Raw genomic sequence first — 60,948 nt, 5'->3', positions numbered from 1 at the left:
CATAGTCTGTCCCACGGTTGGGTAAAGAAAGTTTGTAGTCAACAAAGTATGCAGGAGTCATGAGGCAAATAGCGAAATAGCAAAATGCACAATAATATTTTTAAATATATAACGACTTGGGGCTAGCCATTGTAAGCTCAGTCACTCGCCCCAACAGTGCGTGTGTGCTGGAGGCGAGCGAAAGCTCGGGAGAGAGGGGTGAGTGTGGTGGAGGTACCTGTACCAGACAGGGGAAGACAGCCCAGGGCAGACGGTGAACAGATCGCCTGGTGGAATCCAAGCAGCAGTGCAGCAGGCAATGGGAGTAGGTGTCACACCCACTTGGGAGAAGCTTTTATTTCTGGAGGCAGATTTCTTGTAGAAAATGCCAGTGAATGGTCTTTGAACAGCAGGAGGGGGCTTCAGAGGATGCTTCAAAGACTCCTGACGCTTACACCTTAGTGCTAATTGAATTTGTATCTGGCTCAGTTCCAGGTTGGAATGGTGTCCTCAGGTCTCTGCTGTTTGTTGGCTAGAGCACCCTCCGTATAGCTTGGAAAAACAAAACCTTGGAAGCTGTAATCTCTCCGGTACATTTTGGTCAAAATTAGGTTGTAGGTTTGGAGTAACCTGACACCAGGCCTCAGACAGACACACACCTCATGGAGGAGAGATTTCATTCATTGAAGGTAAATTATTTTTAAAAACATTTATTTTATTCTAAATCTTTAAACACTGCTCAAAAAAATAAAGGGAACACTTAAACAACACAATGTAACTCCAAGTCAATCACACTTCTGTGAAATCAAACTGTCCACTTAGGAAGCAACACTGATTGACAATAAATTTCACATGCTGTTGTGCAAATGGAATAGACAACAGGTGGAAATTATAGGCAATTAGCAAGACACCCCCAATAAAGGAGTGGTTCTGCAGGTGGGGACCACAGACCACTTCTCAGTTCCTATGCTTCCTGGCTGATGTTTTGGTCACTTTTGAATGCTGGCGGTGCTTTCACTCTAGTGGTAGCATGAGACGGAGTCTACAACCCACACAAGTGGCTCAGGTAGTGCAGCTCATCCAGGATGGCACATCAATGCGAGCTGTGGCAAGAAGGTTTGCTGTGTCTGTCAGCGTAGTGTCCAGAGCATGGAGGCGCTACCAGGAGACAGGCCAGTACATCAGGAGACGTGGAGGAGGCCGTAGGAGGGCAACAACACAGCAGCAGGACCGCTACCTCCGCCTTTGTGCAAGGAGGAGCAGGAGAAGCACTGCCAGAGCCCTGCAAAATGACCTCCAGCAGGCCACAAATGTGCATGTGTCTGCTCAAACGGTCAGAAACAGACTCCATGAGGGTGGTATGAGGGCCCGACGTCCACAGGTGGGGGTTGTGCTTACAGCCCAACACCGTGCAGGACGTTTGGCATTTGCCAGAGAACACCAAGATTGGCAAATTCGCCACTGGCGCCCTGTGCTCTTCACAGATGAAAGCAGGTTCACACTGAGCACGTGACAGACGTGACAGAGTCTGGAGACGCCGTGGAGAACGTTCTGCTGCCTGCAACATCCTCCAGCATGACCGGTTTGGCGTTGGCTCAGTCATGGTGAGGGGTGGCATTTCTTTGGGGGGCCGCACAGCCCTCCATGTGCTCGCCAGAGGTAGCCTGACTGCCATTAGGTACCGAGATGAGATCCTCAGACCCCTTGTGAGACCATATGCTGGTGCGGTTGGCCCTGGGCTCCTCCTAATGCAAGACAATGCTAGACCTCATGTGGCTGGAGTGTGTCAGCAGTTCCTGCAAGAGGAAGGCATTGATGCTATGGACTGGCCTGCCCGTTCCCCAGACCTGAATCCAATTGAGCACATCTGGGACATCATGTCTCGCTCCATCCACCAACGCCACGTTGCACAACAGACTGTCCAGGAGTTGGCGGATGCTTTAGTCCAGGTCTGGGAGGAGATCCCTCAGGAGACCATCCGCCACCTCATCAGGAGCATGCCCAGGCATTGTAGGGAGGTCATACAGGCACGTGGAGGCCACACACACTACTGAGCCTCATTTTGACTTGTTTTAAGGACATTACATCAAAGTTGGATCAGCCTGTAGTGTGGTTTTCCACTTTAATTTTGAGTGTGACTCCAAATCCAGACCTCCATGGGTTGATAAATTGGATTTCCATTGATTATTTTTGTGTGATTTTGTTGTCAGCACATTCAACTATGTAAAGAAAAAAGTATTTAATAAGATTATTTCATTCATTCAGATCTAGGATGTGTTATTTTAGTGTTCCCTTAGTTTTTTTGAGCAGTGTGTATATATATATATATATATCACACACTTTACCAAACAATACATGTTTATATGTATAATTATTCTTTCATTATTTTCTTAGAGAAAAGATTGTTGGGAAGGGTCTATTGTAAACCATGAGTCTCTAAATCCCCATCTTCAAGCTGTGAGCGCATCAGACAATTTCTCTTCCACTCTGGATCTCCAGGGCCTTCCAGGTTTTGTATGTTTTCTTTTCCATGATAGATCAACTTTCTTGCCTTTAAGCCCAAGTTATGTCTTAAAGACAGGAGGGCCCATCTTTGTAAATGAAGCTAAAGACAGGCACAAAGTAATTGAAAATACATACGAACTATCAGATTTGGTTGCATTTGAGCTACTGAATTCGGCACAACCTAAAATTGTCACTTTGGAGTGTGAACTATATGCCTTTGAAGAGATTCTTATGGCTTTCAAATCATCTCGCCGCAGACTTCCTCTTCCAATGCGTACCCAGGCAGGGATATTCCACTCAAGGCCTGTTCGATCTGACATCGAACAAGTCTTATCTTAAGCAATCATCTGATGTGAAACGCAGGAGAAAATGGCTGAAGATGGTTTTGTCATTGTGTCCCAGACATGAAGGACACATTACACCTAGAATTGGTCTAGAATACATGTTTTCTGTAGTTTATCTGTGTTAGACTTGTCCTATGCCAAGTCTAATACTTACTTATACTCAGGCAGACCTAACCCGATATAATTTGTTCATATACAAGATGTCACAAGATACACAGCAGATCCAAAAGTTCACTACAACATTTCCCAATTGTTTCACATTTTCAATAAGGTCACTACACATCAATCACCAGGACATTTTTATTGCTAACATTTGCTTTACCCAAAAGAAACAGATGCACTATCAAGTTACATAAGCACTCACTCCATAGCATGAGAACCTCTGGACAGGATGTCCATAAAAGGGCATAGACACATGACACTAAAAATAGATCATCAGTCACTTTTTGACACATGCCGTCTACTGTATTCTCTCTGAGGGTGTGTGGTCCAAGTCTGGGTTTAAGAGACTCTTTTCCAAGATTAAAAGGACAAACATTCACATGCAACATCATGGGCCAGAAAATGTTGAATATATTAGCCATGCTGTCAATCCAGCATGACTTCTGCCGCCTTCAAAACAACTGGAAACTCGGAACTGGGAAATGTTGGACTTCAGTGTGTTCAAGACAACTGGGAACTCAGAAAAAAGCGAGCTCCAACTGGGAAAATACGTTTTGAACTGTCATCTAACTCGGAATTCCAAGTCGGGACCTCTGGCCTCTTTCTAGCGCTCCGACCTGAAGATCACTGATGTCATATTCAACCTTGTTTTTTCCGGGTTCCCAGTGTGGGAGAAAGGTAGACGTGCTGAAGGAAGGAAAAATAGAAATACATTAGCTAGCAAAAGAGGAGACTGGCAGCTGACCCTGAGTGGAGATAACAGGTGGCCATACATCCCCAAGTAGGAACCACGCAACGGCCAGGCAAGCTGAATGTATGGCCATGACTAAATATATGCCAAGCGTAAGCATGCAATGCATGCATTATTTTCATATCCATATGAGGAGAGTCTAGCCACCAGTATGTTAGAGCTAAAAGCAGATGTGGGCGTTATCCTCAGATATGGGCGTTATCCATTGGGTTGAAAGAAAATGGTGGCAGAACGCATAGGGGGTTTTACTTCATTTACATAAAGGGTGGACCTATGTATTGTATGTGCATAAAAGCAGAGCCGGGGCCTAAGGAAGGGAGTTGTTGTTCCGCGGACCGGCTCGGCTTTACTACTCTGTATTAAAGTCTATATTGAATTTACAAGTTCTTGTAAGAAGTGTTATTCTTAAGACAATTTTCCACGACACCAGTTGTCTTAAAAGCACCATAAATCCAGAGAATGCCAGACTTTGATGGCAAAGTTTGATGTTCAAACTGTTCACCTTCCTGTTCAAGTGAGCACAGCGCCACATGGTGAGTCCAAACATTTCTTGAATGCTGCTGCATAAATGATGTAATATGCCAGGGAGATATGTATACTGTAGCTAAAAACGTAATTCTAAGTGTATGTTGTGTAGTAAGGTGTTAGTTGCCCATGATGAAGACAGCTTGGCTGTCGAAACGTTGGATATTAGATTTTTGCATCTGAGCTCCTAGAGTATGTAGCCTATAGCCCGTCCTAGACATATACCCCCTTTATTTATCTTATAGTTCTGACTTTGTGTACAGGGAGAATACTGTAAGAATGGCCCGTGTTCTGAATTCTGTTGCTGCACATTTCAAAAGTGCTGAACAAACAGTTATATTGAATACGTCCATCTTTAGATTGACTACTATTATGTCTCTCATTGTCTTCATCAAAATTATGGATTGCTTCTAATGTGCTCATCGTTCTCCTTTGCCATAGTTTGTCCATCTCAATTATCAATAGAAACCACATTTATTTTAGCAAGTTTGCCATATCAGCTATGATTTTTGGAAAGGCAGTAATTGAGGCTGAATGGACTGTGTGGCTGCCAGACAAGGCTCTGTTGATAGCCAGGCATAGCCATGGTAAGGATTCACTCCATGGTGTTGAAAAGAAAGCTCTGCTGTTGAGACAGCTTTATGAAGGCCCTAATAGTTTGTGGGCACGGTTTGCCACTGTTATAGTGCAATTAATGTATTGTTTAGTGTTGCGTTGTTGCTTTGCTGGCATGCACCCAATAACGCCAATAACAATAGCCAGCTATAACAATAGCTGGACTCTGGAAGAGAACGTTGTCAGAGAGGAAGAGGCAAAGAGAGAGGCCCAACTCCAGGGAAAATCTGTCTCCCACCAGCAGGTAGCGTTTGTTAGTTTTTTTCGCCCACCAAGCAAGGAGTTTTTGTGTTGAGGTCAATGAGAGAGTGTTTATTTGACTGAATAGAAGTTTCTTAGCCTGCACTCATAGAGTCAATATAAGCCCTTGGCAGGCCACTTTTGCGTCTTCCGTTCAGAGGACGGCTATAAACCATAGGCAAGTGTGAGGAATAATTATCTTTTTACATCAGCACATGTATCAATATGTTATATTGTTTTGTTAAGCTACATGCTTGTGTGATTATTATGTCCTAAGAGACCGTGTATGTGACTAACTGCTGGGCTGTGGCTAAATAGGGGGTAAAACTGTTGAGGCATGCAGAAGGCTATTTCTCAAACTAGAGTTACATGAGAAACCACATGATATTGAAATACAATAACAGGCTCAGAGTGTACAGGAAGTGCGTCACGAGGCTGGGACCAGCCTGCACGCCAACGATAGGATGAGTAAGTTTAAACCACGCTCATCCTCCCTCTGACAGGCCAGCAGTGAGCGGTAACTATCTCTGTCAGAGTATTTAAGAAAGAACAATGGATGTGACACTCAGTTCTCTGTGTGCCCTGGGTGGTGTTACAGTGAGCCCGTATATACGAACATCATATTTACCATTTATATTATCAATGCAATTATATGAGCAGAATTAAACGATTGATCTGAAACTAAAGTGAACGGTCTGTTTCTGTCCTAATACAAGATTCGATTGACGCAACCTAACACAAGGCATCTAGCCATGAGCTAATTTGAAAGACAATAGCAAGGAATTTCCATAATCTCAAATTCGGCCTGCCACTTTCCAACAAACCCAGCCAGCCAGCTGTTTTTGTTGTTTCTATAAATACCTTGGATTTGTGATTTTAATTTTATTTGCAAATGTAAAAACAATAGAATCACACGTGTACTTAATGCACTTACAATAATTGAGGATGACACAAAAAAACGTGATACAAATAATAATTTACAGTTTAAATAGATTACTAATATATTGATTATGACAAAAATAGGCTACATTTTTTTCCATTAATTGAACATTCTATATATTTGAGGCAATACAAACAATTATTTCCTAACAATAAATAACTCCCATAACTGCCTCACCCACTTGAAGAGAGGTGTTGATGACTATGTACAGTAGGTGGCGGAACCTCTTAAACACCACAGAAGAAGCCGAAAAGCATCAACAGGAAGGTCTTTGTTACCAGCTTCTATCGAGTTTTCAAACCAAATAGAATTCCACAGGCTTTTGCAGGATGTTTCTAATGTAAGATTAGTCTATATGAGACGTTCATTTGTCACAACTTAAATCGAGTTTTGATATTTAAGAAGGTGTGGTCTAGCTTTTCTTTATCTGAACGCTGTGACAAAGTAACTGTAGTAACTAGTAAAGTTGAAGAAAGAATTCAGTAGCTTCCACGATGGATCAGGTAAGTTTGGTTGACTTTCATGAACAGTATGCTTATTGTGGTGTATAAAATGTCTAGGTCTAGTTTTCATACTCTTTAATCTTCCACGGCCATGCGTTTGATTTGAACAGCTGGACAAAAGAAAGCATGGTGGTAATTTCAGCCAATTAGCCTACTAGCCTATCCCACACAAATGTATGATACAAGGCAATGCCCAACCAGCAGGTAAAGACAGAACCAGGGAGAAATAATTAGGCATAGGCTACACCAATGATGTATATAAACCCTGGATTGCTGACCGAGGTAAAGACAGTCTCAAGTTGGATATTCAACGGATATTCGAGCTTTCAAACCACTTGAGCCACTGACTCCAAATAAGTGTCATGATGTTGGAAAAATTGCGCAGAACATTGCACAGGTCTTATTTTCATGATTTGGACATTAATTTGCTTTCCAAATAAACATGTGGAAACGTGAGCAGCATTTTGTATTCCTAGTTGAATTAGTTAGGGAGCGTAAACAAAGTACAAACTTTTTTACATTTGAATTTCAATAACTCCTTGGTCATGTGACCTAGTGACTTCAAACAAGGTTCAGAATGTCCACTGACTACCCCTTGATATTGCACACACTTTAGTTTGTCCATTTTCACACCCCTTGACTTTCAATTGGCACCCTTGACCTGTATGTATTCTCTCCTGATTGGCTCTGTGGTGCAAAGTCTGGCAGTCTGACTAAAGTGCCAGAGGTATGAGGAGAGACATCCTCCTTTGTATTTATGGGAACAAATATTTCCTAACACTTTGGATCCTATTCTTGGACAGTTAGAAGACACAATGCATCAATGCAAAAAAAAAAAAAATTACTAATTACTGTCCATGAGTAACCTCAACCTAATGGGTCTGTGGGTGTTTGGGCCAATAAAGTGCCAACTCAATTCTAACACTGAATAGTCTCTCATGCCCCTATGAATTGGGACACACGGCAATAGTTTTTAATCTAAACCATCTAACACCTTCAAATCTAATGTAAGAATTCATACAGGGGAAAGCCTTACCCCCGCCATCGATAAAAGACAGTACTGTGCAGCCGTATTCATCGACCTGGCCAAGGCTTTTGACTCTGTCAATCACCGCATTCTTATCAGCAGACTCAACAGCCTTTGTTTCTCAAATGACTGCCTCGCCTGGTTCACCAACTACTTCTCAGATAGAGATTAGTGTGTCAAATCGGAGGGCCTGTTGTCCGGACCTCTGACAGTCTCTATGGGGGTGCCACAGGGTTCAATTCTCGGGCCGACTCTTTTCTCTGTATACATCAATGATGTCGCTCTTGCGGCTGGTGATTCTCTGATCTACCTCTACGCAGACGACACCATTCTGTATACTTCTGTCCCTTTGGACACTGTGTTAACTAACCTCCAGACGAGCTTCAATGCCATACAACTCTCCTTCCGTGGCCTCCAACTGCTCTTAAATGCAAGTAAAATTAAATGCATGCCCTTCAACTGATCACTGCTCGCACCTGCCCGCCCGCCTAGCATCACTACTCTGGACGGTTCTGACTTAGAATATGTGGACATCTACAAATACCTAGGTGTCTGGTTAGACTGTAAACTCTCTTCCAGACTCATAATAAGCTTCTCCAATCCAAAATTAAATTGTAGAATCGGCTTCCTATTTCGCAACAAAGCATCCTTCACTCATGCTGCCAAACATACCCTTGTAAAACTGACTATCCTACCGATCCTTGACTTCGGCGATGTCATTTACAAAATAGCCTCCAACACTCTACTCAGCAAATTGGATGCTGTCTATCACAATGCCATCCGTTTTGTCACCAAAGCCTCATATACTACCCACCACTGCGACCTGTATGCTCTCGTTGGCTGGCCCTCCCTTCATATTTGTCGCCAAACCCACTGGCTCCAGGTCATCTATAAGTCCTTGCTAGGTAAAGCCCCGCCTTATCTCAGCTCGCTGGTCACCATAGCAGCACCCACCCGTAACACGTGCTTCAGCAGGTATATTTCACTGGTCACCCCCAAAGCCAATTCCCCCTTTGGCTTCCTTTCCTTCCAGTTCTCTGCTGCCAATGACTGAAACAGATTGCAAAAATCACTGAATCTGGAGACCCATATCTCCCTCACTATCTTTAAGCATCAGCTATCAGAGCAGCTTACAGATCATTACACCTGTACAAAGCCCATCTGTAAATATCCCATCCATCCCCATATTATTTATTTTATTTAGCATTTTCTTTGCTCCTTTGCACCCCAGTATCTCTACTTGCACATGAATCTTCTGCACATCTGTCACTCGTGTTTATTTGCGAAATTGTAATTATTTCGCCACTTCGGCCTATTTATTGCCTTACCTCCTAATCTTACTTTATTTGCACACACTGTATTTAGACTTTTCTATTGTGTTATTGACTGTGCGTTTGTTTATTCCATGTGTAACTGTTATTTTTGTGTCACACTGCTTTGCTTTATCTTGGCCAGGTCGCAGTTGTAAATGAGAACTTGTTCTCAACTGGCCTACGTGGTTAAATGAAGGTGAAATAGTTTATTTATTTTTATATTTAAATACTGTATGTGGGAACATCTTATGTCTGTCCTACATGTAGTGTTGGTAAATGGAATATTCTTCAACTGCATATATCATAAATTGCTTTTGCAAAAATAAGTATTATGTTCAATAACTGACATTTTCAGATATCATTTTGACAAACACATTTTGGTGCTTACAATTCATTCTCTATTGTCATAGATTTGGTGTGCACTGTCATCTGTGATCTTTGTGATATGAATTTCTTTAATCATGTACTGATGAAACTGTCACTTAATATTTTTTTCTTTGAAGTCTACAAACGCTCTACATTTATTCACTCTGTGATAGGATAGGAAAAAAGTTATTAAATCTTTGGTCTAATGATATTCTATGTACAATACTTTGTGTGGTCACCAGGACAGAGCTAGCCCATCCCCCTCCAACCTGCCGGAGTCCCCTGGTCACAACTCTCCCGGTAGTGCCTTACTGCTGGATCTGAAGAGGGTGTCTGTGCAGCTGGTCGACTGCAGGAAAACACCAGGGCAGAGTGGAACTGTGAGAGAAGGACACGAGGAGGGCGATGGAGATTTGATTTCATCAAGTAAGAACAATGGGGTGTGTGGATTAGACTGCAATCTGCTTCTGCAACTTCTGTTAATTGATTGATAAACAGTATACACTCAGTAGCCAGTAAATTGTCGATCCGTTTCGTGAACGGAGGAGCGTGTACCTAAAAAAACTGGCCGCGGTGTGTATTGAAGAGTGCGGCCTAGTGGTGAATGCCAGTAATCGCAAGGTTTCTGGTTTGAATATCTGAGCCAACGAGGTAAAACATCTGTCTGCTCTTGAGCAAGGTACTTAACCCTGATTCCTCCTGTAAGTCGCTCTGGATAAGAGCCACTGCTAAATAACAAATAATTTTTACAAAAGTGATATTATTTATGAACCTATATTTCCAAAACCTACTTATTCAATGTTATTGTTTCACAGGGGACACCCCTAACCGTCGTTCTCTCAGTGGGAGGGGCTTATCATCTGGGGAGCCTCAACAACATCATGTTGCTGACGAGACAGAGAAGAGTCTCTCCCAATCAGAACATCCCAAGAAACACCAGCAGAGACGTACAGGGAAGAAACCTCACCACTGCTGCTCTGACTGTGGGAAGAGTTTCACAAGCCAGAGTGGCTTCATTATTCACTGTGATCAGTGTGGGAAGAGTTTTGCTGCATCAAACACCTTCAAATCTAATGTAAGAATTCATACAGGGGAAAAGCCTTACCCCTGCCTTGATTGTGGGAAAAGCTTTGTTAGTGCAGGAGCCTTAACCATACACCAGCGTGTACATACTGGAGAGAAGCCTTATAGCTGTCATCAGTGTGGGAAGAGCTTTAATCAGTCAGTCAACCTGACTACACACCAGCTAATACACACAGGAGAGAAGCCTTATAGATGTGATCAGTGTGGAAAGAGCTTTTCAATATCATCAAAACTAACCATACACCAGCGAATACACACAGGAGAGAAGCCTTATAGCTGTGATCAGTGTGGAAAGAGCTTTGCTGTATCAGAAAAACTAACTATACACCAGCGAATACACACAGGAGAGAAGCCTTATAGCTGTCATCAGTGTGGGAAGAGCTTCAATCAGTCAGTCAACCTGACTACACACCAGCGAACACACACTGGAGTGAAGCCTTACAGTTGTGATCAGTGTGGAAAGAGCTTCAATCGGACAGGCAACCTGACTAAACACCAGCGAATACACACAGGAGAGAAGCCTTATTGCTGTGATCAGTGTGGAAAGAGGTTTGCTGTAGTTTCCACCCTGACTGCACACCAGCGAATACACACAGGAGAGAAGCCTTATATCTGTGGACAGTGTGGGAAGAGCTTTGCTCTATCAGAAACACTAACTAGACACCAGCGAACACACACTGGAGAGAAGCCTTATAGCTGTGGACAGTGTGGGAAGAGCTTCAATCAGTCAGGCAACCTGATTGCACACCAGCGAACACACACTGGAGAGAAGCCTTATAGCTGTGATCAGTGTGGGAAGCATTTCAGACAGTCAGGGACCCTTTATTCACACCAGCAAACACACACTGGAGAAGGAACCTTATGTCTGTCTAGGTGGGAAGAGCTTTGTTTATTTAGGGCCAATGAGGAAACCAGAAAGCACAAACTTGCTGTATTTCATCTCCCTCCCTTCCAGCACCGGTTCCAGATCCCTAAATAAAGGATCAGTAGAAAACATCTAGTGAACAGTCATATCCATCTCCCATTCTTAAACAGTTGACTTAGTCTGATCACCATGGTAACCTCTGTGCAGCATAATATGCAGCTCTGATCTAGGATCAGGTCTCCCCTGTGTCTATGTAATATCACACATTGGGATCTAAATGGATAAATGTTATTATAGAAAATGTCATAGTGAACCTGTTTGTGTGGTGGGGTGTTGATAATTGTATCTTTCATCTACTCATGATACTATTATTATTACATGTCATTATGTAGAATAATGTTTCAACAATAGGTGTATATTCATGTATTCAATTGATCAATACATTCAATCCATTATCTTCTAAACAAGAAGTTAGTACTTAAATTGTATATTTTATATATCTATATTGATTTAAAATGCTCCTTACAGTAATCAATAATACGTTAAATAATATCCTTGAGGTCAAGGCAAGAACTATTTAGACACTGCTGTGTCTTGTAACAACGGTTAATGTAATAACTTTTAGATTTATAATGTAATAAAACCGGTAAATGTAATATCTTGTTGCTTAATATGATAAAATGTTGAATTGTCATAAAATAACTTTTTCCACTTAATCTAACAAGTTACGGTATCTACTTTTTTTTTATGAAAAATGTAATAACTTCAACCGATCATGTAATAACACCTGAACCAATGTTAATGCACATACCATCCTCCACCAATTACAAACCCACACACACAAACCTATGCACTTGTACTCTAACACATACACACAGTTATAGACACGCATTGATTTGAAAAAAAATAAATCAACAATTAATCTAGTTCTTATAGTCAATGAGACAGGGTGCTCGGTCAGGCAAGAGGAAGAAGGATTGGGAAAGTAACTGCGAATAACAATAAACTGAACTCCACCTAGCAGAAACATCTTTGTATTAGCAACTATTACTTATTAGTTTATATTGTAGTAAAGTTAAGGGGTGTCACCTTGGGCGGGGTGAACCATACTAGGGGATAAAAAGGGAAAACACTATCTTGAGAACTGAGTGTGTTGTTTGCAAATTGCTGTAAGTGTAAACTCCGGGTTGCAATCCTTATTAAACAAACTAACCTCTGATCAAATAAGTTTATTGTGGTGTCTTGTATGATCATAGGGAAGAAATTCCTTACAATTTCTGTATGTTATCACTATTTATATTCATTGCGAAATAGTAGGCTGATAAATAGACAAATCAGTTGGAGTCGTGTATCTGTAACAATTGTTTGCAGACCGCCATAATACCAAAGAAGAAGACGATCCCGTCCTTCACAACAGCTCTGCTCCGTGAAGCGCAGCAAGTATGAATGCCCTGACTTCTGCCAAGGTTGCATCGCCGTAAATGCTGTGTTGCCACTGCAGACGTCGGAGTGAACATACATCAGACTTTACTGTTTCACTGCAAGGATGGCGCAGCTGTAATTGGTATTTTATTTACGAGGCCACTCTTACTGGGCCTCAGCCAATAAAAATATCTGGAGGCTCGAAGAGAACGTTGTCAAAGAAGAGGCAAAGAGAGAGGCCTACTTCGAGGGAAAATCTTTCGCCCTCCAGCAGGTGGCATTTTTTCGCTCCACCAGGCAAGGAGTTTTTGTATGGAGGTCAATGAAAGAGTGTTGAATTTGGTCAAGCAAAAAACGAATGGCTTATTTGCTATGTGAGGTTTATTTGATCGAATAAGAAGTTCCTTAGCCTGCAATCATTGGACCGCTATAAGGCATGTAAAGCCATCTAGCCATGAGATAATTTGAAAGACAATAGCAAAGAATTTATCTAACTAAGCCGCTTTTGTTGTTTATATAAATACCTTAGATTTATGATTTTAATTTATTTTTTATTTGAAAATATAAAAACAATACAACCACACGTGGACATAATGCATTTACTATCATTCAGGGTTATACTAAAACAGTGAAAAATGAAATAATGTACAGTTTAAATAGATTCATGATATAATACATAATTATTTTCTAGCATAATGACTCCCATAACCGCCTCACCCACTTGAAGAGAGGTGTTGATGACTATGTACAGTAGGTGGCGGAACCTCTTAAACACCACAGAAGAAGCCGAAAAGCATCAACAGGAAGTTGTTTGTTACCAGCTTCTATCGAGTTTTCAAACCAAATAGAATTCCACAGGCGTTTGCAGGATGTTTCTAATGTAAGATTAGTCTACATGAGACGTTCATTTGTCACAATTTAAATCGAGTTTTGATTTTATAAAAGGTGTGGTCTATCTTTTCTTTATCTGAACGTTGTGACAAAGAAAGTAACTAGAATACACATTTAGTTTCGTGTTTTATTTGAAGAAACGTTGAAGAAAGAATACAGTAACATTAGCTTCCACGATGGATCGGGTAAGTTTGGTTGACTTTTATTAATAGTAATCCTATTGTGGTGTATAAAATGTCTAGGTCCAGTTTTCACGTTTGATCTTCCACAGCCATGAGTTCGATTTGAACAACAAGACAATTGAAACCATGGTGGTAATTTAAACCAAGTGGTTTACTAGCCTGTCGCACACAGATTGATAATACAAGGCAATGCTCAACCAGCAGCAGGTAAAGTCAGAAGCAGGGAGAAATAATTAGGCATCGGCAACACCAGTGATGTATATAAACCCTGGATTGCTGATGCTATGTATTGGCCATTGAGAGGCTTTGAAGGCACCGGTTAACTTCTTTGATCACCTCAAATGGTTTATCCTGATGTCAGTTCGACCACACACACCGTTTACACACTAATTTGTTGCGCCCAAATAAAAAAAATGACAATTGAAAATAGGTGATTGTTGTTAGCTTGTGTTTGCCCCGTCTTTATACATGGGGAATACAACAATGATAGCTAGTGTCGAAGAATGATATGGAGTTAATATTAGTCCAATTATTGAGCAGGTCCTCAGCGCAAATAAGCATCAGAAATTGTCTTAGCATATCAAGATCCATCCTGATGTGGACCTCAGTCAATAGCATATGTATTGTATGTGCTGAGAAAATATACAACGTAGGCTTATTGTCAGTATTTGTCATCATATTGAGAGAATAAGATCTCAGGATATTGAATGATTTCATATCCGCCCATAGGAAATGTCCATGTGTGCTTTTCAGAGTAATCCCAATATCACGTATGTCTAAAATAAAATAGTTTTGATATAGTTTTTTACATTAGAACTTGAAAAAACATTGGAGCGAAGACATCTGGATTCAGCATTTCTGTTAAATTCAAATCTCCCTACCATCGTATCTAAGCCAATATGACACCATTGTCGATTAAAACGTTCAAATCAACTTGATTGGAGATACACAACACATTCCCCACCTCTCGTAGTGAGCTGTCTAGCCGTTACCATATTTATAACAGGGTCCTTACCCATCGCGCCACAAAAGCCGCGGCCCTTGCAACCCAAGGGGAAACCCTACTTCAGGTCTCAGAGCGAGTGACGTCACTGATTGAAACGCTATTAGCGCGCACCACCGCTAACTAACTAGCCATTTCACATCGGTTACACAACCTTACGGTTAACTAGTCCAACGCTCTAACCACCTGCTTTACATTGCACTCCACGAGGAGCCTGCCTGTTACACGAATGCAGTAAGAAGCCAAGGTAAGTTGCTAGCTAGCATTAACTTATCTTATAAAAAAACTATCAATCAATCTTGGGCCAACTCTTTTCTCTGTATACATCAATGATGTCGCTCTTGCTGCTGGTGAATCTCTGATCCACCTCTACGCAGACGACACCATTCTGTATACTTCTGGCCCTTCTTTGGACACTGTGTTAACAACCCTCCAGACGAGCTTCAATGCCATACAACTCTCCTTCCGTGGTCTCCAACTGCTCCTAAATACAAGTAAAACTAAATGCATGCTCTTCAACCGATCGCTGCCTGCACCTACCCGCCTGTCCAGCATCACTTCTCTGGACGGTTCTGACTTAGAATTTGTGGACAACTACAAATACCTAGGTGTCTGGTTAGACTGTAAACTCTCCTTCCAGACTCACATCAATCATCTCCAATCAAAAGGTACATTTAGAATTGGCTTCCTATTTCGCAACAAAGCATCCTTCACTCATGCTGCCAAACATACCCTCGTAAAACTGACCATCCTACCAATCCTCGACTTCGGCGATGTCATTTACAAAATAGCCTCCAATACCCTACTCAACAAGCTGGATGCAGTCTATCACAGTGCCATCCGTTTTGTCACCAAAGCCCCATATACTACCCACCACTGCGACCTGTACGCTCTCGTTGGCTGGCCTTCGCTTCATAATCGTCGCCAAACACATTGGCTCCAGGTCATCTACAAGACCCTGCTAGGTAAAGTCCCCCCCTATCTCCGCTCACTGGTCACCATAGCAGCACCCACCTGAAGCACGCGCTCCAGCAGGTATATCTCTCTGGTCACCCCTAAAGCCAACTCCTCCTTTGGTCGTCTCTACTTCCAGTTCTCTGCTGCCAATGACTGGAACGAACTACAAAAATCTCTGAAACTGGAAACACTTATCTCCCTCACTAGCTTTAAGCACCAGCTCCCAGATCACTGCACATGTACATAGCCCATCTATAATTTAGCCCAAACTACTACCTCTTCCCCTACTGTATTTATTTATTTTATTTATTTTGCTCCTTTATGATATTATTTATATTTTAACTTTGAACTTTCTTCAAATAACAAATATACCATTCCAGTGTTTTACTTGCTATACTTTATTTACTTCGCCACCATGGCCTTTTTTGCCTTTACCTCCCTTATCTCACATAATTTGCTCACATTGTATATAGTCTTAATTTTTTCTACTGTATCATTGATTGTATGTTGTTTTACTCCATGTGTAACTCTGTGTTTTTGTATGTTGTCGAACTGCTTTGCTTTATCTTGGCCAGGTCGCAATTGTAAATGAGAACTTGTTCTCAACTTGCCTACCTGGTTAAATAAAGGTGAAATAAAAAAAATAAAAAATAAAAATCATAATCACTAGTTAACTACACATGGTTGATGATATTACTAGTTTATCTAGCCTGTCCTGCGTTGCATATAATCGATGCGGTGCGCATTCGCGAAAAAGGACTGTCGTTGCTCCAACGTGTACCTACCCATAAACATCAATGCCTTTCTTAAAATCAATACACAGAAGTATCTATTTTTAAACCTGCATATTTAGCTAAAAAAATCCAGGTTAGCAGGCAATATTAACCAGGTGACATTGTGTCAGTTCTCTTGCGTTCATTGCACGCAGAGTCAGACTATATGCAACAGTTTGGGCCGCCTGGCTCGTTGCGAACTAATTTGCCAGAATTGTACGTAATTATGACATAACATTGAAGGTTGTGCAATGTAACAGGAATATTTAGACTTAGGGATGCCACCCGTTAGATAAAATACGGAACGGTTCCGTATTTCACTGAAAAAATAAACGTTTTCTTTTCGAGATGATAGTTTCCGGATTCGACCATATTAATGACCTAAGGCTCGTATTTCTGTGTGTTTATTATATTATAATTCAGTCTATGATTTGATATTTGATAGAGCAGTCTGACTGAGCGGTGGTAGGCACCAGCAGGCTCGTAAGCATTCATTCAAACAGCACTTTCGTGCGTTTTGCCAGCAGCCCTTCGCAATTCTTCAAGCATTGCGTTGTTTATGACTTCAAGCCTATCAACTCCCAAGATTAGGCTGGTGTAACCGATGTGAAATGGCTAGCTAGTTAGCCGGGTGCGCGCTAATAGCGTTTCAAACGTCACTCGCTCTGAGACTTGGAGTAGTTGTTCCCCTTGCTCTGCATGGGTAATGCTGCTTCAAGGGTGGCTGTTGTCAATGTGTTCCTGGTTTGAGGCCAGGTAGGAGCGAGGAGAGGGACGGAAGCTATACTGTTACACTGGCAATACTAAAGTGCCTATAAGAACATCCAATAGTCAAAGGTATATGAAATACAAATCGTATAGCGAGAAATAGTCCTATAATTGCTATAATAACTACAACCTAAAACTTCTTACCTGGGAATATTGAAGACTCATGTTAAAAGGAACCACCAGCTTTCATATGTTCTCATGTTCTGAGCAAGGAACTTAAACGTTAGCTTTTTTACATGGCACATATTGCACTTTTACTTTCTTCTCCAACACTTTGTTTTTGCATTATTTAAACCAAATTGAACATGTTTCATTATTTATTTTAGGCTAAATTGATAGTATTTATGTATTATATTAAGTTAAAATAAGTGTTCATTCAGTATTGTTGTAATTGTCATTATTACAAATAACAAACAAAAAAATTGTCCGATTAATCGGTATCAGTTTATTTGGTCCTCCAATAATCGGCATCGGCGTTAAATAAATCATAATCGGTCGACCTCTAGTCCAGGGTGAAGGATCCTGAGAGGATCTCTGTGATTAGGCTGAGGTCAATAGAGAGTGATTGGAATAACATGCTTCAGTAAGGTTTTATTGGGGGGTTGCAGGAATAGAACATAAATCATAGTGGATAGATGTGGTGGCAGCTGCAGTGAAGTACTTGGGTGTACAATATTTTACTGCAGAGTTACAAGTTGTTTTGAACGATAAAATCCCGTCCTCCCAGTCTGCTTGCCTGGTGTAGGATCAGTGGAATAATGATGTTTTAATAGGTGTAGGGTTAGTTGGTTGGGAATTTTCACAAAGTGTAATTAATTCATACAGCAGACTAGTACTACATAATAGTAAGCTGATAAACAGACAAATCAGTAGGTGGCGGCATGCACCTATAAAAAAAACTTTGCGAACCGCCATAATACCAAAGAAGAATTAGACCCCATCCTTCACAGTCTGCTCTGCGGATCGCAGGAAGGATGAATGCCCCAACCTCTACCAAGGCTGCTTCGCTGTAAATTGTTTATGGCCGCTACAGATGTCGGATTGAACGGACATCGGGTTTTACTGGTTCGCTCCACGGCGAGCGCTGCTGTAACCCGTCTAGTATTTTATAGGCTACTTTTGCTGTGTCTGAGACAATTCAAACTATCTGGACGGTCGAAGGGGACTTTGTTCCAACAGACTCTCGTGTAGAGGTAGACGATAACAGACAACAGGATTCTTGGTGGATAGGGTGTTGAATGTTTTATTGACTTTAATAGATCAGGTAAAATCTTATCCAGGATCTATCAGAAGTAAGATTAATCCACATCAGACACTTATTTGTCACAACTTAAATCGAGTTTTGATATTTAAAAATGTTTGATTGCTCTGGTCTAGCTGTTCTTTATCTGAATGTTGTAACAAAGAAAGTAACTGTAGTGTAGGCTAGCTACAGATTTACTGTCACTTTTTTGTTGTTGAAGAAACGCTAAAGAAAGAATAGCTTCCACGATGGATCAGGTAAATTTGGTTTACTTTTATTAACAGTATGCCTAATGTGGTATATATTATGTATAAGCCTAGTTTTAATCATCTTTGACCTTCCATATCCATTCGTTCCATTTGAACAGCTGGACAAAATAAACAATGATGGTAATAAACACTTGGGATATTTTGTCCTTCAGCCAAGTAGCCTACTAGCCTAAAGCACACAGATTGATACAAGGCAATATGTAACGAGTAGGTAAAGTCAGAACCATGGAGAAATAATGAGGACAAGGTTCACCTTACAGTAGTAACGTTGAGTGGGTAAAATAACATGGTCAAGCAAGTTCATGTTTCTGACATTTTCGAACTACTAAAGAACTTGATTTAGTTACCGCAAAGATAACAGGGGCTGCCTCAACTATTCCAGCACTACTTCAACATAATCTAAATCACCTAGGTTTAGTCTACAACAGTGACAACTAAAAGATGCCATAAACGATTTTGTCCCATCAACCTAAGCTAAATATGATGTGTCTATCCATGGTACCGATTTCTGTGTGTTGACTCAACGAATTTGTAGATGGATACAGTACACGCTTTTAGTTTTTGTTGTGCTATACAACCTGGCTAAAATGCTAGCTCGTTAGCCTTTAATTCATGGCCAACGATGCGCTAGTCCAGCATGTTAATTGCCCCTTTTCAAATTATTACTCTTTTTTGATTAGTAACTTTGATATACGCATCTCACTACCAACACATTTTCAAAAAATATCATTTGGACTATTATTATTATGTTATATTCCATTCCATTATAGTCGTGAGTTTAGAGTGTTTTCTGCACCTGTTTAGCTCAAATTCTTGCTTTGGATTAAAAACAACACTTGTTTTTATTTAGCCTTAATCTGATCAGGGAGTCAGACATATAGCTTCCATAAAGTGACCTTTGGACTTTTCAGATTGACACATTTTGTAAATGCATAATTTTTCATTACATTGATAATATTATCGCTCTCACGTGCACATTTCCGTCCATTATGAATCAATGATGTGCTACCTTTTTGTGGCATTTCTGATATTACTAATTGATTTTCAGACAAATCTCAGAGTTCTATCAAACCTGGTCAGGAACTCTGTTGCTTGGCAACAATACAGCTGCTATTAGCTAAAGTTAGCTTGTTTTCCGAAGTCCAACAGCTAAGTTATCTTTTGTAGCTAGCTAGGTAACGAACAGGCAAAGAACATTAACTAGCTGTAATTGTTTATGGAAGGGTTGTTACGCAAATAACTGCAGCCATTAGTTAGGTAGCAGACAATAACAGCTGACAACAATAGCTAGTTCATGTCCAAATGGCAGTCATACATTTTTCCACAAAACATGGTTAGCTAGTTACATCAGTTAAAAACAAAATTGTCACGCTGCTACCTTACAATGCATGCAATGGACTTTTGCAACGTGTTCTAATCGAAGGAGAAGCTTTTATATTTCTACAAAACCATAAAACTTTATTAATAATTACTGCAGTAATGGAGCGTTAACGGTCACCCAATGGCGTAGAGTTAAAAGCCCAAAATAAGCAGGGTTAGGAAAAAGTTATGTGAAATGATACAAGGGTACATTGTGCTTTCACGCAACAGACAGCAATATTTACATGGCGCCAAATGTCTGTCTCTAGGTCATTTACTACTTGTTTATACAGAAATGATAATGCATAGGACACTGGGTCCTTCCCACAACAGATGAAGTCCAGTGTCCATTTGCGATGTGGGAGAGAAACTGGAGGGAGAGTTTGCCTGGCCCTGGCAGACAGAACAGCATTTCACACATATACTAATCATGGAATGGAATGTAGTCTTTACGTCTTATCACCAGGGGCGAAAATCTGATATCAACTTTGGAGGGGACAATTACATTAAATTTTCTCAAGAGCAATTCCTGACGGGGACACCAAAAGTAGTGCTGTAACACATAGCCTACATTGTAATATGGTAAATGTATATTGAGGAACCAAAGAAATAAGGTGTTTGCCGTACTGCTAACTACCGGTACCCAAAACGACACAACTAATCACAACAGCAATACCATTGCCTTTAACAAATCTTAGTTCAGTCACCAGTTTAAGTTGAGAGTGGGGGTATCCATGGCATTTTCCAATTATGTTCATATTTTACAAGTAAAAAAAATTGAGAACCTTTCATGTTGCCAAACAAAGACTCAACAAACTTACCTGAGACTCCCTGTCTCTGCCAGTCTGTCCCTGCATATCTGTCCCCAACTCTGCTGTTTGTGTGCCATCTGTTGCCTGCTCTGCCTAATGACATCATTGTGAAACATTTCCATTAGAATTTCATTTCTTTCTTATGAACATTTTATCAACTAGTCTTTGAGATATTAGGCTACTAGGGTTCTTACTTTGCGTTTTGGTTTACTGAAAAATACTCTGATGTCCGTCTTTTATTTTTCTGCCATTTTTCTACCTGGCTGGCTGGCTGGCTACACACACACAGTGTGTAGGTTATTTACAGTAGGAGATGGGCTTCTATCATCTTTTATCATTCTATTTGGGCTTCGATCTAAAAGGTAGCTAGCAAATGTGAAACGGATTAAAATGACAAGAGTTGACAGCTGTATGAGTTCACCATTTACACAATAGCTGCAACCTTTTGTAATTTTAATAGTTTGTTTCATATTGGCTGGCTTCCAACAATAGCTGAATTTGCAAAGCTAGCGAGCACCAATTCCGTTTCAGTGGTGTTTGCTATAATCTTTGCTACCCGGGTTAAATAAAGGTGAAATAAAATAAATAAATAAAAGTTCCCTTGCGACAATTTAGCTTTTGCAACGAGACCATTAAATATATTTAAGACAATGGTAGAAGAGAGTGTAGTTCTGTTCAGTTCGGACTTCAGTTTATCGCTAACCTTATCGCAGGGACTTTGAAGCACTAACTTACATCATCTGCATGCTGATCTTGGAATAAATTGATGATAGCAAAGATCCCATCTTTGACGAGGCCACATAAATGGAATAGGTACTAGCTAGCTTAATAGTTAATATTTGCGCGCTAGCTCTGCATATTCAGCTAGTGTGTGTGCGCGATTGACTGGATTAACCTCACTTCAGTTATGTTCATTGAGTGCCTTTCAGACAGTAGATACGACCCCTCTGTTACCTTGCCAACTAAGGAACTGGCAGTGGATCAAAACATTGAGGCAAAGGGTGGGGGGGGTCGCAATCTTTTGAATCTCAAAAACGCGCTATTAAGTGTCTATAATCAGCACAATTGCTTTCATTGCGTATTATTAATATTATTTAAATTACATAGTTATGTTTCAGTGATATATTGGGGGGGACAAATATTTTTCCAAGGATGGGGGGGTCGTGTCCCCCCCCGGGATTTCCGCCCGTGTTTATCACCAAGGCATCATAAATCAACTACCAGCATTAAGCCTCAGAGGCTCCTCTCAGGCCAACAGACTGTGTGAAAGTACTAATTGAAGAATATTCTAATATAAAAGGTCATTTGAATAACAATGTTGTAATTTCCACCGCAAACGCTAGCTAGCTACTCCATAGTTCAAGCTATGGTAAGAGCTAGCCATTTTTTCACTGTCAGACAGGACACAACTCAAACTGTAGCTGAGAAAACAAATAAAATCAGATTGTATTGGTCACATACACATACTTAGCAGATGTTATTGCGGGTGTAGTGAAATGCTTGTGTTCCTAGTTCCAACATTGCAGTAATATCTAACAATTCACAACAATAATGTTACACACGAATCTAAAAGCAAAATAATGAAATTAAGAAATATAGAAATATTAGTCCAGAGTATAAATACAGTGCATTCATAAGTATGTGGACCACCCTTCAAATGATCGGATTTGGCTATTTCAGCCACACCCGTTGCTGACAGGTGTATAAAATTGAGCACACCGCCATGCAATCTCCATAGACAAACATTGGCAGTAGAATGGCCTTACTGAAGAGTTCAGTGACTTTCAACGTGGCACCATAATAGGATGCTACCTTTCCAACAAGCCCTGCTAGAGCTTCCCCGGTCAACTGTAAGTGCTGTTATTGTGAAGTAGAACGTCTAGGAGCAACAATGGGTCAATTGAGAAGGGGTACGCCACACGGGCTCACAGAATGGGACCGCCGAGTACTGAAGCGCGCAGTGAGTAAAAATCGTCCGTCCTCGGTTGCAACACTCCCTACCGAGTTCCAAACTGCCTCTGGACACAACGGCAGCACAATAACTGTTCGTCGGTAGTTACATGCAATGGGTTTCCAGAGCTGAGCAGCCGCACACAATCCAAAGATCACCATGCGCAATGCCAAGCGTCGGCTTGAGTGGTGTAAGGCTCGCCGCCGACGGACCAGTCTGGGTTTGGCAGATGCCAGGAGAACGCTACCTGCCCCAATGCATAGTGCCAACTGTACATTTTGGTGGAGGAGGAATAATTGTCTGGGGTTGTTTTTCATGGTTCGGGCTTGGTCCCTTAGTTACAGTGAAGGGAGTTCTAGAATTACGTTCTAGATGATTCTGTGCTTCCAACTTGGTGCAACAGTTTGGGGAAGGCCCTTTCCTGTTTCAGCATGACATTGCCAACCTCCATACAGAAATGGTTTGTTGAGATTGGTGTGGAAGAACTTGACTGGCCCGCACAGAGCCCTGACCGCAACCCCATCAAACACCTTTGGGATGAATTGGAACACAGACCGCAAGCCAGGCTTAATTAGCCAACATTAGTGCACGACCTCACCAATGCTCGTGGCTGAATTGAAGCAAGTCCCCGAAGAAATGTTCCAACATCTCGTGGAAAGCCTTCCCTGGAGAGTGGAGGCTGTTATAGCAGCAAAGGGGGGGACCAACTCCATATTAATGTCCATGATTTTGAAATGAGATGTTCGACGAGCGCATGTCTACATACTACATACATACATGTAGTGTAATGGGATTGGAATTGTTGTGTAAATTCTACACAGGGACACTTAAGATAATCACAAATTAATCATTGTTTATAATCAGCATGATGGAGAGGTCAGTCAAACTTGGAGGCATAAAGTACCGTTCTGAAGGTAGTTCCCTCGGCAGTCCCGTTAGATCTCTTATATACTGGTTACAGACACGTTACATAGTCATCGTTCATAGGGTTGGTTCTGGCATGTCTGGCACCATCTCCTGTCTTAACTTATAGAACATATTCTGGACGATCTACCAGATGATCCTAAGGAGGGGGTCATATCTTTACCAAGCACAGGCAGGAACCAAGGATTATTTATGACACAATGACAAAATGAACATTTTCAAGGCTACTCTTCACATAATATTTTCCATCACAGGATGTATAGACATTATGGACAGTATGTGGATAGAATATTTAGTATATCATACACACACACAAAATTCAATAATACATATTCTACAGATATACAGTATGTGGATAGAATATTTAGTATATATACAGCAATAGTTGAATAGGATGGCCTTGACTAGAATATAGTATATACATATGAAGTGGTTAAAACAGTATGTAAACATTATTAAAGTGACCAGTGTTCCATGTCTATGTACATAGGGCAGCAGCCTCTAAGTTACATGGTAGCGCAACTGGGTGTTGGTCAGCTAGTGACAGTGACTACGTTCAAGGCAGGGTACTGGGTGGAGGCTGGTTAGTGATGGCTATTTAACAGTCTGACAGCCTTGAGTTAGAGACTGAAAAACAGCTTCTATGTCCCAGCTTTGATGCACCTGTACTAACCTCGCCTTCTGGGTATTAGGGGCCAAGATGAATTTCTTCAGCCTCCTGAGGTTGAAGAGGCGCTGTTCAGCCTTCTTCACCACATTGTCTGTGTGGGTGGACCATTTCAGATTTTCAGTGATGTGTACAAAAGAAACTTGACCGTCGATGTGGATGGGAAGAGAGTAGCAGATTGGAGTCGGGATCTGATTTGCCGAAGGGAGGGCGGAGGAGGTTAAATACACATGTAAACAGCATGTTGTTTACTGCAGTGTTCAAATGCATGTTTTCTTGCATCAGAACAAACTCACCAGTTTCGTACATCCAAAATAGATTCTAGTATGCTCCTTTTCCTGTCTTGAATTTTTTATCCAAATATGTGTTGATCAACATTGCCAAAATAACAACTCTGCCGTTAGACAGGCTTGATTGCATCTACAGCTCTGATCTGGATGGTATACTAGCCCATGTGTTGGATATTTGTCAACGGCCATTCCAGTGGTGTGGAGCATTGGGTGGGGGAGGGGACTAATGCCCCCCAAACTCTGACTATATAAATGTATAGGATGCATAACTCTGCAATGCTTTAGGCTAGGAACCAGCTGTAAAAGGCACCAGAAAGACGTGGCTCTATTGTACATGGGGATAACTGTATAAATTGCCATGAATTTCATTCAGGGTGGAAAGTAAAACCAAATAACTGATGGAATTGGCTCTAAACACTAGGGAGGGTGGCAGGTAGCCTAGTGGTTAGAGCGTTGGACTAGTAACCCAAAGGTTGAAAGATCGAATCCCCGAGCTAACAAGGTAAAAATCTGTCGTTCTGCCCATGAACAAGGCAGTTAACCCACTGTTCCTAGGCCGTCATTGAAAATATGAATTTGTTCTTAACTGACTTGCCAAGTTAAATAAAGGTTAAAATACTACATCATAATGAGCAGCAGTAGGTCAGGTGTTTTGGTTTTTCCTCTGGTTATTTTGACAAATCACTATTTGGCAGAGGTTGGCGTCCTCCTCGTTCCATCATCTCTTAAGCTCTCCTCCTAACACGTATGAACCCAGAACTAAATAGAGCGGCTGACCAACCAAGATTAACTCAGGGGTGAAAGATGTGTTCAACTCCAATGACTGCTTAAAGGTTCTGAACATAAGACAAGGGGCATTACAAGTACCACTTCCATTTAGAAAAATTTGAAAAAGTGAATTGAAAAAAACTGCATTTGTGGAAAGTAGTGAACTATTACACACTTCATGAGAAAGGAGGTATTATAAGGATGCACCAATCAGATATAGAATAAAGTAATCAAATGTTTGGTCTCATGATATTCTATGTACAATACTTCCTGTGGTCACCAGGACCGAGCTATCCCGTCCCCCTCCAACCTGCCGGAGTCCCCTGGTCACAACTCTCCTGGTAGTGCCTTACTGCTGGGTCTGAAGAGGGTGTCTGTGAGGCTGGTCGACTGCAGGAAAACACCAGGGCTGAGTGGAACTGTGAGAGAAGGACACGAGGAGGGAGATGGAGATTTGATTTCATCAAGTAAGAACAATGGGGTGTGTGGATGAGACTACAATCTGTTAATTGATTGATAAACAGTATACACTCAGTAGACAGTAAATTGTTGATCCAGTTTCGTGAATATGGAGGGGGGTTACCTAATAAACTGGCCACTGAGTGTATATTGATAAGGGCAGAAGGTAGGTTAGTGGTTAAGAGCGTTGGGCCACAAATCGAACGGTTGCCGATTCGAATCTCTGAGCCGACAATGTAAAAATCTGTCTGTGCCCTTGAGCAAGGTACCAAACCCTAATTGCTGCTGTAAGTCTGCTAAACCTAGTTATCCAATGTCTTTGTTTCACAGGGGACACCCCTAACCGTCGTTCTCTCAGTGGGAGGGGCTTATCATCTGGGGAGCCTCAACAACATCATGTTGCTGACGAGACAGAGAAGAGTCTCTCCCAATCAGAACATCCCAAGAAACACCAGCAGAGACGTACAGGGAAGAAACCTCACCACTGCTGCTCTGACTGTGGGAAGAGTTTCACAAGCCAGAGTGGCTTCATTATTCACTGTGATCAGTGTGGGAAGAGTTTTGCTGCATCAAACACCTTCAAATCTAATGTAAGAATTCATACAGGGGAAAAGCCTTACCCCTGCCTTGATTGTGGGAAAAGCTTTGTTAGTGCAGGAGCCTTAACCATACACCAGCGTGTACATACTGGAGAGAAGCCTTATAGCTGTCATCAGTGTGGGAAGAGCTTTAATCAGTCAGTCAACCTGACTACACACCAGCTAATACACACAGGAGAGAAGCCTTATAGATGTGATCAGTGTGGAAAGAGCTTTTCAATATCATCAAAACTAACCATACACCAGCGAATACACACAGGAGAGAAGCCTTATAGCTGTGATCAGTGTGGAAAGAGCTTTGCTGTATCAGAAAAACTAACTATACACCAGCGAATACACACTGGAGAGAAGCCTTATAGCTGTGATCAGTGTGGGAAGAGCTTTTCTGTAGTTTCCTCCCTGATTAGACACCAGGTAATACACACTGGAGAGAGAACTTATGTCTCTATGTGGGAAGAGCTTTGGTCTAGCTTCCTCCCTGACTACACACCAGCGAACACACACAGGAGAGAAGCCTTATAGCTGTGATCAGTGTGGGAAGAGCTTGGCTGTATCCGAAAAACTAACTACACACCAGCGAACACACACTGGAGAGAAACCTTACAGCTGTGATCATTGTGGAAGGGGCTTTTCTCAGTCCGTAAACCGGAATATACACCAGCGAACACACACAGGAGAGAAGCCTTACAGCTGTGATCATTGTGGAAAGAGCTTTGCTCAATCAGGAAGCCTGAATTCACACAAGCGAACACACACTGGAGAGAAACCCTATGTCTGTTTATGTGGAAAGAGCTTTGCTCATTTAGGGCCAATGAAAAAACACCAGAAAGTAAAAATGTGTCATATTTCATCTCCCTCCTATCCGACACCGGTTCCAGATCCCTAAATAAAGGATCAGTATAAAACATCTAGTGAAGAGGTTCCAGATCCCTAAATAAAGGATCAGTATAAAACATCTAGTGAAGAGGTTCCAGATCCCTAAATAAAGGATCAGTATAAAACATCTAGTGAAGAGGTTCCAGATCCCTAAATAAAGGATCAGTATAAAACATCTAGTGAAGAGGTTCCAGATCCCTAAATAAAGGATCAGTATAAAACATCTAGTGAAGAGGTTCCAGATCCCTAAATAAAGGATCCGTATAAAACATCTAGTGAAGAGGTTCCAGATCCCTAAATAAAGGATCCGTATAAAACATCTAGTGAAGAGGTTCCAGATCCCTAAATAAAGGATCCGTATAAAACATCTAGTGAAGAGGTTCCAGATCCCTAAATAAAGGATCAGTATAAAACATCTAGTGAAGAGGTTCCAGATCCCTAAATAAAGGATCAGTATAAAACATCTAGTGAAGAGGTTCCAGATCCCTAAATAAAGGATCAGTATAAAACATCTAGTGAAGAGGTTCCAGATCCCTAAATAAAGGATCTGTAGAAAACATTTAGTGAACATCTGTCAAGTATACTCCCTCCAGTGCTCTAGGTCACCAGGCTGCTCATTATTACACACACCTGTCACCATTGTTACACGCACCTCAGACTCACCTGGACTTCATCACCTTCTTGATTACCTTCTCTATATCTGTCACTCCCTTTGGTTCCTTCCCCAGGTGTTATTGTTTCATGTCTGTAGCTGCTCGTGTTTCTTGTTTTGTCCATGTTTGTTTATTTACAAAATGATTCACTCCCTGCACTTGCTTCAGGACTCTCAGCATACATGTTACATCATCTCCCTATCTTAAATCAGGTTACTAAGTCTGATTAACCGTGGTAACCTGTATGGAGCATAATATGTATCTCTTCAAATCATATTTTATAGGTCACATACACATCGTTAGCAGTGTAGTGAAATGCTTGTGCTTTTTAGTTCCGACAGTGCAGCAATGTCTAACAAGTAATATCTAACAATTCCACAACATATACCTAATACACACACCTCTAAGTAGAGGAATGGAATTAAGAATATATAAATATATGGAGGAGCAAAGTCAGAGTGGCATAGACTGAGATACAGTAGATGGTATAGAATACAGTATATACATATGAGATGAGTAATGTTTACATAACTTATATTAAAGTGACTAGTGTTCCATTTATTAAAGTGGCCAATGACTTAGTCTGTATGTAGGTAGCAACCTCTCTGTGCTAGTGATAGCTGTTTAACAGTCTGATGGCTAGAAGCTGTTTTTCAGTCTCTCAGTCCCAGCTTTGCACCTGTACTGACCTCACCTGGATGATAGCGGGGTGAACAGGCAGTGGCTCGGGTGGTTGTTGTTGTATTTTATTTCACCTTTATTTAACCAGGTAGATTAGTTGAGAACAAAAACTGCTACCTGGTCAAGATAAAGCAAAGCAGTGCGACACAGACAACAACACAGAGTTACACATGGAATAAACAAACATACAGTCAATAATACAATAGACAAGAGTCTATATACAGTGTGTAGGATAAGGGAGGTAAGGCAATAAATAGGCCATAGTGGCGAAATAATTACAGTATAGCAATCAAACACTGGAGTGATAGATGTGCAGAAGATGAGTGTGCAAGTAGAGATACTGGGGTGAAAAAGAGCAAAATAAATAACAGGATGGGGATGAGGTAGTTGGATGGGCTATTTACAGATGGGCTATGTACAGGTGCAGTGATCTGTGAGCTGCTCTGATAGTTGGTGCTTAAAGCTAGTGAGGGAGATATGAGTCTCCAGCTTCAGTGATTTTTGCAGTTCGTTCCAGTCATTGGCAGCAGAGAACTGGACGGAAAGGTGGCCAAAGGAGGAATTGGCTTTGGGGGTGACAAGTGAAATGTACCTGCTGGAGCGCGTGCTACTGGTGGGTGCTGCTATGGTGACCAGTGAGCTGAGATAAGGCTGGGCTTTACCTAGCAAAGACTTATAGATGACCTGGAGCCAATGGGTTTGGCGACGAATATGAAGCGAGGGCCAGCCAACGAGAGCATACAGGTGGTGGGTAGTATATGGGGCTTTGGTGACAAACAGATGGCACTGTGATAGACTGCATCCACATTGCTGAGTAGAGTGTTGGAGGCTATTTTGTAAATGACATCGCCGAAGTCAAGGATCGGAAGGATAGTCTGGAAGGAGAGTTTACAGTCTAACCAGACACCTAGGTATTTGTAGTTGTCCACATATTCTAAGTCAGAACCGTCCAGAGTAGTGATGCTGGATGGGCGGGCAGGTGTGGGCAGCGATCGGTTGAAGAGCATGCATTTAGTTTTACTTGCATTTAAGAGCAGTTGGAGGCCACGGAAGGAGAGTTGTATGGCATTGAAGCTCGTCTGGAGGTTAGTTAACACAGTGTCCAAAGGGCCAGAAGTATACAGAATGGTGTTGTCTGCGTAGAGGTGGATCAGAGAATCACCAGCAGCAAGAGCGACATCATTGATGTATACAGAGAAAAGACTCGGCCCGCGGATTGAACCCTGTGGCACCCCCATAGAGACTGCCAGAGGTCCGGACAACAGGCCCTCTGATTTGACACACTGAACTCTGTCTGTGAAGTAGTTGGTGAACCAGGTGAGGCAGTCATTTGAGAAACCAAGGCTGTTGAGTCTGCCGATAAGAATGTGGCGATTGACAGAGTCGAAAGCCTTGGTCAGATCGTCTATTATCGATGGCGGTTATGATATCGTTTAGGACCTTGAGCGTGGCTGAGGTGCACCCATGACCAGCTCGGAAACCAGATTGCATAGCGGAGAAGGTACGGTGGGTTTCGAAATGGTCGGTGATCTGTTTGTTAACTTGGCTTTCGAAGACCTTAGAAAGGCAGGGTAGGATAGATATAGGTCTGTAGCAGTTTGGGTCTTGAGTGTCTCCCCCTTTGAAGAGGGGGATGACCGCGGCAGCTTTCCAATCTTTGGGGATCTTGTTAGTGTTAGTGTTGATTTGTAGGGGTCCAGATTTTGCAGCTCTTTCAGGACATCAGCAATCTGGATTTGGGTGAAGGAGAAATGGGGGAGGCTTGGGCGAGTTGCTGTGGGGGGTGTTGACCGGAGTAGGGGTAGCCAGGTGGAAAGCATGGCCAGCCATAGAAAAGTGCTTATTGAAATTCTCAATTATCGTGGATTTATTCGTGGTGACAGTGTTTCCCAGCCTCAGTGCAGTGGGCAGCTGGGAGGAGGTGCTCTTATTCTCCATGGACTTTACAGTGTCCCAGAACTTTTTGGAGTTTGTGCTACAGGATGCAAATTTCTGTTTGAAAAAGCTAGCATTAGCTTTCCTAACTGCCTGTGTATATTGGTTCCTAACTTCCCTGAAAAGTTGTATATCGCGGTTGTATATTAGATGCTAGTTGTATAGTTGTAGTTGTATATTAGATGCTATTGCAGTACGTCACAGAATGTTTTGGTGCTGGTCAAGGGCAGTCAGGTCTGAAGTGAACCAAGGGCTATATCTATTCCTGGTTCTACATTTTTTGAATGGGGCATGCTTATTTAAGATGGTGAGGAAAGCACTTTTAAAGAAAAACCAGGCATCCTCTACTGACGGAATGAGGTCAATATCCTTCCAGGATAACTGGGCCAGGTTGATTAGAAAGGCTTGCTTGCTGAAGTGTTTTAGGGAGCATTTGACAGTGATGAGGGGTGGTCGTTTGACCGCAGACCCATTACGGACGCAGGCAATGAGGCAGTAATTGCTGAGATCCTGGTTGAAGACAGCAGAGGTGTATTTGGAGGGCCGGTTGGTTAGGATGATATCTATGAGGGTGCCCGTGTTTACGAATTTGGGGTTGTACCTGGTAGGTTCATTGATAATTTGTGTGAGATTGAGGGCATCAAGCTTAGATTGTAGGATGGCCGGGGTGTTAAGCATGTCCCAGTTTAGGTCACCTAACAGCACGAGCTCTGAAGATAGATAGGGGGCAATCAATTCACATATGGTGTCCAGGGCACAGCTGGGGGCAGAAAGTGGTCTATAGCAAGCGGCAACGGTGAGAGACTTGTTTCTGGAAAGGTGGACTTTTAAAAGTAGAAGCTCAAATTGTGTGGGCACAGACCTGGATAGTAAGACAGAACTCTGCAGGCTATCTCTGCAGAGGATTGCAACTCCGCCCCCTTTGGCAGTTCTATCTTGTCGGAAAATGTTATAGTTAGGGATGGAAATTTCAGGGTTTTTGGTGGTCTTCCTAAGCTAGGATTCAGACACGGTTAGGACATCCGGGTTGGCAGAATGTGCTAAGGCAATGAATAAAACAAACTTAGGGAGGAGGCTTCTAATGTTAACATGCATGAAACCAAGGCTTTTATGGTTACAGAAGTCAACAAATGAGAGCGCCTGGGGAATTGGAGTGGAGATAGACACTGCAGGGCCTTTATTAACCTCTACATAACCAGAGGAGCAGAGGAGGAGTAGGATAAGGGTACAGCTAAAGGCTATAAGAACTGGTCGTCTAGTACGTTCGGAACAGAGAGTAAAAGGAGCAGGTTTCTGGGCATGGTAGAATAGGTTCAAGGCATAAATGTACCGACATAGGTATGGTAGGATGTGAATACAGTGGAGGTAAACCTATGCATTGAGTGACGATTAGAGAGATATTGTCTCTAGAAACATAATTTAAACCAGGGGAGGTCACCGCATGTGTCGGAGGTGGAACTAAAGGGTTAACTAAGGCGTATTGAGCAGGGCTAGAGGCTCTACAGTGAGATAAGGCAATAATTACTAACCAAGACAGCAATGGACAAGGCATATTGACATTAAGGAGAAGCATGCGTAGCCGAGTGATCATAGGGTTCCAGTGAGTGGCTCGGAGGGCCGGAGACACAACGATTCAGGTAGCTAGCAGGCCGGGGCTAGCAAGCTAGCAGAAGGGCCTCAGAGGGACGTCGCCACGGAAGAAAGTCAGTTGTAGCCCCCTCGTGCTGTTACGTCGGCAGACCAGTCGTTGTGGATCAGCAGGGCTCCGTGTGGTAAAAGGGTCCAGGCCAATTGGCGAAATAGGTAGTGGCCAAAAAAATTGTCCGATGGGCCTCTTAAGCTAACAGTCCGATATGCTCTAGACAGATAGCGGGCCGTGGCTAGCAGGCTAGCAGATGGGCATTCAGGGGTCGTCGCGACGGAGGGGCCAGTTGAAAAATCCCCTCGGGCGAATTACGTCGGTAGTCCAGTCGTGATGGGTCGGCGGGGGTCCAGGCCAATTGACAAAATAGGTATTGTAGACCAAGGAGTGGCTGATGGACCTCTTCGGGCTAGCCAGGAGATGGGCCTAGCAAAGGCTAGCTCCAGGCTAATTGGTTCTTGCTTCGGGGCAGAGACGTTAGCCAGGAGTGGCTACTCGGATAGCAGCTAGCTAGCTGTGATGATCCCGGTGAAAAGGTTCAGGGCTAGGAATCCGGAGATATGGAGAAAAATACGTCCGATTTTTTCTGGTTTGAGTTGCGCTGTGCAGACTGGCGAGAGTTGTCTGGGCTAAAAGTAGCTGATGCCTGCTAGCAATGGCTAGCTGACTACTAGCTAGTAGCTAGTTAGCTGGCTAGCTTCTGTTGGGGGGTTCCGGTTCAAACGTAAAGAAAATAGCAGATCCATACCACATTGGGTGAGGCGGATTGCAGGAGAGTATGTTGAGGTTAAGAGAAATATATGCGAAGAAAAAATATATAAAAAAGATATATACACGGGACACAAGACAGGACAAAAGACGTCTGACTGCTACACCATCTTGGTTAATATATGTAATATAAATGTAATATAAAATGTTGAATTGTTATCATAATAACTTTTCCATTTAATGAAATAAGTTACGTTGTCAGTCATGTGAGTAACAACTTTTTTTAATGAATAACGTAATGATCATGTAATAACACCTAAACCAATGTTAATGCACATACCACCCACCACCAAATTGGAATCCCACACACAAACCTATGCACTTGTACTCAAACACAAACACACACTCATCATCAAATTGTATTGGTCGCATACACATATTTAGCAGATGTTATTGCGGATGTAGAAATGCTTGTGTTCCTAGCTCCAACATTGCAATAATATCTAACAATACATGCACATCTAAAAGTAAAAGAAAGGAATTATTGAAATGTACACACCTACACAATCACACGCATTGATCAAAAATAAACTGTAGGCCTTATATTCAACGAGCCAGGGGCTCGGTGGGGCGGAAATGTCTCATAGTGATTCTCTTTTTTTAAGGTCTATGTCCCTAGAGTTGAAAATGTGTTCTATCATTGCAGCAATGGTAGCTTTCTGTGTTTTATCACTATTTCTATTCATCCCTCCATCCCATTCAGTTTTCCCATAGAGGTTTTACCCTATGACAACGTCAGCATACAGTACATCAGGTTATTACTCATGTTTACCCTTTAATCATATATCATTGGAAATATTAGATTCATAGCTATCCATCAGACACATCTTCAGATATTTGAAGTCTAGGATACATACTAGAATTGCCTGTCATTGCTTTAAAAATAAATACATTTTTTACTTGGTTTGACAAGTGGTTCAGAAACATAAAAATTACCTTTAAAAAGTGGCCAGGTCTTGGGCACGGAGAACCCCAGACCGGAACCCCACCCCATCATGGGCTACCACCTCCACCCTGACCTCCACTCTTCAGAGGTCACTACATGCCTCAGAGGACTTTTATGTCAACTTAAGAGTGAAAAATATTTTTAAATAGAAACATAAAATAGACAAACATACTTTGATAATGTAACGTATTGTCAGATGGACGAAACTACACATTTGGAAAAGATGAAGATCATAGAAGCAAATGAAAATGAGTAACGGACCAAGTATCGACCGTTGCATGAAGAAGTAGAAGAGTAAAGAATATTTTGACTCTGATACCATAATTGAGTTACAAGGTTTTTTGAATGAAATACCGTGGTCCCAGGCTGCTTGCCTGGTGTAGGATCAGAGGGCCAAAGTAGTGGAATGATGAGGTTTAATAAGGCGTAGGGTTAGTTGTTTGGGCAATTTTTTCACAAAGTGTAATGAATTCATACTACAGAATAGTACTACAGAAAAGTACTACAAAATACTAAGCGGATAATCAGACATCAGTAGGCACCCATAATAATTGTATGCGAACCGCCATAATACCAAAGAAGAAGAAGACTGTTTCCTTCCTTTTCAATAGCTCTGCTCTTTCGCAGGAAGGAGGAAGTATTAATGCCCTAACTTGTACCATGGTTGCATTGCTGTAAATGGCCACTGCAGACGTCGGATTGAACATACAGTTGTCGGAAGTTTACATACACTTAGGTTGGAGTCATTAAAACTCATTTTTCAACCACTCCACAAATGTCTTGTTAAAAAACTATAGTTTTGGCAAGTCGGTTAGGACATCTACTATGTGCATGACATAAGTAATTCTTAAAAAAATTATTTACAGAGAGATTATTTCACTTACTATTCACTGTATCACAATTCCAGTGGGTCAGAAGTTTACATACACTAAAATGACTGTGCCTTTAAACAGCTTGGAAAATTCCAGAAAATTATGTCATGGCTTTAGAAGCTTCTGATAGGCTAATTGACATCATTTGAGTCAATTGGATGTGTACCTGTGGATGTATTTCAAGGCTTACCTTCAAACTCAGTGCCTCTTTGCTGGACATCATGGGAAAATTAAAAGAAATCAGACAAAATATCAGAAAAACTTTAGACCTCCACAAGTCTGGTTCATCCTTGGGAGCAATTTCAAAACGCCTGAAGGTACCACGTTCTTCTGTACAAACAATAGTACGCAAGTATAAACACCATGGGACCACGCAGCCGTCATACCGCTCAGGAAGGAGACGAGTTCTGTCTCCTAGAGATGAACGTACTTTGGTGCGAAAAGTGCAAATCAATCCCAGAACAACAGCAAAGGACCTTGTGAAATGCTGGAGGAAACAGGTACAAAAGTATCTATATCCACAGTAAAATGAGTCCTATAATCGACACAACCTGAAAGGCTGCTCAACAAGGAAGAAGCCACGGCTCCAAAACCGCCATAAAAAAGCCAAACTTCGGTTTGCAATTGCACATGAGGACAAAGATCATTCTTTTTGGAGAAATGTCCTCTGGGCTGATGAAACAATAATAGAACTGTTTGGCCATAATGACCATCGTTATGTTTGGAGGAAACGGGGGAGGCTTCCAAGCCGAAGAACACCATCCCAAACGTGAAGCACGGGGGTGGCAGCATCATGTTGTGGGGGTGCTTTGCTGCAGGAGGGACTGCTGCACTTCACAAAATAGATGCCATCATGAGGAAGGAAAATTATGTGGATATATTGAAGCAACATCTGAAGACGTTAAAGCTTGGTCGCAAATGGGTCTTCCAAATGGACAATGACCCAAAGCATACTTCCAAAGTTGTGGAACAACACAGTCAAGGTATTGGAGTGGCCATCACAAAGCCCTGACCTCAATCCCATAGAAAATTTGTGGGCAGAACGGAAAAAGAGTGTGCGAGCAAGGAGGCCTACAAACCTGACTCCGTTACACCAGCTCTGTCAGGCGGAATGGGCCACAATTCACCCAACTTATTGTGGGAAGCTTGTGGAAGGCTACCTGAAATGTTTCTCCCAAGTTAAACAATTTAAAGGCAATGCTACCAAATACTAATTGAGTGCATGTAAACTTCTGACCCACTGGGAATGTGATGAAAGAAATAAAAGCTGAAATAAATCATTTTCTCTACTATTATTCTGACATTTCACATTCTTAAAATAAAGTGGAGATCCTAACTGACCTAAGACAAGTACATTTTACTGGTATTAAATGTCAGGAACTGTGAAAAACCAAATGTATTTGGTTAAGGTGGATGTAAACTTCCGACTTCAACTGTACATTAGGTTTTACTGGTTCCCTGCACGGATAGCGCTGCTGTAATCAGTCTGGTATTTTATAGGCTTCCCAGTGGGTCAGACAATTAAAACTATCTGTACTCTCGAAGAGGACGTTGTTCCAACAGACTCGGGTGGAGGTAGACGATAACAGACAACAGGATTCTTGGTGAATAGGGTGTTAAACATTTTCACTTTAATAGATCAGGTAAAATCTTATCCAGGATCTTTCTGAGGTAAGACTAGCCTACATCAGACATTTATTTGTCACCACTTAAGTTTTGATATTGAAAAGGACGTGTGATTGCTCTGGTCTAGCTGTTCTTTATCTGAACGCTGTAATAAAGTAACTGTAGTGTAGGCTAGCTACAGATTTACTGTCACGTTTTTTATTTGTAGAAACGCTGGACAAAGAATAGCTTCCAAGGTGGATCAGCTAAGTTTGATTTACTTTTATTAACAGTATGCCTACTGTGGTGTATAACATGTCTAGGCCTAGTTATCATCTTTGATCTTCCATATCCATTTGAACAGCTGGACAAAATAAACAATGGTGGTAATAAACACTTGGGATATTTTGTCCTTCAGCAAAGTACCCTACTAGCCTAAAGCCCTCAGATTGATACAAGGCAATGTGTAACGAGTAGGCAAAGTCAGAACCATGGAGAAATGAGGCCAAGCCTACACCTTGCAGTAGCGGTGTGTGGGTAAAAACACCGGGAAGGTGTGATAATTGCGTTGTTTGCTCTATAACCTGTTAGTTCATTTGCCTTGACTCAGACAAGACATGAAGACAGTGGCAGAATAAATTCAACCACACCTTTTGTTCAATCATAAAACCGGAGAGCAACAAATGTCCTGTGAAGTAAACAAAACATTTTGCATGTAACAAACAGTTACATGACCTACAGCATGGTCAAGCCAGTTCATTTTTCAGACATTTTCGAACTACTAAATAACTATTGGTTTAGTTACCACAAGTGTCATGGAAAAATTGCAAGATTATGTTATAATGCTTTTATTGCATCAAATGGTTGTTTTATTCGACAGAACAGAGTATTCTGTTCACTATTGTGTGTGTGTTCAACTGAGGATGGGCCTCTGGGAGATAACACTGACAGGAGATTTACAATGTCTTTGGGGTGATAAAACCTAAAGAGCATTCCAGAGAAGGAGTTAATGTTTCTGCTCTATACCGTACCAGGGAGAGATGGTTCCAGTTTGGAGTCAGAGGGCCAGACACTGGTCTATACAATGAAAACTGTTGACACAGCAGATACTGTCTGCTATGTATTATAGGTATCTTTCATACAAATCTTAACCTTGTGACCGATTCTATGTATCTGTTGTTGATCATGAAGGTTGAAAGGGGTGCATCTTGGCTATAAAAGACCTTTGTACTTTTGTCTCGCCACTCTCAACAGATCATTAAAAATGGTGAATCGTTGACAAGTCGTTGCTATTGCAAAGCTCTCATTATTAAAGATTTAGTTTAAGTATAACTCTGACTTGTGTGATAAGTTTGTCTCTCCTCATTTGATAGTAAAGAAATGAACCACCACACAAGTCACACAGAAAACGGGCTGCCTCCACTATTCCAGCACTACCTCACATGAACATTTCCATCCATTAAGAAACAATGATGTGCGCCGGAAGAAATGGCAGCAGTTTTACGGGCGTCCAACCAATTGTGCTATTATGTGTTTTTTTCACGTTATTTGTAACTTATTTTGTACATAATGTTTCTACAACCGTATCTTACGGCAAAAAAGAGCTTCTGGATATCAGGACAGCGATCACTCACCTCGGATTAGACGAAGATTCTTTCTTCAACAAGCAGGACGCACAGGACATTCACCAAACACCCGACAAGGCCAACATCCCAGTTATTTGCAAGAGGAAGAAACGTAGGCACAGAGGACACAGAGCGGGATGCATCGTTCGGATCCGCAGAAGGCGAGTGGGAAAGCTGCCGTTACCGTCAATATTACTCACCAACATGCAATCATTGGACAATAAATTAGACGAGGTATGATCATGAATATCCTACCAACGTAACATCAAAAACTGTAATATCCTATGTTTCAGGGAATGAGGACATGTATATTCAGCTAGCAGGATATATGCTGCACCGGCAGGATAGAACAGAACACTCCGTTAAGGGGGGGGGGGGGCTGTCTGCATATTTGTAAACAGCAGCTGGTGCACGAAATCTAAGGAAGTCTCTAGATTTTGCTTGCCTGAAGTAGGGTATCTTGTGATAAATTGCAGACCACACTACTTGCCTAGAGTTTTCAGCTATACTTTTCTTGGCTGTTTATTTACCACCACAGACGGATGCAGGCACTAAGACCGCACATTGTCAGCTCTATAACCTTACTTTGCTACCTGACAACTTTACGGTTTTTACTTTTTAATTACCGCTTATATTTTTAGTTTTTCCCTCACTCAACTTTTTCACTCCGGACATGGTTCGTCAGGACTTCCAACAGCTGAAGCTAAGTAGTAACATTAACATGATGCCTTCTAATTGCAGTCGCTGTACTCATAATATACAGGAGAACGATCACCTTACTGCGAGGATAGCTGTGCTGCAAGCCCAGCTTCAGACGCAATCGTTAGGCAAGGGCCATTTCAGAGTAGGAAAGAATGAAACAGCATCTGTGCCATCAGTAAGTACAGATAGTAGTATAAACCCCCTCGCACGGTCCCCGCAGCCGGACAACTTTCTCATGGCTTCTGGAGGGAAATGCTGTAGGAATGCTCAACCGGTGTCGCTCATTCAGCCGACAGAAACGTTCAACCGGTTCTCCCTATTAAGCAGCGAGTCGGAGTCAGAGGCCGAGCCTTCTCTGGTCTCTACTCCTCCCGTTACGGGGTCTGAGACGCCGAAGCCTCCCACCATTAGCTCTGACAAATTGAAAACCCTAGTTATTGGCGACTCCATTACACGCAGTATTAGACTTAAAACGAATTATCCAGCGATCATACACTGTTTACCAGGGGGCAGGGCTACCGACGTTAAGGCTAACCTGAAGATGGTGCTGGCTAAAGCTAAAACTGGCGAGTGTAGAGAGTATAGGGATATTGTTATCCACGTCGGCACCAACAATGTTAGGATGAAACAGTCAAAGGTCACCAAGCGCAACATAGCTTCAGCGTGTAAATCAGCTAGAAAGATGTGTCGGCATCGAGTAATTGTCTCTGGCCCCCTCCCAGTTAGGGGGAGTGATGAACTCTACAGCAGAGTCTCACAACTCAATCGCTGGTTGAAAACAGTTTTCTGCCCCTCCCAAAAGATAGAATTTGTAGATAATTGGCCCTCTTTCTGGGACTCACCCACAAACAGGACCAAGCCTGGCCTGTTGAGGAGTGATGGACTCCATCCTAGCTGGAGGGGTGCTCTCATCTTATCTACGAACATAGACAGGGCTCTAACTCCCCTAGCTCCACAATGAAATAGGGTGCGGTGCAGGCCAGGCAGCAGGCTGTTAGCCAGCCTGCCAGCCAAGTGGAGTCTGCCACTAGCAGTCAATGTAGTCAGCTCAGCTATCCCCATTGAGACCGTGTCTGTGCCTCGACCTAGGTTAGGCAAAACTAAACATGGCGGTGTTCGCCTTAGCAATCTCACTAGAATAAAGACCTCCTTCCTTCCTGCCATTATTGAAAGAGATCGAGATACCTCACATCTCAAAATAGGGCTACTTAATGTTAGATCCCTCACTTCCAAGGCAGTTATAGTCAATGAACTAATCACTGATCATAATCTTGATGTGATTGGCCTGACTGAAACATGGCTTAAACCTGATGAATTTACTGTGTTAAATGAGGCCTCACCTCCTGGTTACACGAGTGACCATATCCCCCGCGCATCCCGCAAAGGCGGAGGTGTTGCTAACATTTACGATAGCAAATTTCAATTTACAAAAAAATTAATAAAAATGTTTTCGTCTTTTGCGCTTCTAGTCATGAAATCTATGCAGCCTACTCAATCACTTTTTATAGCTACTGTTTACAGGCCTCCTGGGCCATATACAGCGTTCCTGAGTTCCAATCGGACCTTGTAGTCATGGCAGATAATATTATAATTTTTGGTGACTTTAATATTCACATGGAAATGTCCACAGACCCACTCCAAAAGGCTTTCGGAGCCATCATCGACTCAGTGGGTTTTGACCACCATGTCTCCGGACCTACTCACTGCCACAGTCATACTCTGGACCTAGTTTTGTCCCATGGAATAAATGTTGTGGATCTTAATATTTTTCCTCATAATCCTGGACTATCGGACCACCATTTTATTACGTTTGCAATCGCAACAAATAATCTGCTCAGACCCCAACCAAGGAGCATCAAAAGTTGTGCTATAAATTCTCAGACAACCCAAAGATTCCTCGATGCCCTTCCATACTCCCTCTGCCTACCCAAGGACATCAGAGGACAAAAAGCAGTTAACCACCTAACTGAAGAACTCAATTTAACCTTGTGCAATACCCCAGATGCAGTTGCATCCCTAAAAACATTTGTCATAAGAAACTAGCTCCCTGGTATACAGAAAATACCCGAGCTCTGAAGCAAGCTTCCAGAAAAATGGAACTGAAATGGCGCCACACCAAACTGGAAGACTTCCGACTAGCTTGGAAAGACAGTACCGTGCAGCATCGAAGAGCCCTCACTGCTGCTCGATCATCCTATTTTTCCAACTTAACTGAGGAAAATAAGAACAATCCGAAATTTATTTTTGATACTGTCGCAAAGCTAACTAAAAAGCAGCATTCCCCAAGAGAGGATGGCGTTCACTTCAGCAGTAATATATTCATGAACTTCATTGAGGAAAAGATCATGATCAATTAGAAAGCAAATTATGGACTCCTCTTTAAATCTGCGTATTCCTCCAAAGCTCAGTTGTCCTGAGTCTGCACAACTCTGCAAGGACCTAGGATCAAGGGACACTCAAGTGTTAGTACTATATCTCTTGACACAATGATGAAAATAATCATGGCCTCTAAACCTTCAAGCTGCATACTGGATCCTATTCCAACTAAACTACAGAAAGAGCTGCTTCCTGTGCTTGGTCCTCCTATGTTGAACATAATAAACGGCTCTCTATCCACCAGATGTGTACCAAACTCACTAAAAGTGGCAGTAATAAAGCCTCTCTTGAAAAAGCCAAACCTTGACCCAGAAAATATTTTTTTTAAACTAATCGGCCTATATTGAATCTCCCATTCCTCTCAACATTTTATGAAAAAGCTGTTGCGCAGCAACTCACTGCCTTCGTGAAGACAATGTATACGAAATGCTTCAGTCTGGTTTTAGACCTCATCATAGCACTGAGACTGCACTTGTGAAGGTGGTAAATGACCTTTTAATGGCGTCAGACCGAGGGTCTTCATCTGTCCTCGTGCTCCTAGACCTTAGTGCTGCTTTTGATACCATCGATCACCACATTCTTTCGGAGAGATTGGAAACCCAAATTGGTCTACACGGACAAGTTCTGGCCTGGTTTAGATCTTCTCTGTCGGAAAGATATCAGTTTGTCTCTGTGAATGGTTTGTCCTCTAACAAATCAACTGTAAATTTCGGTGTTCCTCAAGGTTGCGTTTTAGGACCAGTGTGAATTTAAGTATGCTCTCTCTAATTCTCTTTCTTTCTTTCTCTCTCTCGGAGAACCTGAGTCCTAGGACCATGCCTCAGCACTACCTGGCATGATGACTCCTTGTTGTCCCCAGTCCATCTTGCCGTGCTGCTGCTCCAGTTTCAACTGTTCTGCCTGCGGCTATGGAACCCTGACCTATTCACTGTGATTACTATTGTGAGGGAGAAAAGTATTTGATCCCCTGCTGATTTTATACATTTGCCCACTGACAAAGAAATGATCAGTCTATAATTTTAATGGTAGGTTTATTAGAACAGTGAGAGACAGAATAACAACAAAATAATCCAGAAAAACGCATGTAAAAAATGTTATAAATTGATTTGCATTTTAATGGGTGAAATAAGTATTTGATCCCTCTGCAAAACATGACTTAGTACTTGGTGGGAAAACCCTTGTTGGCAATCACAGAGGTCAGACGTTTCTTGTAGTTGGCCACCAGGTTAGCACACATCTCAGGAGGGATTTTGTCCCACTCCTCTTTGCAGATCTTCTCCAAGTCATTAACGTTTCGAGGCTGACATTTGGCAAGTCGAACCTTCAGCTCCCTCCACAGATTTTCTATGGGATTAAGGTCTGGAGACTGGCTAGGCCACTCCAGGACCTTAATGTGCTTCTTCTTGAGCCACTCCTTTGTTGCCTTGGTCATTGTCATGCTGGAATACCCATCCACGACCCATTTTCAATGCCCTGGCTGAGGGAAGGAGGTTCTCACCCAAGATTTGACGGTACATGGCCACGTCCATCGGCCCTTTGATGCAGTGAAGTTGTCCTGTCCCCTTAGCAGAAAAACACCCCCAAAGCATAATGTTTCCACCTCTATGTTTGACGGTGGGGATGGTGTTCTTGGGGTCATAGGCAGCATTCCTCCTCCTCCAAACACGGCGAGTTGAGTTGATGCCAAAGAGCTCCATTTTGGTCTCATCTGACCACAACACTTTCACCCAGTTGTCCTCTGAATCATTCAGATGTTCATTGGCAAACTTCAGACGGCATGTATATGTGCTTTCTTGAGCAGGGGGACCTTGCGGGCGCTGCAGGATTTCAGTCCTTCACGGCGTAGTGTGTTACCAATTGTTTTCTTGGTGACTATGGTCCCAGCTGCCTTGAGATCATTGACAAGATCCTCCCGTGTAGTTCTGGGCTGATTCCTCACCGTTCTTATGATCATTGCAACTCCATGAGGTGAGATCTTGCATGGAGCCCCAGGCTGAGGGAGATTGACAGTTCTTTTGTGTTTCTTCCATTTGCGAATAATCGCACCAACTGTTGTCACCTTCTCACCAAGCTGATTGGTGATGGTCTTGTAGCCTATTCCAGCCTTGTGTAGGTCTACAATCTTGTCCCTGACATCCTTGGGGAGCTCTTTGGTCTTGGCCATGGTGGAGAGTTTGGAATATGATTGATTGATTGCTTCTGTGGACTCCCTTTAAGAGTGTGCTCCTAACCTCAGCTCGTTACCTCTATAAAAGACACCTGGGAGTCAGAAATTTTTCTGATTGAGAGGAGGTCAAATACTTATTTCCCTCATTAAAATGCAAATGAATTTATAACGTTTTTGACATGCGTTTTTCTGGATTTTTGTTGTTGTTATTCTGTCTCTCACTGTTCAAATAAACCTACCATTAAAATTATAGACTGAGCATTTCTTTGTCAGTGGGAAAACGTACAAAATCAGCAGGGGATCAAATACTTTTCCCCCCTCACTGTATGAACATTTGAACATCTTGGCCATGTTCTGTTATAATCTCTGCCCGGCACAGCCATAGGAGGACTGGCCACCCCTCGTAGCCTGGTTCCTCTCTAGGTTTCTTCCTAGGTTTTGGCCTTTCTAGGGAGTTTTTCCTGGCCACCGTGCTTCTACACCTGCATTGTTTGCTGTTTGGGGTTTTAGGCTGGGTTTCTGTAGAGCACTTTGATATATCAGCTGATGTAAGAAGGGCTATATATATATACATTTGATTTGATATAAGGAAATAAGCAAACAGGAAACCACTCACCCAGAGGCGGCACTCCTGGTGGCCGGAGACTTTAATGCAGGGAGACTTAAATCAGTTCTACCTAATTTCTATCAACATGTTAAATGTGAAACCAGAGGGAAAATAAATTCTACATCACCGGTACTCCACACACAGAGACACGTACAAAGCTCTACCTCGCCCTCCATTTGGTAAATCCGACCACAACGCTGCAATAACAGCCTACACTCTTCTGGGAAGACTTTTCACTAGATCTTGGAACATTGCTGCGGGGACTACAATTCAGCCACAAGAGCATTAGTGAGGTCGGGCACTGATGTTTTTGGCAATTAGGCCTGGCTTGCAGTCTGCATTCCAATTCATCCCAAAGGTGTTCGATGGGGTTGAGGTCAGGGCTCTGTACAGGCCAGTCAAGTTCTTCCACACCGATCTCGACAAACCATTTCTGTATGGACCTCGCTTTGTGCACGGGGCATTGTCATGCTGAAACAGGAAAGGGCCTTCCTCAAACTTTTGCCACAAAGTTGGAAACAGAAACGTCTAGAATGTCATTGTATGCTGTAGTGTTAAGATTTTCCTTCACTGGAACTAAGGGGCCTAGCCTGAACCATGAAAAACAGCCCCAGACAATTATTCCTCCTCCACCAAAATTTACAGCTGACACTATGCATTGGGGCAAGTAGCGTTCTCCTGGCATCCGCCAAACCCAGATATGTCAGTCGGCAGCGAGTCTTACACCACTCCAGCTGACGCTTGGCATTGCGCATAGTGACCTTAGGCTCGTGTGCGGCTGCTCATTTATGGAGACCCATATCATGAAACTCCAGACAAACAGTTATTGTGATGAACTTGGCGTTGTGATGAACTTGGAGTGTTGCAACCGAGGACACATGATTTTTATGCACTAAGTGCTTCAGTACTCGATGGTCCCGTTCTGTGAGCTTGTGTGGCCTACCACTTCTCGATTGAGCCGTTGTTGCTCCTAGACGTTTCTACTTCACAAAAACAGCAATTACAGTTGACCAGGGAAGCTCTAGCAGGGCAGAAATTTGACAAACTGACTTGTTGGAAAGGTGGCATCCAATGATGGTGCCACGTTGAAAGTCACTGAGCTCTTCAGTAAGGCCACTCTACTGCCAATGTTTGTCTATGGAGATAGCATGGCTGTGTGCTCAATTTTATACACCTGTCAGCAACGGGTGTGGCTGAAATAGCCAAATCCAATCATTTGAAGTGGTGTCCACATACTCAAGAATGTACTGTATTTATACTGTGGACTCCGACATTGCCCGTCCTAATATTATTATATTTCTCAATTCAATTATTTTACTTTTAGATGTGTGTATTGTGAATTGTTAGATATTACTCTACTGTTGGAACTAGGAACACAAGCATTTCACCACACCTGCAATAAGATCTGCAAAGTATGTGTATGCGACCATGGGAGTAGCTAGCTAGCATTGGAAAACTCCATTACATTGCATGCATTCTAAGGTAGCAGCGTGACAATTTGGTTTTGAACAGATGTAGCTAGCTAACTAGTTATGTTTTGTGGAAAAATGTAGGCCTGGCATTTGGACGTGAACTTGCTATCATTAGCCAGCTTTTGTGTCGATGTCAGCTGTTGTCTGCTAGCTAGCTAATGGCTATAGTTATTTGTGTAAAAAACCTTCCATAAACAATTACAGCTAGTTAACTTTCTTTGCCTGTTCATTAGCTAGCTAGCTACAGAGGATAACTTAGCTGCTGGACTTTGGACAAGCAAGATAACTTTAGCTAATAGCAGCTGTATTGTTGCCAGGCAACAGAGATACTGACCAAGTATGATATAACTCTGAGACTTGTAGCACATTGTTGGTTCTTAATGGACAAATGTGCACGTGAAAGTTGCGCCCCTGGTTTTTGATGTATTTGAGTTGTCACTGCGTAGACTAAGCATAGGTGATTAGATGAGGTTGAAGTTGAAATGGTGCTTGAATAGTGGAGGCAGCGCCTGTTTTATTTGCGGTAACTAATTCAATAGTTGTTAAGTAGTCCGAAAATGTTAGGTACATTAACTTGCTTGACCATTCTGTAGGTCATGCAACATTTTTTTGTGAACCTAACAAGACAGATGTTGCTCTCCGGTTTCATTATTTAACAAAGGTGTGGTTGAAATGATTCTGCCACGGTCGTCTCGTCACGGCATATGAAGTAACAGGCTAGAACAAAAAACACAATTATCACAACGCGGGGGTTGTAATATGGCTTCCCAGGTGATTTTACTCACACACCGCTACTGCAAGGTGTAGCCTTGACCTCATTATTTATCCATGGTTCTGACTTTACGCATTGCGCATTGCTTTGTATCAAACTGTGCTTTAGGCTAGTAGGGTACTTTGCTGAAGGACAAAATGTCCCTGGTTTTTATTACCATCAGTTTATTTTGTCCAGCTGTTCAAATGAAACGAATGGATATGGAAGATCAAAGATGATAACTAGGCCTAGACATATAATACACCACAGTAGGCATACTGTTAATAAAAGTAAAAAACTTACCCAATCCATAGTTGGCTATTCTTTCTTCAGCGTTTAAAAGTGACAGTAAATCTGTAGCTAGCCTACACTACAGTTAGTTTCTTTGTTACAGCATTCAGATAAAGAACAGCTATACCAGAGAAATCAGACGTCCTTTTCAATATTAAAACTAGATTTAAGATTTGACAAATAAAAGGTCTGATGTAGTCTAATCTTACTTCAGAAGGTTCCTGGATAGGATTTGACCTGATCTATTAAAGTCAAAACGTTTAACACCCTATTCACCAAGAATCCAGTTGTCTGTTGTCGTCTAACTCTACCCGAGCGTCACTTGGACAACATCCTCTTCGAGAGTCCAGGTAGTTTTATTGTCTAATGCCCAGTAAGTGTAGCCTATAAAATACCAGACTGATTACCGCTGCGCTAGATTTGTGTCAGTTAGCAATTAGTGGAGGGTGGTATGTGCATTAACATTAGGATAGTAATACATTGGTTAAGGTGTTATTACATGATTGGTTGAAGTCATTACGTTATTCATAAATGATTACTCACCTGATAATGTAACTTATTACATTAAATGGAAAAAGTTATTACTATAACAATTCAATATTTGTATAATTAACAATCAAGATATTACATTTACCAGTTTTATTACATTATAAATGTAAAAGTTATTACATTAACCGTTGTTACAAGACAGCATACTTAGTTCTTGCCTTGACCTCGTGGATATTATTATTCAATGTATAATTGATTCATTTTAGGAACAAATCAATTTAGATATTATAAAACAAATTAAAGTTCTTGTTTGGAAGATAATGGCTTGAATTTATTGATCAATTTAATATATGATTTTTCTTTTAATTTAAACTTTATTTAACTAGGCAAGTCAGTTAAGAACAAATCCTTATTTAGAATGACGGCCTACCGGGGAACAGTGGGTTAACTGCCTTGTTCAGGGGCAGATGACAGATTTTTACCTTGTCCGTTTGGGATTCGATCCAGCAACCTTCCGGTTACTCGCCCAACGCTCTAACCACTAGGCTACCTGCCGCCCAATATAGACCTATTGTTGAAACATTCTACATAATGACATTTAATAATAATAGCATCATAAGTATATGAAAGATACAATTATCAACACCCGCCCACACAAACAGGTTCACTGTGACATTTTCTATGATAACATTTATCCATTTAGATCCCAATGTGTGATATTACATAGACACAGGGGAAACCTGATCCTAGATCAGAGCTGCATATTATGCTGCACAGAGGTTACCATGGTGATCAGACTAAGTCAACTGTTTAAGAATGGGAGATGGATATGACTGTTCACTAGATGTTTTCTACTGATCCTTTATTTAGGGATCTGGAAATGGTGTCGGATAGGAGGGAGACGAAATATGGCACATTTTTGCTTTCTGGTGTTTTTTCATTGGCCCTAAACGAGCAAAGCTCTTTCCACATAGACAGACATAGGGTTTCTCTCTAGTGTGTATTCGCTTGTGTGAATTCAGGGTCCCTGATTCAGCAAAGATCTTTCCACACTGATCACAACTATAAGGCTTTTCTCCTGTGTGTGTTCGCTGGTGTGCAGTCAGGGTGGAAGCTAAAGCAAAGCTTTTTCCACACTGATCACAGCTATAAGGCTTCTCTCCTGTGTGTGTTCGCTGGTGTATAGTCAGGGTGGAAGCTCGAGCAAAGATCTTTCCACAATGATCACAACTATAAGGCTTTTCTCCTGTGTGTATGCGCTGGTGTTTATTCAGGGTGGAAGCTAAAGCAAAGCTCTTTCCACACTGATCACAGCTATAAGGCTTCACTCCAGTGTGTATGCGCTGGTGTATAGTTAGTTTATCTGATACAGCAAAGCTCTTCCCACACAGATTACAGATATAAGGCTTCTCTCCAGTGTGTATGCGCTGGTGTCTAATCAGGGTGGAAGCTACAGCAAAGCTCTTTCCACACTGATCACAGCTATAAGGCTTCTCTCCAGTATGTACACGCTGGTGTATGGTTAGGGCTCCTGCATTAACAAAGTTTTTCCCACAATCGAGGCAGGGGTAGGGCTTCTCCCCTTCATAAATTCTCAGATGATATTTAAAGGTGTTATATGCAGCAAAACTCTTCCCACACTGATCACAGCTATAAGGCTTTTCTCCTGTGTGTGTTCGCTGGTGTGTAGTCAGGTTGGAAGCTCGAGCAAAGCTCTTCCCACACTGATCACAGCTATAAGGCTTTTCTCCTGTGTGTGTTCGCTGGTGAATTATGAAGGACCTCCGTGTAGTGAAACGCTTTCCACAGTCAGAGCAGCTGTGGTGAGATTTCTTCCCTGTACGTCTGTGCTGGTGTTTGAGGTGTTCTGATTGGGAGAGACTCTTCCCTGTCTCGTCAGCAACATGTTGTTGTTGAGGCTCCCCAGATGATAACTCCCTCCCACTGAGAGAACGACGGTTAGGAGTGTCCCCTGTGAAACAAAGACATTTAATAACTAGGTTTTGGAAATATGAGTCCATAAACAAATATCAACAATATATTACTCAGTGGAAAGTTTATTAGGTACGCTACCCCGTTCATGAAAATAGATCACTCCTACAGACAGTGAGTCACGTGGCTGTGGCTTGCTTTATAAAGCAGGCAGAGGCATTAAGTTCCTGTTTGGTTGAACATTAGAATGGGCAAAACAAGTGACATAAGCGACTGAGCATGGTATGATCGTCGGTGCCAGGCGCGCCGGATACAGAATCTCAGAAACAGCCACCCTCCTGGACTTTTCACGCACGACAGTCTAGAGTTGACCAAGAATGGTGCGACAAACAAAAAACATCCAGTCAGCGGCAGTCCTGTGGGTGAAACCAGCTCATTGACGAGAGAGGTCGCAGGAGAATGGCAAGAATCGTGCAAGCCAACAGGCCGGCCACAAATAGACAAATAACGGCACAGTACAACCGTGGTGTGCAGTGCGGCATCTTGGAACAAAAAACTCGTAGATCCTCGTCACTGATGGGCTATTGCAGCAGACGACTACACTGTGTTCCACTCCTATCGGCTAAAAACAAGAAGAAGCTGCTCCAGTAAGAACGCAATAACCAACACTGGACAATTAAGGAGTGGGGGAAAAAATCACGGTTCCTTTTGCTTCATGCTGATGGCAGAGTCAGGATTTGGCATAAGCAGCATGAGTTCATGGACCCATCTGCCTGGCGTCAACGGTACAGGGTGGTGTACTGGTGTGGGGAATGTTTTCCTGGCACACGTTAGGTCCTTTGATACCAATTCAGCACCACAGTGTATCTGAACATTGTTGCTGACCAAACCCAACAAAGTATCTTTGGGATGAGATGGAATGGGCTGTTGGCAGCATGAATGTGCTGCCGTCCAATCTGCAGCAACTGCGTGATACCATTGCGTCAGCATGAACCAACAACATCCCTGTGGTACGTTTCCGACACCTTGTAGAATACATGCTCCGGACATTGAGGCTGTTTTGGAGGCAAAGGGGGGTCCGTTCCGGAACTAAATGGGCGTACCTAACAAACTGGCCACCGAGTGTATATTGTTTATCAATCAATTAATAGAATTTGCAGAAGCAGATTGTAGTCTAATTCACACACACACCATTGTTCTTACTTGATGAAATAAAATCTCCATCTCCCTCCTCGTGTCCTTCTCTCACAGTTCCACTCTGCCCTGGTGTTTTCCTGCAGTCGACCAGCCTCACAGACACCCTCTTCAGACCCAGCAGTAAGGCACTACCAGGAGAGTTGTGACCCGGCAGGGTGGAGGGGGACGGACTAGCTCTGTCCTGGTAACCACAGAAAGTATTGTACATAGAATATTAGACCAAACGTTTGATTACTTTAGTCTAAATCTCTGATTGATTGGGTGCATCCTTATAATATGTCCTTTCTCCTGAAGTGTGTCATCATTCACTACTTTCCACAAATGTACTTTTTTTCCCCAAATCACTTTGGCACATTTTTCAAATGGAAGATGTTTAGATTTTTTCACTCTTAAAACAAATGTCAAAACTGATAACTCTTAATTCCCCGTCTTATGTTCAGAACCTATGAGAATTAATAGGAGTTCACCTCTGAGTTAATATTGATTGATGCAAGATGGCGCCGACAGAGATGGTCACCTCGCTTCGAGTCCTTAGGCAACTATGCATGTTTTTTCTGTATTATTTCTTACCCCCAAGAAATCTTAAGTCTTATTACATACAGATGGGAATAACTATTGGATATAAGACCGACGTCAACTTACCAACATTACGACCAGGAATACAACTTTCCGGAAGCGGATCCTTAGTTTGGACCACCACCCAGGACAGTGGATCTAATCCCAGAAGCCGACCCAAAACAATGTCGCCGCAGAACAGGCAGACGGAGCGGCCTCCTGGTCAGGCTCCGTAGGCGTGCACTTTGCCCACCGGTTCCGAGTATACTACTCGCCAATGTCCAGTTGCCTTCCAGAGGGATTGCCTTCCAGAGAGACATCAAAGATTGTAACTCTGTTTCATGGAAACATGGCTCTCTCGGTATATGTTGTCAGAGTCGGTTCAGACACCGGGCTTCTTCATGCGTCGCACCGACAGAGATAAACACCTCTCTGGGAATAAGAAGGGCAGTGGTGTATGCTCCATGATTAACGATTCATGGTGTAATCATAACAACATACAGGAACTCAAGTCCTTCTGCTCACCCAACCTTGAATTCCTTACAATCAAATGCCGGCCATATTATCACCCAAGAGAATTCTCATCAGTTATCAGCAGTTATCACAGCTGTGTAAATACCCCCTCATGCAGACACCACCGACGGCCCTCAAGGAACTTCACTGGACTCTATGTAAACTGGAAACCATATATTCTGGGGCTGCATTTATTGTAGCTGGTGATTTTAGCAAAGCAAATTTGAGAACAAGGCTACCTAAATTCTATTAGCATATTGATTGCAGCACGGGCAATACACTCGATCCCTGCTACTCTAACTTCCATGATGCATACAAGGCCCTCCCTCGCCCCCCTTTGGCAAATCCGACCACGACTCCATCTTGCTCCTACCGTCTTAAAGGCAGAAACTCAAACAGTATGTACCCATGACTAGAATCATTCAATGCTGGTCTGGCCAATTGGAATCCACGCTTCAAGATTGTTTTGGTCACGCGGATTGGGAAATGTTCTGGGCAGCCTCAGAACAACATTGACTTGGTGAGTGAGTTTATAAGGAAGTGCATTGGAGATGTTGTACCCACTGTGACTATTAAAACCTACCCTAACCAGAAACTGTGGATGGATGGTGGCATTCGGGCAAAACTGAAATCACGAACCACCGCATTTAACTTCAGGGCTACATGGGATGCTACCGTCCCACCCACGGTTCACACTATTCAACAGTGAAAAATCAGAGCACCAAATTCAAAACAACAAAACGTCATAATTCAAAGTTCTCAAACATACAACTATTTTACACCATTAACCTCTCTGGGCTAGGCGGGATGAATTCGTCCCACCTACGCAACAGCCAGTGTAATCCAGTGGCGCGATTTTCAAATACCTTAGAAATGCTATTACTTCAATTTCTCAAACATATGACTATTTTACAGCATTTTAAAGACAAGACTCTCGTTAATCTAACCACACTGTCCGATTTCAAAAAGGCTTTACAACGAAAGCAAAACATTAGATTATGTCAGCAGAGTACCCAGCCAGAAATAATCAGACACCCATTTTTCAAGCTAGCATATAATGTCACAAAAACCCAGAAGACAGCTAAATGCAGCACTAACCTTTGATGATCTTCATCAGATGACACACCTAGGACATTATGTTATACAATACATGCATGTTTTGTTCAATCAAGTTCATATTTATATCAAAAAACAGCTTTTTACATTAGCATGTGACGTTCAGAACTAGCATACCCCCCGCAAACCTCCGGTGAATTTACTAAATTACTCACGATAAACGTTCACAAAAAACATAACAATTATTTTAAGAATTATAGATACAGAACTCCTTTGTGCAATCGAGGTGTCCGATTTTAAAATAGCTTTTCGGTGAAAGCACATTTTGCAATATTCTCAGTAGATAGCCCAGCCATCACGGCAAGCCATTTAGACACTGACCAAGTTTAGCCCTGACCAAACTCCGATTTACTATTACAAAAGTTTGATTACCTTTGTTGTCTTCGTCAGAATGCACTCCCAGGACTGCTACTTCAATAACAAATGTTGGTTTGGTCCAAAATAATCCATCGTTATATCCAAATAGCGGCGCTTTGTTCGTGCGTTCCAAGACACTATCCGAAGTGTAAATAAGGGTCACGAGCATGGCGCAATTCGTGACAAAAAAATTCTAAATATCCCATTACCGTACTTCGAAGCATGTCAACCGCTGTTTAAAATCCATTTTTATGCCATTTTTCTCGTAAAAAAGCGATAATATTCCGACCGGGAATCTGCGTTTAGGTAAACAGAGGAAAGAAAACAAAGCATTCGGTCGACGCGGGCACGCGCCTGAGTCTCACAGTACTGTAACCAGCCACTACCCAAACGCGCTACTTTTTTTTCAGCCAGAGCCTGCAAAGCCACGATTCAGCTTTTTGCCGCCTTCTGAGAGCCCATTGGAGCCGTAGGAAGTGTCACGTAACAGCAGAGATCCTTTGTTTTGGATAGAGAAGGCCAAGAAATGGTCAGACAGGGTACTTCCTGTACAGAATCTTCTCAGGTTTTGACCTGCCATTTGAGTTCTGTTATACTCACAGACACCATTCAAACAGTTTTAGAAACTTTAGAGTGTTTTCTATCCAAAGCCAATAATTATATGCATATTCTAGTTACTGGGCAGGAGTAGTAACCAGATTAAATCGGGTACGTTTTTTATCCAGCCGTGTCAATACTGCCCCCTAGCCCTAACAGGTTAAAGATAAACCTCTCCTTAATCCAACCACATTGTCTGATTTCAAAAAGGCTTTACAGCAAAAGCATAAAGTTAGATTATGTTAGGACAGTGCCAACACAAGAAAAACCACACAGCCATATTCCAAGCAGGAGAGGGGTCACAAAAAAACATAAATACAGCTAAAATTAAGCACTAACCTTTGACGATCTTCATCAGATGACACTGCTAGGACTCAATGTTACACAATACATGAATGTTTTGTTCGATAAAGTTCATATTTATATCCAAAAAACCCATTTTACATTGGCACGTGATGTTCAGAAAATATTTTTCCTCCATAACTGCCGGTGAATCAGCACAACAATTTACAAAAAAACTCATCATAAACGTTGATAAAATATTAAATTGTTATTCAAAGAATTATAGATAAACATCTCCTGAATGCAACCGCTGTGACAGATTTCAAAAAAGCTTCACGGGGAAAGCACACTTTGCAATAACCTGAGTACGGCGCTCAGAAAAATACATCATACAATACAGATACCCGCCATTTTGGAGTAATCTAGCATTATAAATATTCACTTACCTTTGATGATCATCAGAAGGCACTTCCAGGAATCCCAGGTCCACAATAAATGTTGTTTTGTTCGATAAAGTCCATAATTAATGTCCAAATACCTCCTTGTTGTTTGCGCGTTCAGTAAGCTACTCCAAATGTAGGAAGCGCGCCGAACATTTCACAATGAAAAGTCAAAAAAAGGTATATTTACGTTCGTTGAAACATGTCAAACGTTGTATAGTATCAATCTTTAGGGCCTTTCTAACATAAAACTTCAATAATATTCCAACTGGACGATTCCAATGTCTTGAAAAACGTTATGGAACACAGCTACCTCATCATGTGAATGCGCGCCAATGAACTCATGTCATTTTCTGAGTCACCAACTTCCCGGCCTTCTTGTTCGCTCTCTGTTCACTGCAAAAGGCTGCAACAAGGTTCTAAAGACTGTTGACATATAGTGGAAGCCTTAGCAAGTGCAAAATGAACCCTAAGTCACTGTGTGTTAGATAGGCAATGACTTGAAAAGACTACAAGCATCAGATTTCCCACTTCCTGGTTGGATTTTTTCTCAGGTTTTTGCCTGCCATATGAGTTCTGTTATACTCACAGACATCATTCAAACAGTTTTAGAAACTTCAGAGTGTTTTCTATCCAAATCTACTAATACTATGCAAATATTTGACTCTGGGCCCGAGTATTAGGCAGTTTACTCTGGGCACGCTTTTCATCCGAAATCGAAAATACTGCCCCCTATATCTTGACAGGTTAACCACTGAGAATATGGCCGAATACAAACAGTGTAGTTATTCCCTCCGCAAGGCAATCAAACAAGCGAAATGTCGGTATAGAGACAAAGTGGAGTCGCATTTCAACGGCTCAGACACAAGACGTATGTGGCAGGGTCTACAGGAAATTATGGACTACAAAAAGAAAACCACCTACGTCACGGACAACAACGTCTCGCTTCCAGACAAACTAAACACCTTCTTTGCCCGCTTTGAGGATAATACAGTGCCACAGTCGCGGCCCGCTAACAAGGACTGCCCCCCCCCTCCTTCTCCGTGGCTGACGTGAGTAAGACATTTAAACGTGTTAACCCTCCCAAGGCTGCTGGCCCAGACGGCATCCCTAGCCGCGTCCTGGTGCGTTTCAATTGCTCCCTATCTCCCAAGTGCTTTGAGAGACTAGTCAAGGATCATATCACCTCCATGTTACCTGCCACCCTAGACCCACTTCAGATTGCATACCGCCCCAACTGGTCCACAGACGATGCAATCACCATCACACTGCCCTATCCCATCTGTAAGAATACCTATGTAAGAATGTTGTTCATTGACTACAGCTCAGCATACAACACCATAGTACCCTCCAAGCTCATCATTAAGCTGGAGGCCCTGGGTCTCAACCCCACCCTGTGCAATTGGGTCCTGGACTTTGACGTGCCGCCCCAAGCTGGTGAAGGTAGGAAAACAACATTTCCACTTGAGGTAGGCCTACACTAGAAGAATCCAACAATGACGCACGCACGTTGTCTACATTTTAAACCGTCGAATAAATCTTTTAGCAGTAATTAAGGAAGGCACAGTGATGCCGAAACGTTGGTAAATACCCATTAAATTGCTGGGAGATTGTACATGGAGTGTGCGACTTTATTTTGATAGTTTATAGGAATTAGGAAAATAAAAACATTCCAAAAAACAGAATAGCATATTCTGAGTTTAAAGGTAGACGCAGCGATATAACATAGGCTATAGGTGCAAAGTAAATAGCATGGTGGGTAAATTTCCACTATAACCAAGAACATTGAAATGCGAGGCTAAACTTCTCCAATGTTTGAAAAAATTATACTGAACAAATACATAAAACACAACAATTTCAAAGATTTTAGTACATATGAGGAAATTAGTCAATTGAAAAAACTTCATTAGGCCCTAATCTGTGGATTTCACATGACTGAGAATACAGATATGCATCTGTTAGTTACAGCTACCTTAAAAAAAGGTCTTCACAATGGGCCTCAAGATCTCATTGTGGTATTTTTGTGCATTCAAATTGACAATCGATAAAATGCAATGGTGTTTGTTGGCCGTAGCTTATGCCTGCCCATACCATAACCCCACGATGGGGCACTCTGTTCACAATGTTGACACCAGCAAACCGCTTGTCCGCACGATACAATACACATGGTCTTCGATTGAGAGGCCTGGTTGGACGTACTGACAAATTCTCTCAAACGTAGTTGGAGTCGGCATATGGTAAAGAAATGAACAATACATTTTCTGCTAACAGCTCTGGTGAACATTCTTAGTCAGCATGCCAATTGCATGCTCCCTCAAAACTTGGAGACATGCGGCATTGGGTTGTGTGACAAAACTACACATTTTTGAGTGGTCTTTTATTGTCCCCAGCAAAAGGTGCACCTGTGTAATGAACATGCTGTTTAATCAACTTCTTGACATGCCAAACTTGTCAGGTGGATGGACTATCTTGCATTTAGAGAAATTCTCACTAACCAGGATGTGAACAAATCAGTGCCAAAAAAATAAAGAAATGTGCTTTTTGTGCATCTAGAACATTTCTGGGATCTTTTATCTCAGCTCATGAAACATGGGACCAACACTGTACATGCTGTGTTTATATTGTTGTTCAGTGTATATGAAAGCAAGCTTTGCTTTTACACTTGCAAGACCATCATGTTTAATTGCCCAAGCAGTTTTTTCTTGTAGTAATGTGGAGCCTGACTGCATTAGCTTCAACCTTTGTTTTAGCAATACATGTCATTGAGAAGAAAACAAATATTTCGTAACATATTTCTTGCCCTCAGTAGCCCCTCACCACTGGAATGGCAGTGCGTGGCAGAGTTGTTGACAAACATCCAACACATGGGCTAGTATATAGCTAGCTACATTTCTTTGCCTGTTCAATAGCTAGCTTTCAGCTGACTGGTGTTAGCTTGCTATTTACAGAGGCTAGCTGCTGGACTTAGGACAAGCAAGCTAACATTAGCTAATAGCAGCTGTATTGTTGCAGAGCAACATAGTCGATGTTCCCGAACGGATTTCACTTGATTTCCCAAATTAAGCACTGGGTAGATGTAGGAACAGGGTTGGAGAGCCCATGGCATACAGAGTTTGGGTGGAATATCACCTGTCGCGCAGCGAGAGCATGCTCCTCAAACAGTGGTTGATGAGTGAAATAAGTGTTTTTATATTTACTTCTCAGCTGCTCATATTAAGCACATGCTCTGCAAAAAAAAAAGTAGCCTACCTGGTCAGTGTGCGGCTACCATTTGCTATTCAAGTGCGTAAGGATGACATGTATTTTTCCCCCTGTTCCTTTTCCTGGTCCTGCCCATTTGATAAAGGGCAATTCTAAATCGGAACAAGATTAAATTGAGAATAGTCTGATGGGTAAAAATCTGATCACTTGATGTGAGAACAGCTGTACAGCCTGAGGCAAGGAACAGAGCACAAGCATATTTTTTTTTGCAACTTCCTGAAATCATCAATAGGCTATAGTCACATTGTGCAGCCCATATATATTTTGATTTCAAATAAATTCTATAAGGTTTATAATTGCCAAATAACTCCAAATGTAGCATATAGGACCGGTTTCAATGGAACACTTTTACGCTCAACATGGCCCCTTCATATTCGCTCCAGAATGGGAAAAATATCCTTTCTATTTTATTTAGCTAAGTTCAATTATATTCTTCTTACTATAAAAATAATTTAATATAAAAGAATGACATGGGCCTTAAGTGTATTTTGTCAGCTAAATGAACAAGCCTACAGCCTTTGCCAGCAGCATACCACACTGCGTCTGAAGCTAAGCAGGGTTGGTCCCTGGATGGAAGACTGGATGCTGCTGGAGGTGGTTTTGGAAGGCCAGTAGGAGGCACTCTTTCCTCTGGTCTAAAATAATATCCCAATGCCCCAGGGCAGTGATTTGGGACATTGCCCTGAGTAGAGGGGCGTCCGCTGACTGGAGTTAGCTAGCTATTTACGGAGGCTAGCTGCTGGATTTTAGACAAGCAAGCTAATTGTTGCTGACCAGTTTAGATAACATCTTTTTAGCCGAATCTCAGGATTTATAATTGTCAGAATTGCTACAAAAAAATGAACTCATTGTTGGTTTCTAATGTAATGGACGGAATGTGCATGTGAGCGACACATTATGAAATGTAATAAAATCTGTTGCACCTACAAACTTTGTCAATCCATTTTTTTATTTTTATCAAATGGTCAATTTATGGTAGCTATATGCTCATTTCAATCTGACTTCTAGACTTTGAGCTTGGTGGGTGCAGAAAATACTCTGAAAACTCGCCATGGTAAAGTTGGTTTTATATTTCAGACATTCGCCATTTAAAATTGTAAAAATCAATAACTAATTCATTGATTGTCACAGAAACAAAATTAGATATGGTTTATTCTATAAATGTCTAGCAACTTTTACAACATTTATTTTGATCTGATATAAATACATCTAAAAAACGCTATTTAAAGCGGTATAAATCAATAACTAATTTGATAGAAAAAAAATTGATACATGCCCTCTATCAAATCAAAACTGGAATTTCTGCTCAAAGCAAAAGTTGTAAAAGTATACTAGACATTTATAGAATAAATAATACCTCGTTTGATGATTCTGTCATAATCAGTGAAAACGTTGATTTATATAGCTTTAAATTGTATTTTATAGATTTTATGTATTTTTATCCTATCAAAACTGGAATGTTTACTCCAAAGGTTGTAAAAGTATGCTCGACATTTATAGAATAAATCATATCAATTTGATGATTCTGTGACAAACGGTGAATGAGTTATTGATTTATACCATTTTAAAGTGCTTTTGGCGAATGTCTGTCCGAATTTGTGAATATAAACCCAACTTTCCCTTGGTGAAATCTCAATTGCTAAGGACCCTGTTAGAAATCCGGTATATGGTACTCCGTAACGGCTGGAGAGATCATGGTGAGGTGGGGAGTGTGTTGTGTATCTCCAATCAAGTTCATTTGCGAGATTTCATCGACATTGCTGTAATAATGGCTTAGATATGATGGTAGGGAGATTTTAATGTATCATTGAGCTTCAACCAATGCATACTCAGCACGACTGCAACACATAATGAAATAGAACAATAAAATATTCAAATATTGCAAAGGTGAGATGTAGTATGCATCATTGGTGTAGCCTCTCAATGGCCAATACATAGCATCAGCAATCCAGGGTTTATATACATCACTGGTGTAGCCTATGCTTAATTATTTCTCCCTGCTTCTGACTTGACCTGTTGGTTGGGCATTGCTTGTATCAATCTGTGTGCGATTGGCTACTTTGCTGAAATTACCACCGTGGTTTCGTTTGTCTAGATGTTCAAATGGAACGCCGGGTGTGGAAGATCCAAGAAAACTAGACCTAAACATTGTATACACCACAGTAGGCACTGTTCATAACAGTCAACCAAACTTACCCGATCCATCGTGGAAGCGATTCTTTCAACGTTTCTTCAAATATATTTTTTAAACTAAATGTGTACGCTAGTTACTTTGTCACGGCGTTCAGATAATGAAAAGCTAGACCAGCGCAATCAAACGCCCTTTTAAATATCAAAACTGGATTTAAATTGTGATAAACAAACGTTTCATGTACAATACTCATACATCAGAAAGATCCTGTGGAATTTTATTTGGTTTGAAAACTCGATAGAGGATGGTAACAAACAACTTCCTGTTGATGCTTTTCGGCTTCTTCTGTGGAGTTTGAGGTGCCGCCACCTACTGTACATAGTCATCAACACCTCTCTTCAAGTGGGTGAGGCGGTTTAGGGAGGGTCATTTATTGCTAGAAAATAACTGTTTGTATTGCCACAAACATATTGTATGTTAAATGAATGGCAAAAATGTAGGCTATTTTTGGTATAATCAATACATCATTCATCTATTTATATAGTAAATTATTAGATGTATCACGTTTTTTTGTGTCATCCTCAATGCTTGTAATTGCATTATGTTCACGTGTGGTTGTACTGTTTTAAAATGGTCAAATACAATAAAAATCACAACAAATCTAAGGTATTTATTGAAACAACTAAAACAGCTTGCAGCCTCTGACTGGCTGTGGTTTGCTGGAAGGTGACAGGCTGAATATGAGATTAGAGAAATTCCTTGTTATTGTCTTTCAAATGAACTCATGGCTAGATGGCTTTCTATGGTTTATTTATTATTTATTATGGATCCCCATTAGTTCCTGCCAAGGCAGCAGCTACTCTTCCTGGGGTTTATTATGGATGCCCATTAGTTCCTGCCAAGGCAGCAGCTACTCTTCCTGGGGTCCAGCAACATTAAGGCAGTTATATACAATTTGAAATATTACAATTCACACCACATTAAGTGTGTTTCCTCAGGCCACTTCTCTACTATCACATATCTACAATACAAAATGCATGTGTACGTGTGTAGAGTGCGTGTTTTATGTGTATGTGCGTCTGTGGGTCTCTTCACAGTCCCTGCCGTTCCACAGTGTATTTGTATCGGTTTTTTAAATCAGATTCTACCGCTTGCACCTGATGTGAAATGGAGTTGCATGTAGTCATGGCTCTATGTAGTACTATGCGCCTCCCATAGTCTGTTCTGGACTTGGGGCCTGAAGAGACCTTTGGTGGCATGTGTTGTGGGGTATGCATTAAGAATTCCCTTCACTGGAACTAAGGGGCCAAGCCAGAACCATAAAACAACGCTATGCATTGGGGCAGGTAGCGTTCTCCTGGCATCCGCCAAACCCAGATTTGTCCGTCGGCGGCAAGCCTTACACCACTCCAGCCGACACTTCGCATTGGTGATCTGAGGCTTGTGTGCAGCTGCTCAGCTCTGGAAACCCATTGCATTTAACTCCCGACGAACAGTTATTGTGCTGACATTGCGTTCAGGTGCAGTTTGGAACTCATTATGGAATGTTGGAAC

At 41.8% G+C, this 60,948-nt stretch overlaps 3 protein-coding genes across 10 annotated transcripts; 2 read left to right on the top strand and 1 right to left on the bottom strand.

The window, feature by feature from the left end:
- Positions 1 to 6,270: 6,270 nt before the first annotated feature.
- Positions 6,271 to 12,445, top strand: LOC106606291 (zinc finger protein 501). Of its 3 annotated transcripts, XM_045719747.1 has the most exons (4): positions 6,271 to 6,564; positions 9,047 to 9,100; positions 9,513 to 9,696; positions 10,086 to 12,445. In XM_045719747.1, the coding sequence occupies exons 2-4, from the start codon at positions 9,095 to 9,097 to the stop codon at positions 11,330 to 11,332; spliced, it is 1,437 nt and encodes a 478-aa protein (XP_045575703.1). In that variant the 5' UTR covers positions 6,271 to 6,564; positions 9,047 to 9,094; the 3' UTR covers positions 11,333 to 12,445. The 3 variants fall into 3 exon arrangements, with proteins under 3 accessions (XP_045575703.1, XP_045575704.1, XP_045575702.1); XM_045719748.1 differs by lacking the exon at positions 9,047 to 9,100 and having other exon boundaries at positions 6,289 to 6,564; positions 9,513 to 9,710; positions 10,086 to 10,367; XM_045719746.1 differs by lacking the exon at positions 9,047 to 9,100 and having other exon boundaries at positions 6,292 to 6,564.
- A 1,003-nt stretch (positions 12,446 to 13,448) lies between these two features.
- On the top strand, positions 13,449 to 27,257 carry LOC106606297 (zinc finger protein 239). Of its 2 annotated transcripts, none has more exons than XM_045719759.1 (3): positions 13,449 to 13,716; positions 25,781 to 25,978; positions 26,287 to 26,568. In XM_045719759.1, exons 1-3 carry the CDS (start codon positions 13,708 to 13,710, stop codon positions 26,548 to 26,550), a joined length of 471 nt encoding a protein of 156 aa, XP_045575715.1. In that variant the 5' UTR covers positions 13,449 to 13,707; the 3' UTR covers positions 26,551 to 26,568. The 2 variants fall into 2 exon arrangements, with proteins under 2 accessions (XP_045575715.1, XP_045575714.1); XM_045719758.1 differs by having other exon boundaries at positions 13,450 to 13,716; positions 25,781 to 25,964; positions 26,287 to 27,257.
- A 19,891-nt stretch (positions 27,258 to 47,148) lies between these two features.
- Positions 47,149 to 59,710, bottom strand: LOC106606295 (zinc finger protein 501-like). Of its 5 annotated transcripts, XM_014202451.2 has the most exons (4): positions 59,460 to 59,710; positions 50,785 to 51,129; positions 50,137 to 50,323; positions 47,149 to 48,985 (listed from the first exon to the last, which is right to left on the bottom strand). In XM_014202451.2, exons 2-4 carry the CDS (start codon positions 50,788 to 50,790, stop codon positions 47,880 to 47,882), a joined length of 1,299 nt encoding a protein of 432 aa, XP_014057926.1. In that variant the 5' UTR covers positions 50,791 to 51,129; positions 59,460 to 59,710; the 3' UTR covers positions 47,149 to 47,879. The 5 variants fall into 5 exon arrangements, with proteins under 5 accessions (XP_014057926.1, XP_014057925.1, XP_045575687.1 ...); XM_014202450.2 differs by lacking the exon at positions 50,785 to 51,129 and having other exon boundaries at positions 59,460 to 59,709; XM_045719731.1 differs by lacking the exon at positions 59,460 to 59,710 and having other exon boundaries at positions 50,149 to 50,323; positions 50,785 to 51,989.
- Positions 59,711 to 60,948: the final 1,238 nt, after the last annotated feature.

This window comes from Salmo salar, chromosome ssa06 (assembly GCF_905237065.1).
Source record: "Salmo salar chromosome ssa06, Ssal_v3.1, whole genome shotgun sequence".
NCBI lineage: Eukaryota > Metazoa > Chordata > Actinopteri > Salmoniformes > Salmonidae > Salmo > Salmo salar.
Note: the sequence above shows the minus strand (reverse complement) of the source record. Positions and strands in the feature narration are given on the sequence as shown.

Excerpts from the sequence above, each read along its gene's own strand:
- LOC106606291 (XM_045719746.1), top strand. Across the intron at positions 9,697-10,085 it reads TGGAGATTTGATTTCATCAA|GGGACACCCCTAACCGTCGT; the intron begins GTAAGAACAATG and ends ATTGTTTCACAG.
- LOC106606297 (XM_045719758.1), top strand. Across the intron at positions 25,965-26,286 it reads TGGAGATTTGATTTCATCAA|GGGACACCCCTAACCGTCGT; the intron begins GTAAGAACAATG and ends TTTGTTTCACAG.
- LOC106606295 (XM_014202448.2), bottom strand. The coding sequence starts at position 50,350 with ATGTACAATACTTTCTGTGGTTACCAGGACAGAGCTAGTCCGTCCCCC. Across the intron at positions 48,986-50,136 it reads TTCATCAAGTAAGAACAATG|GGGACACTCCTAACCGTCGT; the intron begins GTGTGTGTGTGA and ends TTTGTTTCACAG.